Source organism: Brachycentrus maculatus, unplaced genomic scaffold, assembly GCF_059751285.1.
Source record: "Brachycentrus maculatus isolate JH-2025_06_01 unplaced genomic scaffold, ASM5975128v1 h1tg000076l, whole genome shotgun sequence".
In the NCBI taxonomy this organism is placed as follows: Eukaryota; Metazoa; Arthropoda; class Insecta; order Trichoptera; family Brachycentridae; genus Brachycentrus; species Brachycentrus maculatus.
In genome coordinates, this window is record NW_028280830.1 from 123,710 (window position 1) to 195,798 (window position 72,089).

General features: G+C 30.4%; 2 protein-coding genes across 8 annotated transcripts in view; one reads left to right on the forward strand and one right to left on the reverse strand.

Moving 5' to 3' along the window:
* Window positions 1-15,387: 15,387 nt before the first annotated feature.
* Window positions 15,388-51,311, reverse strand: LOC148311105 (potassium channel subfamily K member 18-like). Of its 7 annotated transcripts, none has more exons than XM_088257235.1 (6): window positions 51,117-51,274; window positions 49,889-50,838; window positions 37,870-37,967; window positions 37,116-37,272; window positions 18,116-18,318; window positions 15,388-16,916 (listed from the first exon to the last, which is right to left on the reverse strand). In XM_088257235.1, the coding sequence occupies exons 2-6, from the start codon at window positions 50,352-50,354 to the stop codon at window positions 16,257-16,259; spliced, it is 1,584 nt and encodes a 527-aa protein (XP_088113361.1). In that variant the 5' UTR covers window positions 50,355-50,838; window positions 51,117-51,274; the 3' UTR covers window positions 15,388-16,256. The 7 variants fall into 7 exon arrangements, with proteins under 7 accessions (XP_088113361.1, XP_088113362.1, XP_088113360.1 ...); XM_088257236.1 differs by having other exon boundaries at window positions 49,889-50,825; window positions 51,020-51,272; XM_088257234.1 differs by having other exon boundaries at window positions 49,889-50,825; window positions 51,117-51,269.
* A 16,126-nt stretch (window positions 51,312-67,437) lies between these two features.
* Window positions 67,438-72,089, forward strand: part of LOC148311106 (BTB/POZ domain-containing protein KCTD9-like) — a 5,395-nt gene continuing 743 nt past the window's right edge. The window contains exons 1-5 of the mRNA XM_088257231.1: window positions 67,438-68,026; window positions 69,235-69,434; window positions 70,629-70,764; window positions 71,270-71,344; window positions 71,523-71,641. Coding sequence (XP_088113357.1) covers window positions 67,516-68,026; window positions 69,235-69,434; window positions 70,629-70,764; window positions 71,270-71,344; window positions 71,523-71,641 — 1,041 coding nt within the window. The 5' untranslated portion in view covers window positions 67,438-67,515. The remainder of the gene's footprint in view (window positions 68,027-69,234; window positions 69,435-70,628; window positions 70,765-71,269; window positions 71,345-71,522; window positions 71,642-72,089) is intronic.

Here is a 72,089-nt window from a genome sequence, read left to right on the forward strand (position 1 = left end):
AAGAGGAAGACCTTAACCACATATTCTTTGTTTGCCCAATAAATGACTAAATGCTAACATTTTTTTAAACTTTGGCCCCGCTTATTCCCCTCCCTACAGATATTCATCTCATCCTGGCGAGCAGGAACCAAATTATCTAGAAACTTTTAGTTATTTTTAATAAATTGAACGGAATCAATTTTAAGTTTAATAATAAGTATTTCATATTTTACAATTAAGCTATATTATTTAATTAACTTGACATTGGAAAAAGCAATATATTTTGTATACAACGCTGTTATATATTAAAAAAAAAAGAAGGTTATTGAAATATTTGAAGTTCTGTTGAAATTTTAGTAAGAGTGTAGGTACTGTTCTTAGTTCGAATCAATCATTGTATGTGAATAAAACATGTACATAAATCATATAAATATATGTACATAAAACTTGCATTATTGAATTTGTCTTTTGCAGCGTGAAAGGCCAGGGAAAGAAACCAAAAAACGTTTCCAATTTCGCTGGCGGAATTGGAAGTAACTGTTTCCGCCATCGAGGAAGTAGGGCGGAAACAGGAAACGGAACCCTGGCAGTGATTGATGAGTGCTAAATCAATCGAATTGAATGCAGTTGTAAAATTAAAAACTGTGCAAGGAAAATATTGTTACATGAACAACTCTATTTGATTAATAAAATATTACATATTATTTTTGATTATTTTTTAACATCTCATCAAAGATGAAGAAGAATATGGAAGTCTGGGCATTTACGGGGCTGACGACCGTCATAGGATGGTTTAAGTGATCACTATACACACGTGTAACATTTACCAATTCTACCCATTATTGACAATCACACTACTCAAATTCTTGGAAGTTCTATACATATGAACCAATTTTGAAACCTTGTTCTCGCATCACTAGAACTTCACTAGAGACATCTATTGGTGAGATGTAAAGAAGCTTTTTACTAAGCAGAAACTCTTATATTAGTATGTGAGGTCTGAATCCTGGATTATAATCACACACATGAGAAACGCCAGAAACTATCATTGTCATTTTTATCATTTTAGCTTATTATTTGACCAGATAATTTATTTACAAGATTTTGAGTGTGTCCAAATACTTGTTCACAAATCTGGATTATCTCCAATTAAAGGAGTATTTTTCATATTATTTTTTGACATCTCATAGCATGCACTAAATCTAGATCAATAAAGGTACTTTTGGTATTTTTTCGGACATAAAAAGTGAATTATCGAAAATCATCTCAGAATTAAAGGTGGGAAATTTCTATAACTTGGAGCTTTATTTTTTTCTCCAAGTTATTTTTGTCGACCTTTTTATTTTCATCCACAAATTATCGGTAAATTTATGAATCAGTTCATCAGAAGATTGATCAATCAGTGATTCAGTACAATAGTAAAATCAGCTTTGGTGAACAGATTCACTCAGAAAATTGTACACAAACAAACCATCTAGTAAACAAAAACTGAATTGCGTCATATGAAGGAACCATTTTTATTATCTAAAGATTTCATTGATATCTGAAAAAAAATGTATGATAACGGGAACGAAGTCTGATTCTTGAATATTTTACTTAGTATAAACCTTTTTTACATTAAATTAAAATAAAGTCGTGTGTCGTTAACAATAAGTTAGTCCTATAATATAATTCGTTAATTAATAAAGCGACATTCGCACAATATTTTTTCAATGCCACATTAACATTTTCTTATACTCGTTTACTATATTCCAGCTTAAAGATTATCTAAATGTATTTATTGATTTGGCGTTTAATTTGTAGAATTCCATTTGGATTTATGTATTAAATTTTAAATCAAACACAGATTATTGACTCTACTATGTTTTATTTTATTGTTCCTAGTTAAGGCATTTTCAAACGATTATCTAAATGCAAAACGTAATGTTTTTCATGAATTGTTGTCCACAAATTAAAGATAAAAAAATTATATTTCTTGGAGACAGCAGGTTTCAAATTCTAAATTTAATGCACATTTCAGGCTTCGTGGCGTAATTTTAAAGACTCTTGACTGGGAAACTGGTATCAATTCTCTACAATTGCAAACTGTTTGAAAAAAATATTTGTTTTCAATTGTTCTGGATATTTGTGATGAAATTTTCACATCCACCTTTCCTTTCCTTACTATCCTACCTACAGACAAGCTTCTTAAATGAAGTCTTTGAGGGTTATTCTTTTTAAACAAACAAATTTAAATTAACTTAAAAAGATGCGAGATTTGTAAAATAACAGTCTTCAATTACAAACCCAGTTAGTTGAGAAATGCAAGAACTATTTACAAAATAAATCAAAATTCATTTTTAAATCGAGCCTGCGATATGTGCAATGTGAATTAAATAGACATCAATAATGTTTTTTTATACGTTTAAGAGAAATATTGTTTATGTCTATTTGACTAGTTGATATAGAAAATTTCTAACATTTGGTAAAAACATGTAGTGTAAGTTTAGTATATGTTTATACTTTTTTGCATTTAACAGTTTATTTTTATTTTTATTTTTAGATAACTTAAGTGAAAAACTCTAATTGGAATGTTTTTTTTTATTTCGTTATATTATGTTATTTTTGTTAAATATAATGTTGCTTTTCCAAAAATAAATATAAAAGATTAAATATTTTAAAAATATATCTTCTCATATACACTTTATATATTTTTCATTTACTAAATCTTATGCTATACACAAACTCAATTATAATCTACAGTAAACACATAAATGTTATTAAAAAATCATACTCCAAATTTAAAAAATAAAAAAATATAAATATTCTGCTTGAATGATGAAGGTTTTTAACTGATTATTTCATTCTTGTTTAAATTTAATCAAAAATCTTGTTTAATTTAATCAGAAAATATGACTTCGGTTGTGACCGAAGCAGGTAAGGATTCTGGATTATCCTTAATAATGAAGAAAAACGGTTCCAGGTAGCAGGCCAGGTCTCCAAACTTTCTTGAGATATACACGCATCAATTTACAATTTAAGATTCGTTATAATCACGATAATATTTGATCAGTATTATAATTGAATAAATAATTAGCAATCGACAAACATTATGAAGCGATATATTCCATTCAAACAGACAATATTTACATTCGTATTCGACATAGTGAAATTCAGAATTATCAAATTTAACATTGAAATAACCCGTATCATGCAAAATGGGGTGTAAAAAGATTGAATTTCAGAAAATATACAAACACATTTCGGAAAATAAAGGTGTTTTTCTGTATACCAAAAAGTCAAAAATATCAATGAAGTGCTGAGGAAAAAAAACGTTTTTAAAAATCCCTCATAAAGTCAGTGAGAAATTTTGAAGCATAATAAAACAAAAATTGTGTAGTTTTTTTTACTACTTTTATTGTTTTCTTGAATGTTTTTTGCAGATACTTTGTGCCACATTTAATAATCTTTATAAAATTAAACAACTTTGTTTTAACAACTTTTATCAACTGGTTTCGACAAGAATCTTGTCATCATCAGGGTTTATTAAATTCTAAAACATTAAAAACATTTCAAAACTCATAATTAATTACATTCCCTTACCAAAAACTTCCACACACTCCGTAAAAATCGTAAATGTTATTTTTAAATCCTAAATGTTATGATATTTTCAAACGAATGTTTGAAAACGCCATAACTAGGCAAAACAATTGTCATAATATTTATGTGTTTTTTAACAATAAAATACAACATAGTAGACTAAAAAAGTCTGTGTTTGATTTAACAATTAATGCATAAATTAAAATGGAGATCTACAAATTAAACGCCAAATCGAAAAAATTATTTAAACCAAGTTATATTACCACTTTTTTGTCATAATTTGTTTACGCATAGATGAATGACAATGATTTCTTCCTGTTGATTTTTGCAAACTCCTTACTATCTTACCTGCAGTTATGCCCCTAAAAGCTTGTCAGCTGTTTTTGCCAGCAGAGACAGCAAAAGCTTTGCTATTTAAAAAAGTCTGTTTTCTTCTCTATTTTATTTAATCTATTTATTTTTATTTTTATTTTTTACTAACATAAATTGTATACATTTATTCAAATCACAATTTAAAACATATTTAAAAATATATATTTTGCAAAGACCCACCAACCACTGTGCGTGTTTTGTTTTTTTTATACATTTTTATTTGTTTTTAACCATTTTATCCTAACATTTTGAGTGTGTCCAAATACTTGTTCACAAAATCTGGATTATCTCCAATCACAGGAGTTATTTTCATATTATTTTTTGACATCTCATCTCATCAAAGATGAAGAAGAATATGGAAGTCTGGGCATTTACGGGGCTGACGACCGTCACTTAAACCAGCCCATGACAGTCGTCAGCCCCGTAAATTCCCAGACTTCCATATTCTTCTTCATCTTTGATGAGATGTCAAAAAATAATATTTTTTCCTAATATACACACAATTGGTTTTTGGTTGTCTCTCAAAGGGTTTTTACCATATAATGTCGATATGTGCCTACAAAATATTGGATATGCGTCATAGATACAGCGATGCTAAATTGCTACTACTCAAATAATAAATTATACAGATTACTGTTTGGGAACAATGGTTGTTAGGAATTAGCTGGAATTTCGGGAATGGCATGAATTTGTCTAAACTAAGGTTCGGATATAATTACAATCATTATTGTAGTAAGCGATGTTGGAATCTTAAACTAGATTCCAGCCCTATACATCAAGCCACTGATATGTGTTATACAGGGTGTTGAACAAACAAAACTTATGCGATAACAAAGAACCAAAAGTAACTATCTAACTAACTAACTAATTAACTAACTTATCACATCACTACGGGTAGGCAGAGTGAATAAAACGCCATACCACCCAGTCGTTTTAAAAAATATTTGCCTCTATAAACACGCGTCTCCTCATACATACCCGCCAATTATTCAACTCTTACAAGTATTTGACATACCTGATTGTGTCAAGTTTTCCTCGGTCATCCTCTGCTTCTTTTTCTAACTAAATTTGCCTCAAAAATTTGCTTAACGGTGCTTTCCTCACTCTTACGTTCCACATGTCCAAACCATCTTAAAACGCTTTTCTTAATTTTATCGATAATGCACAAAATTACTTTTTTTATACACCAAAATTTGTATTTATTTATATATATAGATAATGTGTATCTCAGCCTTACATTCTTTCCTTATTTCACCATTCTAGCATCATACTGCCAAAAGTTATTGTTATATATATTTTTTTCATACATATAATTGGGTTTGTGTGCATGATAAGCATTGTCCCATGCCAAAGGCAAATTTTAAGGTACAGATTGATAAAAGTATATGAGAAGAAAATTGTTTATGACATGCAATCAAATTCGACATAGTCGATTGTTTAAATTCATTTCAGATCTACCCGATTCCATTATTTACTAATGAATAGTTTTTTTTCTTCTTATTATCCATAATATCAGTATTTAATGATGTTATGGATGATAAAATAAGACTGCCATTTTTCAAAAAAGGGTTTGAAAATGTATGATGAGATGCCTGAATGTACGAAGAATGAAAAGAGTCTGAAAGAATTTTTAAAAAATGTTTGGTTTACTGTTAGAATATGTAAATATATAAAGGATGTAAGTTACAATGATTAAAGAAAACACTACGTTTTTTACCACTTGAGTTTTATTATAGACTACATGTTTCAGAAGTTAAACTTCCATCATTCAGGTCTGTATAATAACTTCTGAAACATGTAGTCTATAATAAAAAAGTGGTAAAAAACTAAATTTTTTCTTTAATCATTGTAACATGTCTTACCACAAAGTTAATGCCGAAACAATAAATAAAATGGATGTAAGTTAAATGTAAATTATAGTTTGTATTAAATATATTATAAGCTAACTAAATAAATCAAAAAAAATAATAATAATGGAAACAGGTTGCGTATAATAATTAAAGCTTTTTTGACCAAAAAAGGTATGTGTTTTGTTTTGTTTGATGTGTTTATGTGATTTGAATATTGCAGTATATGGATAATGTCATAGTCGTCGCTATACAATGATAAAAGAGTCGTTTTTGAAAACTGGTACCTGTAGCGGACACTGAATTTATATGATTGAATTTATATGATGCAGTACTCTATGCACCATCGGGTGGGAAAAAGGGTTTAAAATTTATTTACTATAGCTTTTTCATGATACATACAATTGAGCCATACATTTTAAGAAACACATTTAAAAAAAACATATTGTTTTCATTAAACTTTTTGAAAATCCTTGCGCACATTTTGTATAAAATGTAGCTTCCTGCATACTGATAACTAATTCAAACTGATATGACGTATTCATACAGCATTGAACTAAATATTGGAACTGAATTCCATGGGGAGTGTACCCCCTCGCTCATCCTACCAAGGCCGTTAACCTTTCACCCCGTATGAAGCCTTCCTGAATAGGAGCCCTCCAGCATATTGCACTGTGTTCAGAATATTTCAAAGCCTCTCAACATTACAACATCCATGTTTACAAAAAAGGATTAAAAAGTACATATCACTCACTCCTTTCAACAAGGCCATATATCAAAAAACTTGATTTTTCTGGAGATCGTTTTTAAAGTTTAAGAATATATTAAAATGTATTAAAATAAATATCAAACCACTTTTGAAATCTCACTTTTAATCTTAAATCTCTATTTGAAAAATATTTAGTATGTTTGAAAAAATATATTAAACAATACCTTTTTTTCAAAATGCAAAAACAATACTTTCTGCCCTTTAGCGGGTAAATATTGAGTTAAAAATATGCCGCTTTTGCTGGTAAATAGTACATTTTCTGGGCATTCTGAAAACATGCATAACTGAAAATTGTCGTTTTTTGATATATGACGATATTGAAAGGAAAGAGCGATATATGAAGGACAAACGCACGTGTATTTGATACATTCAGCTTCTCCGCAATGGTAGGTAGAGAGAATAGAACACCTGACCAATGTATCTATGCAAACAATCATAGCCTCTTACGTGTTCATGCATTTGCTCATACATATCAGCCGAAAATTTTGCCCCCTTACTTGTCGATTAAAACATAATAATTTAAACTAAAATAGTCGATCCGGAGAAAAACGATGATACCTGATGTTAATCAAATTCATGTATGATAAAAGCATCATTTCTCACTTTTTTTCTTTTGGCGCTGGATAGAAATCAAATATGGCCTATTACAGAACCTTATAACAAATCAGACAAAGTTCCTTTGAAGAAATGTTGATTCTACTTTTTTAAATTTCTTAGTTCCTTGAATTTTTTCATGAAGTGGTGATGGTGATTCGTGTTTCGTTTAGCTGAAAAGTGTTCTTTTGTGATTCGTAACATTTTTTAATGCATACTTAATGAAGGTTTTAGCGAATACTTGACTGTCATGAGTTGAAATTCATTAAATATTTCCTTGGTATAGATCTGCATCGTAACCATAGCATTTTTTTAAATATTTAATATGGTTACAATAAAATATTGTAATTCAATTAATTTGCTATACATATAACGTGGTAATATTTTTCTTTATAAATTGGGTGTAAATAATATGTAAAGTGGGTGTATAATAATAAAATAAACAATGTGTTGCTTTGTAATTAAAGTTTTTTCTTAATTTATCTTTATAATATTTTTCTATCTATCTTTCTGATTCTGACAGTTCAGAATATTATATTTTTTTCTATCTGATGTCTTTTGTTTTATTCAGTGCGACGCATGCGACATCTGGTGGTAGAACTGTTTTATGTAGGTACTATTTGTAAGTACTTAATAAAATGTATAGGTAGGTACCTAGGTATTTTATTACAAACATTTCTACTTCTAACAATCTTTATAAAAGCTACACTTTTTTCTCCAATAAAGAGATTAAGCTCTCGTGCTTGAAAAGGAATTTATGGCCATCGTTTTAAAAAAATCATCTGATGTAAAAATATATACATTTACGATGTTTAGAAGCTTTTATTTCTGGGTCTATACCCTGTTGCTGTCTCGCACATACCTGAAACACATTTCGAAATATTTCAAAGTGTTATGCAGCAAGTTTCAGCCATAAAATACCTTCGGTTACTCTAGGCTGAGTCTTGGGGCAGTTAAAAATATAGGTCATGTTGTGAATAAACCGTTATTCTAGGGGCGTTTGGATTTAAACGTAAACACAAGGGTTGAAATAGCCTTTGATACCTTTGTTTGAATGAAGCTTACAAGATTAGTGCCAAGATAATATAAAAGGTTTCGTTCTTAGTTAATTAAAAAATAAATATTTTCGAGAACATATTTTTTTTAATAAAATTTTGAGTGTGTTCATATACTTGTTCGAAAATCTTGATTATCTCAAAGTATAGGAGTTATTCCATATTATTCTTTATTTCACCAAAAGATGTCTCTTGTGAAAATTCTTTGTGATTTTAAGTTTTCCGGAAGTTTAATAAAGTTTTTTAACCTACGTACGTATAATGGTTTAACGCTGCTGTTGTTTTACATGTGTGAAATATTAAATTATTGGAAAATCTATATATATTATATAATAATAAATATTAAAACGTGTTCAGCTAATGAACAGTTAAATACGCAAACGTTTATTGGTTCTATGTGGTACGTATTAACACAGTACACGAAGAACAGTTTGACATTTTTTTTCTGATGTTATCGTGGCTTAAAAAGTTTTATTTATAAACATTATTCTTCCAGTGCCTTATCAGTTCTCTCCGATGTTGACGATCACTCTGCTGAAAGCTTTTCTGTTCTCTGCTAATCTCTTCTATTTCTCAGCTAAGACTTCTAACTCCACAACGTTAATCAATTTTTCGTTTCATAGGTTATAAAGTTATAAGTAATAAGTTTTGTCCGCCTCCGTGGCGTAATGGTCAGCGTGTTTAGCTACCATGCTGGAGATCCCGGCTGCGATTCCCAGGGGGGGTAAAAATAAATATTAGTGATGTAACACTGTAATATTTATTCAATATTACCTTGGACTGCTTCCTGAAGCGCAAGAGTGATCACCTTGCCTTCATGTAATTAATGATCAAGATAACACTGCGTCAATTTGATGCAGTGCCCTATGCACCAGTAGGTGCGGATAAGGGTTATAAGTAAGTAAGTTTTAGAAAGCCGTGTTTATCACCTCTCAATACGCGTCCAAAGAAGGAGAATAAAAATTCGATGAATTTATTTAATATCCTACGGATTCTTTTCATACCGAAAAAAATACAATTTCAAATTAAATCTTATTTTGACTCACATTTTTCAAATTTCCGCTAACGCAATATATACCTTGTTCGAAAGTTTATAGTTCAGCCGCAGAATAATAATAAAGCACATACAAAAAAAATCGGTTATAAAGGGTGAAGGTGAGAGCTTAAGTTTTGGCAAATTCAGACTTCTGAAATATGTAAAATGATGCCACTTATAAGTAGTGTATACACTGTAGTAATCTTACGAAACGTATTGGTCTCCAGGGTAAATTAAAGCAAAGGGATTTAATATTAATATTAATATTAATCTAGATGATTCAACACTCAGATTACTCATATACTTGTTTGGTAATATATCCAAAATTAAACAAGGTTTATTAGGTTGAATTCTACATTTATTTATGTATATGGTAATATGTGAAGCGTTTCGTCTTCTTAGGACATTATCAAACACTCTGTGATAATGTCCTAAGAATGTTTTTGATAATGTCCTAAGATGTGTTTGATAATTTCCTAAGAAGACGAAACGCGTCACGTATTAACATATACATGAATAAATGTAGAATTCAACCAAATGAACCTTGTTTAATTTTGGATATATTATTCAACAATTCAATATGTAATTCTTCCAACTGTCTGCAGTTACAATAAATATTCACTTACTACCCCAACCTTGGCATTTTAAGTGCCAAAAATGATAATTTAGTTAAAATGTAAAATGTTAAATGTTTTTTGTTGACATCTCAATATGGATAAATATATTAAAATATGAAAAAATGGAGGTCGATGTATTTACAGTGTTTATAATGTCATAGGATAGTTAAATGAATATTTTATACGAATACAATATTCATCATTCTACCCAAGATTGACAACAACACTACTGAAACGAGAACGAGAAGAACCTATCTCACAAAAGTGAGATAAGTTCTTCTTATTTGGCTGAAATCTGTATCAATCCAAGCTGTTGAACCTATAAAAACGTCGACCCTTTTTGAATGCCTTATTATATAATATAAAAGAATCGATATGTCTTCATGACTAATCTATTTTATACATTTTTACATAGATGCAGATAAATATAATACAAGTCTGGGTGTACCCAAGGCAAATACCCAGAGTTTAATCGTCTTATCCGCTGGGTATACACCGAGGACATTATCCATTCTGCTGTGTCTCTAATGGTCTCATTTGTTGAATTTTAGATCCCCTACTAAATGGTCCATTATTGACGGCTTAGTACGGAGGTATGACGCAATTAAGATTGATATACAGTGGAAGACCGAAAAAAACTTGGCACGATCAGGTATGTCAAATACTTGGTTAGAAGTCGAAATGCACGTGGGTATTCATGAGAAGATGCATGAATGTGGAAGAGACGAATAATGTTTGCAAACGCTGAGTGGTGTTGCGTTCTATTATCTCTGCCTGCTCTTACGGGGAAGTAGCGTGATGGTTAGTTAGTAAAGATTGATATATCTTCAGTCGATATATAAACCAAAAAATAAATATCTTTTTGGATCGATTTTCTTTGAAATATATGTTATACAAGGTAAATTCTGCCTCTGAAGGAAATAGCTGAAAACAGGAATTCAGGATTTCAAAAGCAACCTTCTGATAATACTGAGTATTGTGGAGGTATATTTTTCAATTTTCTTCTCTACGAAGTCGTTTAAAACGTCTCCTCCAGATTTCAAACGGTCCAAATAACAATGATGTCGAAAGAAATCACCCCTATGTAAAAAAATGTAGTTCCAAGGGGTTTAATTTTAAGGCCTGTGCTGATTTTCAGTTAATGCGATCGAGAACGTGTTTGTATTTAGCATATAATAATGAAAGGGTTATCTTTTATTTAAAAAAAATGCGTTGCTTAAAAAAATATCCTTAATAAACATAATATCAGAGAACAATGATTATAATAATTTTTAAAAAGAAAAAAAATCCAATGAAACGATTATTTTTAATATTCAAAGTCCTAAAAGTAGTTTTTTTCTTAACTGCAATTCTCTAACTATTTAAGGGTGAAAATTACTTAAATCTAAATAAAAATTCATCTTTGAGATATAAACGTGACTTTACAGTACCAAAAAATTCCAACAGAACTTTAAATATTTGGGAACTTAGTACCTCAACAAACCTCCTACAGACATAAAAAAATTGAAGACATTAAAATGCTAAAAAAATAAATTAAATGAATTTAATATATGTTATGCTAAGGAAACAAATGTATTACCAACAAACATAAATAACAAGTGTAAGTCCTTCTCCAAGCACAAGAGCTCAGTCTCTTTATTGTAGAGAACTGCGTTTTTAGTTTTAAGGTTGTAAGTAGACATGCTTACAAAATTTATTTAAATTATTAAAAAAAAACATACTAAATAAATCAAAATATTTAAAAACATAAAGGTCTGGGAAATTGGTTAAATAATAAACGAATTCTTATAAAATGATGTCTCTGCAAAAATGTTGTATATTGTGTGTGTAAAAGTGAGTTGAATTATTAATGTCTCAGTTATAAAAAGTATATGGAAACTATTTTTATATGACATAAAACTTTTATTGTACATAATTATGTAATATTTTTTTTTTAAAGTATGTTATATAACGTCTGGCGCCGTGGCGTAGTTGAGTAGACGCTCGTCTGCGAAACTGGCGTCGCGGGTTCGATTCCTGCTAATCGCAAAATAATTTCAAGAAACGTTTATTTTCAATTGGTCTGGGTGTTTGTGATGTGTTTTTCACAAATAGTCGATTATTCAAACAATTTAGTATTGTATAGGAAAATTCATTGAAACGACAGGATTTCTTTTTTTTCATTATTAACAATAATCGATCACTCAGCATTCTCGGTTATAGTGGTATGACCCAAGTAAAATTTAAATAAAAAATGTGGTTTTAAATTCATTTACAAATAGGCCTGTATTGAATTTGAGCTAAAGAGCTTAAATTAACGTTTAATTATTTATTTATTTTTTGTCAAGTAGTAATGGTACTATGAATTATTTGCTTTAAAAATTATCATATTTCCATTTAACAAATCTTCGGTTTGAAAGAACGATTTACTTTTTAAATCTACTTAAATGTCTAAAATGAAAGTTGATAAGATTCAATATTTCTATACTTGATGTACTTATCAAAGCTTCAATTATTTAATATTTACCCTATTCAAGTTTTTAATAAACTGTTCATTTATTTACGAATTACCATTGTGCCGTCAGTTTTCGAAATTTTAAGCAAAGGTATCGCATGCTTTCAAAATTTTTAGAGAGCAAAGCAATATCTTACAACTATATTAAACTATCTTCGGATCGAAAAAAACATCGTTTTGAATAATGACAAAAGAAACAACCGACAAAACAAAGTGAGTGACTTAAACGAACGATAAAATATTTTATACATTTATCTAATGGTAATTTTTAAAATTGTGTCATTTTCCCACTACTAGTGACATCTTACGGAATTTCCACAAAGATAATTTTCATTTTCTTACCTATTCAAAACTTCATGGTCTTTGGTTGATTCCTGAGATTTTTAATGATACAAAAATAATCTTGTAAAGTGTAACCAGATATCAAGATAACCTCATTTGTATGAATTTAAATAAAGTGATAATTTTGTTTAAATAATTATGGTCATCGTACAACTTTAATTATTGAAAAACTATTTACCCTCTTATTTCAACGACTTTGTAAGGTTCAAACGTTGATATTATCAGTAATCTATTTATGGTCAGTTGGAAGATATTGCTTCTTAGCAATAAGCCACTAAGATTATTTTAAATCAATAAAGAAAGTGATCTGAAAATATAAGTTAAGTCAAAATCATTTCATTATTTCATCATATTAATTTTAATTTTTTTTTCTTAAATTCAAAATGGATAGATTGAACCACACAAAGACTGCCAAATTAATGACTGAAAACATTAATTTTTCATGGATAAAAGTTGATATTAAATTAGACATACACGTAGCTTGAATTAAAAGAAATAAAAACGATTAGTTTCATTCGATGTTTATTTTTATTTCAATTTTATATTGTCTCATCTTTCTGTAGTACAATACTTACGCAATAAAATAAAGAAAAAATCATATTATTAAAAGCAGGTTTCATGTATGTTTTGTTTAAATATTCATTGTCAAATTATTACAATATTTTTGTGTCTTGTTGTCGCAACGTCTTTTACCAACTAATATTTAAAAATATTAGAATCAGATTTACATATTCTATGTCCATGTAGCCCTTTATGTGACTAGATTTTGAGTGTCTTGTAAAAAAAAAACAAAATAACTTATCCTATTTAAAAAAAAAAATGATCAACATTTACGTAAAAATATATAAAGGTACACTAAAATAGGGTAAAAGTCAGTTACTGGCCCTTTCGATGTTACAAGTCACTTTTTCATCGCGAGAATGTTTGGAATTTTACTAAATAAGTTTTTTTAAATGAAAAATGTATTAATTTAAGTTTTACGTGGTAAATCTACTATTGAATAATGGTTAGCAAATTTTATTTGATACATTTTACCACAATGTGACTGCTGAATTAATTAATGATATTTTTTTTGTTTATCTTCAGTTTGCAAAAGTACTTAAAAAATCGTGCATGATTTCCAATGAGATGTTTAACGTTGTCGTTTAAGTGAGAAGTTTTAATTTTGAAGGTCATTATCAAAATATGGTAAAATTCGATTTTTTTTAACGTTTAAGGTAGCTTTCATGTATTTTAAGCTTTAATGTAATAGATACTATTTTAATACGTTTCATTCAGGTTGCCAGTAACTACTATTTTTGAACAAACATTCATGTATTTTTTTAAGCTTATTTCTGGTTTTAAATTGACAAAAATATATTGCTATTAAAAAAAAGATACTTAATCAAATTTCAAATACCTGTTTACTTTACTTGGATTATAATATTACTAATCAAATATAAGCTTTTTGTCATTTATTTTGTAAATGGAGATCCAATCATTAAATGAAAAACATTGATTAATTTCAATTAATTTAAACCTATTGTATTTCGTAAAAATACACACTCATTTTCTTAGATATCAAAACAACTTTAATAATATACAATAAAAATCTTAAAATACGTTTTATTTGTAGAAAAAAATATGTACATTATAATATTTTTTTAATTTTTGGCACCATTAATTTTAAGTTGTAAAAGCTTAACTAAACTTAACAAGGCAAGAGTCAAGGCATAACTGTATCATTAACTACTTACACATAATATTAAAAAATACAAGCTTAGAAGATGTACAAGATCGGAAAAAGCTCTCTCCAAAAATATTTTCAGATTACATTTTATGATTTAAATCGTGAGTAGAGGAAAGTCAAATGATATTTTTACACTCGAAAAAAAGTGAGCGTTAATTAAAATAGAGAAAAGTTGTCTTTTTTATCTTGAATCTTCTGCTCCTTGCTCACCGCTCTACCCTCGACATTGACATCGTGACCGCGGTCTAAAGCATTAGAGCTTTAAAAGATGCCAACTTATCATTTTATATAAATTTTAAATTATTGCATAGGTGTGTTTATGTATAAAGATTTTTTTTCTATGTTGCGTTAAAAAAGCTATTAAACTTATATCGTTTTATATTTAAACTTTTTCATTCCTCAATTGATTTTTAATCATAGCAATAGTTTCAGTAAAAATATCTTATTGTGTTTTATTCCAACATAATATTGATATGCAAGGGTATTTCCTTATCATTTTATATAAATTTTAAACTGTTGCATAGGGGTGTTAATACATAAAGATTTTTTTTCTATGTTGCGTTAAAAAAGCTATTAAACTTATATAGTTTAATATTTAAACTTTTTCATCCCTCAATCGATTTTTAATCATAGCAATAGTTTCAGTAAAAATATCTTTGTGTGTTTTATTCCAACATAATATTGATATGCAAGGGTATTTCATGTTTTTATGAAAATGCTATGGCCTTTTCAAAATTATTACATGTAATCTACTTTTTTATATTTATCCTTAAAAAATTAAATATTTAATAAAAATATTTAATGAAAAGCCGCTTAAAAATATTTTTGGTAGCTTATAATACACACAATATTATATATTTTTTCGTTTTAAAGAAATAATTTATGTGAGACAATTTACATTTCGAAAATGAATATAGTAATAAGATACCAGTTTATATTTTAGGAATATTATCGTACTACACATCATGATTTCATTTTATTTTATGACACTTTGGATATATAAAAATACACGTTTAGGAAAATCAATATTTATTCATTTTCAAGGAGTATATGTTTATTTTTGTTAAAACATTAAACCTTATAATAATTCGCCCATACGACAATCAAACAAAAATAAATGAAGTCAATCAATTTAGGTAAAAATAAAATTATAATAACATATTGATTTCTTATATACCATATACATAACTGTCATATGAGCATGAATTATGTACATCAAATAGTATTATAGGAACAACAGCATCTTTAGTGAAGGCAATGCCAGGTTGATATAAACTGTAATTTTTATGAAGACAATGGTACTCAAATCTTATCAATTCGTTTATGCTGTAGGTTTAAAAAAAAACAATTTGACTGTGATCTGACCTTTAATATATATTTTTAGTTTCGGTTTAAATAGAAAAGTCTTCTTTTTCTGATACTCGTCAGCACCAAATGGTGATTAGAGCACCGCATAGAAATAATGCCGTGATTGCTTGAAGGCAAGGTGATTAGTCTTGCGTTTCAGATGCCAAACAAGTAAGGTAACAAATAAATATTTATATGCAAAAGGGTCGTTAATTTGTTATTTTTCTCTGGCAATCAAATCCGAACATAGAAAAAAGTTTTGTGATATTTCTGATCAGCATTTATATTCCACCTTTCGAACGAACTAGTTATTCAATAGTGTTTTTTTTCTATTTTTTTTAAATATATTTCTTTAATCAAAACTTGGGATTTTGAAGTCTTTTTACGGCATTTTTCAATTATTTAGTTGAATATCGTCCTTCTTTACTAACAATAATTGGATGTACTCGTATAATGTTAGAGTTAAAGTATTTTTTAAATACAGTATCAGTACGTTTCAAACATTTACCGGAGACTCATTTTTGTTCAAACCATGAACAGGCGGAATTTCTATGGGCGGAGGAGTTATCGGTGCCAGACTACCATCTTCCTCAGATACCTTCAATCCAATAGTCGCCCCAATCTTAGCACTGGCCTGCCTGAAGGAATCGGACAGCTTTACCTGGACCACGTTGATGCACATAGATGTCAAAGCCATGCCAAAAACTAGGTAGACTATACTACCCATCATGTATATGGGGTGATTGGGAACAAAATCGCCGAAGCCAATGGTGGACATCGAAATGAAGACGAAGTAAAAGGATTCAAAGAAGCTCCATTCTTCCCAGACGACGTAGATCGAAGCTCCCATAAAGATATAGATTATCCAACAAGTGATCGCTACTGAGATTGGAAGGTTGAATTCATCGTCAATTTCAAAAGCTGATGGAGCAGGAGTTTGGATTTCTTGGTCTTCAGCAGTTGGATCATCGTTTCCTTCTGTCTTATTGGTTCCATCTTTCGATGGCACTGCCAAAAGGTTTGAATTTGGTTTTGGTGGAAGCTGTGGCGAATCTGGGTTGTTGGATGGTCCGATTTCTTCATCCATTTGGTACTGTGATGGCCTTCGAAACGTGGAAGCAGCTGTGTAGACCATGTTTAATCCCTTCATCACTTCCTGCAAAAGTAAAAGGTTTCAATTGAGAAAAAAGGTATTCCTGTTAATTTTTATTCTTAATAATAAAAAAATTGTGATCTTTCTCCATGTTTACATACTTTCCAATACAGTACTCGCCAAGCCGGTCATACAAATTAGCGCTCATCTTTGTGTTTGTTTTTATCCTACCTGTAGCTCTTATGTATTTTAATCATTTAAAATGTCATTTAAAAATGTATATATTTAATACCACGCAGAGTAAATATTTGGTTTGTCCTTTAAATTTATGTACAATAATTAATGTTTTATCTGGTTTTATTTTTTTAATATTGGGAACAGCCTTACAGGTTAGATAGCACCCCACGTTATGGACGACGTGATTATTTTTAATTCAGTTATCCAAAAATACCAGTTATCGTAAGGTAACGGCTACCCAAATTAACAGTCACATCTCATGTTCTTCAAACCCTTTTCCGCACCCCAATAGTGCAAAAGGCACTGCGACATGTAAACGCAGTGTTATTTTGTTAACACATGATGAAAAGGTGATCAGCCTTCCGCTTCAGGTACCAGTCCAGGTTAATATTGAAAAAATATATGAGTGAAAAAAATCACATTTATTTATTTGATCCCCCCCTGGGATTAGAACCCGGGACCTCCAGAACGGTAGCCGAGCGTGCTGACTATTACACTATGCAGGCGGAAAACGTCATCTCATTCCTCCATAACATTAGGATTGTGTCTAAATACTTAACTTGCGCAAACAAAATACATTTCATATCGCTCACTCCTTTCAACAACGTCAGATCAAAAATCGTCAATTTTCAATTATGCATGTTTTTGGAATGCCCAGAAAATGGACTATATCCCAACAAAAGCGGCATATTTTTAACTTAATATTATCCCGCCATAGAACAGAAAGTGTTTTTTTTGCATTTTGAATAAAAGGTATTGTTTTATTATTTTTTTAAATATACTAAATATTTTTCAAATGGAGGAAAAACCTTCAGGATTTACTTTAAAAAATCTGTTGCACAGTAAAAAGTTCAATAAGTGGCTTAGTATTTATTTTTAATACATTTTGTTATTTTATTTAACTTTAATAACGATCTCCTGAAAAATCAAGTTTTTTTAATATGACGTTGTTGAAAGGAGTGAGTGATATATTAACTAAAGTAATTTTTTTTTTTTAAATTGTCATAACAAGTGTTGAATGTTACCTGAACTTGAACGGTTCGCCTGACTTTTCTGCAACTTCCCGTGTAGTACAGCCTTCGTACAAAAGCCCACAAGAACTTTATGCATCTTGTGAAGAGCTTACCGAAGTCTGCCAAGAGGATGAGGAATAATGGTATGCCGATTATGGCGTACACTATGGTTATTGCTCTCCCAGTCGTCGTAGAAGGTGCTATGTGCCCATAACCTAGAGGAAAAAAATAAGGATATCGAAGTTAAATAAATAACGAAAGTATTAAAAAAAACTACTCGTTTCATACAAAAAATAATTGATATTATGTTAACATAGGTGAACGAATAGAATAACTACTCTTTTCTTCGTCAAAAAAAATAAGAAGAAAAATATGAAATTCTGAGTTTTTACAGGGCTTATAACCTGTCATAGGCTGGTTAAGTGAATATTTTACACGCATGTAACATTCACTATATTATCCATAATTTATAACCGCAATATTTAAAAAAAAGTATTATTTTTGTACGATTTATGTGAAAGTACATTGGAGCTATCTATGGTTAATGAAAGAAAGCGTTTTTTTAACTGTCAAGATTGTCCAAAATGTTGTGAATAAAATAACTGATCAAAGTATAAGCTGCATAAAAATTAGCAAATCATGTTTTCAGGCTTTTTCCAGTTTGTAAAATCATTCGGGTATGGATCTTGCATACAAATAAAGGGTCTCTGCCAAATAAAAGCTTTCTAATCGAAGATGGCTGTTGTGAACTCAGTCACGGAACATCATGAGGTGGATCAATATATCTACGACTTTCAAAGATTTGAGCAGTGTGGTTGTCAATTATGGGTATAAATAAATGTGAATGTTACACGTGTGTTAAGTGATCACATTACCAGCCTATAAACTTTGTTAATGCCCAAACCTCCATATTTTACCTCATATACGGCGAGCTGTCAAGAAAGCCTAATATATATAAAATTTGACGGCAAAAACATGATCTGGAAAAAAATAATAACTAAGAAAATTAACTTATACCATAAGAATAGAGTTACCAAAAAAAATATATATTTAAAAATATCTCATTAAATTCAAGAGAAAGTATACTAAAAATAACAGTTATTTTTGACTTATATTATTTTGTCGAGTTATTTTTATTCAAAGTTACTTTTTTTTCATACACCATCTATACATTTTTTTCTGCCTTTTTCAGTATTTCAATGTTCCATTCAAACCTTGTTATCATGTGGTACATACTATTTTTTTTACATCATCATTGTTTGCATACGTGAGACAAAATCATAAATTTTTTCACAGTAGTTAAAAAGTTAGATTGCGTTTTAAAAATGGACAACCCTTTGCAACCTCGAAAAAAGTTACCCTCGAATTATATCAGTGTGTAAATTATTTATTTATTGAATATTTTGATATTTAATTAACAAACTAATCATCTTTCATGCCGCTTCCGCGTGGGAGTAGGCAGAGATAGAACGCCTCACCAATCTCTCTTTACAAACAATATTCGCATATTCCACATGAAAACATCCCCTCATACATACCCGCCGATCATTCTGACTCTTGACCTGACCCCATTCAAGTATTTGAAATACTTGATCATGTCAAGTTTTCCTTGGTCTTCCTCTGCTTCTTTTACGAACAACATTCGTTTGATAATTTTTTTATTCGCTTACTCGATTCATATGCCCAAACCATCTCAGCACACCTTTTATTTTTATTTTATCGATGATGCTTATCTCAGCCTTGCATTTTTTACCTTATTTCACCATTCAATCACCCATCATACATCTTTCTGCTGCACGTTTGTCTGAGAGAATGCATTTTGACTTTTTTGGGTCTATTTTATTTTGTATGAGGAGATGCATGAACGTGGAAGAAGCGAAGAATGTAATTGGAAAAAGGAGCAGAGGAAGACCGAGAAAAACTTGGCACGATCAAGTATGCCAAATACTTGAAAGTGGTCAGGTTAGGAGTCGAAACAATCGGCGGGTATATATGAGGAGATGCATGAACGTGTAAGACGTGAAGAATGTTTGCAAGGACAGAGTTTTGTGGCGTTTTTTTCTTTCTGCTTACCCCTGCGGAGAAGTGGAGTGATGTTTAGTTAGTTAGTTAGTCAGAGTCTATTTTCATTTTGAGATTTATTCAGTTTAAGTTGAATTACTGGAGTATGGTCGAATATACATGAATAGTAAGAAGAGTATCAGTTTCAAAATTCAAATTCTTTAATTACGTTTTTTACGTTATTTTTTATCATACTCATTCAAATATTATAATATAGTGTTAAATAAATATTATTGCATATAAAAACATCGTTTTTCATTTATTTTTCCCCCCTATAATTACCTGCTATAAAAAAAAAACCAAAAATGGTATTACGGGATCATAAAATTTTTTTTTTTGGACAGCATTAAATTTTGAATCTGATGTTTTAACACACATGGTTATAACTTCTTTAAATAAGTAACATAGATTCTGAGTCAGAGTTTGTAGGTTTGATTTCTACCCTGCCACAACTTGATTATTGTTTTCAAACTCCACCCTCTTAGGTTTTGCATGGAAAGAATGCCGAAGTAAAATATTTTTGCAAGTGATACAAATATTCTATTTATTTTGAAAGTGCATTATCAAGATTTTAAAGTCATCACAACATACAGTATCAAACAGATTAATTGAAACAAAACTTTGTTCCGTATTTTCAACACCCTTTAAAAAATGTTTTGGGGGCGTTCCTCGTATTATGGACCAGGGCTGCTTCTTTCAGTGACTGAAATGATGAATAGCGAGGAGTATCACTCAATACCACTGACAAGATACTGCCAGAGATACAAAAACGAAGGTTTAATGGTAATGGAATATTTCAGCAGGATTTAACCCCCTGCCACAAATCCAAAAAAATGATGAAATTTTTCACACAAAACAATGAACTGTATTGGACGGGTCGTGAATTTTGCCAGACATAAACCTAATTGAAAATCTATCGGGAATCTGTGAGAATCGGCTCTCCAAAATTGATCGCACTACGGTGGAAAAGTTCATTTTGTCCATAATTGAGGTATAGTTTCGAGACGAAAAAATGGCATCCACCTTATATAATAGATGCCAAGAAGGGTAAATCTTTGATTTAGCCCAAATGAGATCTCATTAAATATTAATTTGTGATATAACTAATATACAAGATATTTTTAAAAACTTATTACGAAAATACAACAATAAAAGTTTTTTTTCAATAAATCTGCTCGATACTGTATATAACGAAATCAAGTGAAAGAAAAATGTGTAATCCTGGATAGTTAAAGGGTTGCAAAGTTTCGTCGGCTGGTGTAAGTGATGATTTTATACTTTGCCTGACATTCATTATTGTACCCATTCACGACAACTCAAATTTCGGAAAAGTGTATACATATAAAATAAAACCCTTATCCGCACCCCAATGGTGCATAGGGCACTGCGTCATATAAACGCAGTGTTATCTTGATGGTTTACACATGAAGGAAAGGTGGTCAGCCCTCCGCTTCAGGTACCAGTCCAGGGTAATATTGAATAAATATGACAGTGAAAAAATCACTTATATTTATTTTACCCCCCTTGGGAATCGAACCCGGGACCTCCAGAACGGTAGCCGAGCGTGTTGACCATTACACTACGGAGGCGGACAACAGTTTATATATATATATATATATATATATATATATATATATATATATATATATATATATATATATATATATATATATATATATGCTTCAATTAAAATTAATACCGCATTTTTGAGAAAAAAATTGTCTTCGCCATCTTTGGTTAAAATTCGTGAGTTGACAGAAATAATCATGAAACTAAAATGACAGGTCTATAGCCAATGATAAATCGTAAGCCTTCAAATACCTAAGCTTCCATATTCTCATATTAAAAGACCTTTCACTTATATTTAGGATATCAATCAAACTATTCATATGAATAACTTTTTGGAAATACTTGATATAAATGGATAAAATAATATTTAAAACAGGTTTTATCAGTCTGTTTTATATTAATTTGATCTGCCTTTTTATATGTATTTTGGATATAGAAAAATACTTTTATAAGAACCAAATAATGTATATAATACTGCATTGGATGATCGCAGTGTTCTCTTTATCGTAAATCAAATTCAGGTCGTTACAAGTAATACGCTTAAATTACCAGTGTAATTCTCAAAAATATATAACTTAATTAAAAAAACATTAAGATTTGAATAACAACAAAAAAACATGACTATGAATTCAATCTGAAATATTATTATTGTTAGCTAAGCATGTGATTACCACAACGCTATGGAGACAGAATAAAACATATTACAAAGCTTTATTAAAAATAAAAAAACGTCAAAAAGTATGAGAAAATATTTCAAAACGTTTTAAAAAGAAAATCTATTAATTTTTCAAATGGCGTTGAAGGAGGCATAAATCAAAATAATAGTTATTTTTTGACATCTCATCAAAGATAAAGAAGAATATGGAAGTCTGGGCATTTACGGGGCTTACGACCGTCATAGGCTGGTTTAAGTGATCACTTTACACACGTGTAACATTCACCAATTCTACCCATTATTGACAACCACACTACTAAAATTATTTTCTGGCGTTTCTCATGTGTGTGATTATAATCCAGGATTCGGATCTCACATACTAATATAAGAGATTCTGATTAATAAAAAGCTTCTTTACATCTCACCAATAGATGTCTCTAGTGAAGTTCTAGTGATTCATGAACAATATTTCTAAATTGGTTCATATATATAGAACTTCCAAGAATTTTAGTAGTGTGGTTGTCAATAATGGGTAGAATTGATGAATGTTACACGTGTGTAAAGTGATCACTTAAACCAGCCTATGACGGTCGTAAGCCCCGTAAATGCCCAGACTTCCATATTCTTCTTTATCTTTGATGAGATGTTAAAAAATAATATGAAAATAACTCCTGTAATTGGAGATAATCCAGATTTTGTGAACAAGTATTTGGACACACTCAAAATGTTGTAAAATAATAGTTTGTAAAAAAAACTAATGAAATTTCAAATTAAAATTCCTTTGCGGTTATTTTACCGCTTATTGATCAATAAATTAATACGTTTCAAAAAATCATAATTTAAGATGTAAAAGAAATCAAATTATATTTTTAATCTCGATCATGTTTAATTTTTAAACAGAGAAAAATAAGCTGGAGTCAGTCTTGAAGAATTTTATAGCCAAGATCAAAATAAATTTAACATGAATCATGTTTAAAAAAATATGTTTACGTCTTTATTTTAGATGCTGAATATTACAAAAATTGGTTTGTTTTTACAATGTTTATTTGAATATCAAATAATAACATGTAGGTATTCCTGGTTTAATCAACAAAATATATCTGCTTTTTTCTGTTCAATACGTTGTTCAGAAATAATACACGAACCATAAAAATAATCACATTGTCTCGACATATGTATATTTTGTCTTGCCTTCTGGGCATCTGCGATAAAAATACTGCGATATTCATCCAAGAAAATATATAAAATGAAAACATAATACGTTGAATAATTGATATTTTCTGTTTTTAACTGTTTGAAACATTTTTTTTTTTTTTTTTATAAACAAAATGATCAGTTCTTTTCAATTGATATTTTAAACATATTTTATACGTTTTAAATCTGTTAGTTCAGTAAATATATTTTTCAAATTGGAAAATTAATTTCACGACCCAAAAATATAAATGGACCGCAATTTAGCGATTTCAGCAATATAACGAATTTTCTAATGTCCCTTTGAAACAAACCAACCCAACCACAACATTCAATAAAAATACATCTCGATATAACGAAAGTAAGTAAACTAAACAAGATTATTTCAATATTTTTGTGCGGATGAAATTTTCGTTTAACCTACTTATATAACAAATAACTGATTAATTAAGTTTTTTTCACTTTTGAGATTCGTTATATCGAGGTTCTGTTGCATTATAAATAAGTATTTTTATTCATATTAGACATTGTAAGAAAACAAAGCAAATTTCAGACAAGCAATTTTAATTTGCTTCATTTGGAAATCAAATATCTAAACACTGTGTATGTTTTTGTTTTTTGTGGAAAAAATATTTAAAAAAACTTTTTCATATTTTTTAAGACTAGGTTTTTTTCAGGATTTTTTCCCATAGTATTGAATATTAGCAAAAAATATTATTTCCAGGTCTTCGTACAATGTCGCCATACGTGTTTCTCTCAATAACAATAAAAGACATTAAGCAATAAATAAAACACACACCATGAAAAAAATCTTTATTTCATTCTTACCAATGGTTGTGACTACGGTCAAACAGTATACTACCGAGTTCATGAAGGACCAGGATTTCTGGCCGCTATAGGAATGGACCCCCGCCTCATGAGCTGTATGAAGTTGAGTCTCAAAATCCCATAGCTTCTTCCTGGCGCTCGACTTCCAATCCTCCTCCCTCAGATTGTGGCTAGTCTGCCAAAGGGAGTCGATGAAATCGCGTTTAACCCTCTTAACACCGCACTTGTAAAAGTTCTCAAAAGCTCCTTCCGTATATCTAAAAATTACTCCACCGAACCCACACAAAATTATCAATATCATCAGATCGCTGAAGCATCTATTTCCAAGAAGTTTCATCTTGTCATAGTCTGTTTTTCGTTCTATTTTAATCTCCTTCCAAACTTTTCTAGAATTTTTTAACATGAACTTAAAGAGTGTCATCTTTTTTTCTGTTTCAAACGTATATAATGCTTCTTTTTCCTCTATCTTTGGTTCACTTACTGGTTCATTTTGTTTTCTTTCTTTTTCTTTTTCGTTATGCAGAAGAGATAATTTTTTCGTCAGCTCTTCGCTTTTTTTACTCAAATCGAAATCTGATTCGTCTTCACTGTACGATGAAGAATAACACGAACTTGTCACTTCAGACTGGCTGGCATCAACATAGCCAGAACTTCTTCTGCTTCGTTCCATTTCTACACTTTTTCTTTGAGCTTGTTTGAAGCTCTCTAATGTTTCTTCTGCACTTAAAATTTTGATCGTCTTAGGACACGATACCCTTTTTGGCGATGAAGGATATTTTTTAGGTGTCATTAAATTACGACCGCTATCAACATTTTTACTATCTGCGTTTGATATTTTCTGATCATCATCCGTCACAGATATACTTCTCCTTCTAGCTTTCTGTAACAACTCTATTATCTCTGTCGATGTTTTGGTTAGTTCGATTCCGTCTGTTTCCAAAGGTTTCTGTGGTCTATTTACTGATTGTGATCGTGCAGCTGGCGATCTTTCTCTTACACTACGTTTTATCGCGGCGATCGTTCTTCTTCTTTCTTTCGGTTTCGGTATTTTTTGTGGTTGTGTTTCTACTTTAGGTTTGCTCTGATCTTCACTCATTTCACTTTCACTCGTTCGTCCCTAAAATATTTATACCTACATTAGTAAGAGTTATATCGACTCTTATCACACGCGACCAAATAAACTTCATCATGGTCGCGTGACGTATAATCGACGATTACTGAATTACACATTTTGAAGACAACGAATTTACCTGACTTCTTGTTCCAGATTTACTTCTTTTTGGTCTTATCGGAGGTCCTTCGGCCGGCGGTGGATAATTTTGAGATGATTCCGGACTTTTGGACGATGCGGCATTGACGTTAGTAGAAGTTTTAAGATTGGATTTGATGGGTTGGGTTGTTAAAGGGTCTTGTTTATTGGCTACGGGGGGTTGCATTCGTTCCTGGTTAGTGACATTTTTCAAATTCTGGGAGGGTGTTCTTGATTTATCGATCTGAGGGGCGGATTCTGGGTCTTTTCTGGGACTTGGCGGGGTCGAAAGCTGGAAAGCGTTTTTTTGTTGAACTGGGGAAGTTGGGCTGGGTGGAACTGAAAGTCTTTCCTTTTTAGGCGCATCCGCATCTGCCAAAATCAGCGAATTTCTTCTAATATTAGGATCAAACTCGTCTTTGAAGGTAATGGGATAACTGGGGATAGTAGTTAATAGTTTATTTCCGGGGTCGATGAAACTTCCTTTCCTTTGTAGTCCTTCGATTTCTTCTTTTGTAGGTAAGGCAAACGGGGAAATACTTCTTCGTCTCCGTTCCTTCGCTTCTTCGACTTGTGCTTCTCTTAAAGCATCTATATCTATATCGTCGTTATCTCTTTCGGCGACTTTCTGTTGTATTTTCCTTTTCATTTCCGCATAGATTCTGTCCGCCTCTATTTCTCCTGGACTTTTCGGGGATCTAGAATCTTCTTCATCTGTAGTTGTGGTATCTTCATGGGGAATACTAGATCTGGTCGGTTCTGGGGTTTTTTCTCTTGTGCGGACACCTTGTGCTTTTTTGGTAATCATTCTGCGTTTCCTGGCCATCGAAGCGGACTGTATCTGATCGGGAGTTATGATCTTCTCTGCGGCTGCTTGAGCTTCCACTGCCGTCTTCTTTATTGAAGGAACTCGGACGGCAACAGCTGTTTGCGTCTCAGATTCTAACTTCATGCTGTTAACTTTTTTTACAGGAGTAGCTGCCTTCTTTTGTGAAGCGGCACGTTCCATTTTGAATATAAGTATGCTTTACTTGTCTACAAAAAATAAATATTTCATTGGAATGGGTAAAAGATGGTTTACAATACCCTCAATATATTTTTTAAAGTGTAAGTAAGTGTAATAATTTAAATTTTCAGAGATTCAGAATTTTATTTTCCCACTCTTGTTAAAATAAAATATTTGCAGGAAATTTTAATGGTGACACATTGCGCCCATTTATTCAATGACATCCATTTGTTTTTATTTACATTATCTATTTCTGAAATAATGTAATAAATCGAGGATTGTAAAAGCTTCAATAATAATTAATTTAGAAATAGCACTTAACTTCATTTTAAGTCCTGATTACCTTCAGTAATTTATAAATAAATAAATTACTAAAGAAAACTTTCTTTAAAAGAGAAGTTTAAGAATCGTTGAAAGTTCTAGTAATATTTATAAATAGTACAATCAAAATAATTTAACGCGTCATTTATTAATCACTTGATTTAATTGATATAACTTATTTTAAGAATATTATAACATGACATCCAAAAAGTTAAGATAAAAATCACTCACCTCTCTCGCGGTGTTTAGTTTAATCACTGATATTTTTTTCACTCCGATCAAAGTTGAAATTTAAATTTAGACACAAGGAAAACTATTTTCACTCTCATAGTTTCTATCGGAAACTATTATTCTCGCGTGGTTAGATATCATCACAGAGTACACAACACTACCAGATCGGGCATAAAAGCATCCCAACTATTCCCCGTAAGGTCGATTGTTTCTTTGTTTGATTCTGGGATTGGAAGAGGGATTCTTCCCGGCCCCTTGAAGCTCGCGTCACGACTTGACTCGGAGACGCTAGCGCCTCTAGCGGCCATCCGGACAACCACGCATCGCAAATCAGTCGTGCTCAAAATACACCCACCAAAAAGATATAATAATAACGGGAATCTCAAAAACTGTGGATAATTTTTTGACAAAATGGCGGATGCGATCGAGTGTGGCGGGAATTTGGGCGTATTTCGGTACAGGGAAAATAACACGCTCCAAGTGCTTTTTGGCAACTTTTCAGCAGCTCACTTTGCCGTCTGCCTGACGCGCTTCGTGCGGACTCGGATTTCAGCGTGTCATTTTAAACGCCGATTTCAGATTACAAAGGAAATATTTAGAAGCGGATCAATTATTATTATGATATGAAATATGCATGAAAATATTTTACGTAATTGTGAAAAGCCAAGATTTTTCAAACTTTGATGTTATACCTAAAGCAACTGATTTCTTTCTTATAAAACTATCGAAAATATTCTTCAGGCACCATATATACGTATATTAACAGCTATCTCACTGCATTGTCAGATCTGATACCGAAGTATCTAGGATTTCTTATAGACCTTTTGTTGCAAAGCAAATTTTTTGTTTTTGTTGTATGAATTAAGTAAAACTTTTACAAAATGTGATACAAAACTGTATCCCAAAACAATATTGTATCAAATACCGCATAAGGTAATTCTGACATTAGCAATAACTGAATAAAATGTTTTATGTTCTTTGCTGCTTGTAACAACTATCCCATTCTTCAAATTTTAGTCCAATTTCTTGTAATTCTCAGCCAGGACATCTGTTTTACTCTGACTCCTCCACTTCCTTCATTTTGCCCTTTCATGATAAATTGGAGGAAGGCATATTTTACGTCTCAGCACGTAGGAGGTATTGCGTTTTTTTGCATTCATTTACGGTTCATGGGCTATCATACAGAATCTTTATCCTTTGTACTATGTTTTCTCGCTACATAAATTACGCAATAAAGGTACATTATTTAACTTCCCAAATATTTAAAAACGGAAACCTTAACTGACAATAAATTCTAAATTATATTTTCCATAGTTAAAATTTCCTGTTCATATACCATTTATATTGATTTTTCTCTTGATCACTAACCAATTTAATGATTTCGATTTTCTATAGGAATGAAAAAAAGGTTTTAAATTGAAGCATATGACACTTTTTCTTAAAATCTATTGTGACAAGCGTTTTGATGCATGTGGCATCATTATCAAACACCAAAAAACGTAATACGGTATTCAATAATGATGCTCCATGCATAAAATAATGCTTATTAAAATATTTTAAGAAAAATAGTGTTTAGATTTAAAAATTTAAAGAAATTACCACAAAATGCAAATAAAAAGAAAGGCCTTCTATCTTCTCTTCATTTTTTAACATTCCAAGGTTGCAATTCTTAAATTCAGACTATGTTCCATATACGGTGTTTGATAATCTTGCTCAATGCATTAAAACACATGTCATAATAGATTTTTAAAAGAGTTATATTTATATCATTTTTTGACATCTCATCAAAGATGAAGAAGAATTTGGAAGTCTGGGCATTTACGGGGCTTACGACCGTCATAGGCTGGTTTAAGTGATCACTTAAACCAGCCTATGACGGTCGTAAGCCCCGTAAATGCCCAGACTTCCATATTCTACTTCATTTTCGATGAGATGTCAAAAAATGATATGAAAATAACTCCTATAATTGGAGATAATCTAGATTTTGTGAACAAGTATTTGGACACACTCAAAATGTTGTAAAAGAGTTATATTTACCTTATAAAATTTGAAATGAAGTACCTACTAAGTGACTGCCTAATCAATCAATGAAATCATTTTATTTCTGTTTCATTTTAATAAAATTACCAACTCCCAAAAGTTTTGCCATTAAACTATTATGTTTGAAGTAATAAATGACTATTTTGAGAATTTTAATCATCAAAATTAGTTATGTTTCTATTTATTCTGTAGACTAATGATAATATGCACACAGCTTTGAATTATATAATACAAGAATTTAATAAGTCACCTATTTACATAGTCCAATTCATTTTTCTCCAGATTACTAAAATATTCACTGACTTTCAGTCGGTATTCGAAATAGAATTAGGTGATTCAGGTAAAAGTTTTTATTTTCGTATTTTACTTTATTTCAAAATAATCCATTAAAAAAAGTTTCAAAACAACGTGATGAAAATATACTTGGACTAGATTCAAAAATAGTCCAATGATCTGTGGTCTAACGCTGCAGTTAGACTTGTTGGTAGTTGGCAAACAGAAACTATTCAGAAAATGTGAAGATATAAAATTAATATATATTTAATACCTCGTGATTTCTTCCGCGTATAAATTTTAATAAGCGACTGATTTATTAGCTTATCAAGAACATTCTAAGATAGTATTGTACAAGGGGTTTCAATATGATAATCTTCACGGCTTTTTTCCATGTAACGCGGTGGAACGGCGTTCCGTCACTTTTTTCTCTGATGTATATATATTTTTTAAATTTTCAAAAAATTAACTAGACGAAACAATGTTTGTGCTAACGTAATTACAATCTGTATTTGTGTAATTCGTCAAAATGATAAAATATGTTAATGTTATGAATATTTGAATGATACTTGAATAATTTTTTTTTTTGAAAAAAGCTTGACATGAAGTAAGTTTAAGGACCTTTTTTATTGAAAAAAAACCTTGATAATCTCTATGAAGAAAACTTTTTTGGTTTTTTATGATTTTTTTATTGTAAGATCAAAATTTTACATAAGTATGTATTACGTATATATATATATATATATATATATATATATATATATATATATATATATATATATATATATATATATATATATATATATATATATATATATATATATATATATATATATATATATATATATATATATATATATATATATATATATATATCATGTTTTTTTTAGAAAATGCGAAGAAAAAAGATTTTTTTACTTTAAAAAAATAGCAATAACATGGGTTTAACAAACCTCATTTTGCCAAGTTTTCCTCAGTCTTCCTCTGCCTCTTTTCTCAAAATTTTACATTTGCCTCATAAATTTGTTTTACCGTTCTTTCATCACTCTGACGTAACACATGTCCAAACCATCTCAACACACCTTTCTTAATTTTATCGATAATGCACTATTTGTATTTATTTATATGTGTACGTATATTTATACACAAATTTAAATACAATTTCAGTTCTGTCGCACAAGTAAACGTATTTAGACAAAAAAAATACATTATAAAAAAATAATTTTTTAAACAAAATTTTAAACAGTTCATTAATTGAGGTGTAGAATTCTGAATAGCATGTTTTTTTCAATATTTTCATTCGCTATTTTAACAGTAAACAACCCTGCGTATTTTTTTTGTTGCGTAAATATGTTTAAAAAATTACATACAAAACATCATTGTATATCACATACCTCAATTTTTAATTTAAAAATTGAATGCCTAATAAAAGGAATTTAATTTACATTTATAATTTTTTGAAAGTTAAATAATTTTAAAAAAAAAACCTTTTTTGTAAACCCTTCTTCGGAAAAGCACTTAAAGCGTTTCTAAATGAACAGTGAAAAGCTTTTGGATATTTCTCTATAGATGGCCAAGGAGATTCTTATTTTCAGCAAAGATTCAAACCATTGATAAAAGTTTGCATCTTTTCCTTATAGAGTGCGCTGATGCCGAATTTTCATTTTAGAAAAATTTAACCAAGAATTATTTTTGTCTTCTTCATATTGCTGCATTATTGAGATATGTACTTATTTTTATTGGTTTGTTGTATTTAATAAAAAGTTTTTTATCACTAAAAGATATTTCTTGTTTCATTTGGTTAATAATATACATATATAATATATAGGTATATATGGGAACTTCTGCAAATTGAATTAATTAATGTACACTATGTTTTACAAATTATTTTAATATTTTTATGATAAAACAGTATAATTTAAGAAATAATTAAAGAGATTTAAGATTTTTTCAAATTATTTATCATTCACAATATTTCGAGTGTGTTCAAATTCATGTTTACAAATTTTCAATTTCTCCACATTTTTTTTAACTAACGTTTTCTACCATTAACAAAGCTTAACAGTTGAACATTTAATTTAAGCACAAATACAACTTCTGAATTTGAGAAGTAAGGTTGTTAATTATGGGTAGAATGGTGAATTAAAAACAGTTTTGAATGTTATCATTTCAACCAACCAATGACATGTTGTAACCTCTGTATTTGTCCAGACTTCCATTCTTTATTTCATATTTGTTGTTATATCAATAAAAAGAATCTATGTTTTACTTTATGTTTTGAGAAAATATTTTTGATCTTATTATATAGATGAATATTTCAATTTTATTATATTTTTTAGGTCAAAGGGACTTGTTATAAAAAAAAAACACAGGCACCATTTTTTTTCGAAAAAATCGCTGTCGTAGGATGTCGTCGATAGGGACCTCACAATTTTGACTCAAAAATCCGTGACAGTACCCACGGGACCACAAGAAAAAAAATCAGTGACCTTGAACGATAGATTTTAAACATTTTGAGAAGTTGAACGTGTTACAAATCCAGTAATCGGTGGAACATAAACAAACAGTGACATTAAGTGCGATGTTCTGGTTTAAGATTTGATTTCGTTCTTTGATAGCGAATCTGAAATGTTTATTAGTACGTAGGAGCATGTCTGTTTTAAAGAAGAGTGAAAACAGCGATAGATGTCATAAATACAGAGAAAACACCAACACGAAATCAGGCAGGTGGGCCCTATGCTTCAACTCATCCGCCTAATTGACATATTACATATTATTTTTTTGACATCTCATCAAAGATGAAGAAGAATATGGAATTCTGGGCATTTACGGGGCTGATGACCGTCATAGGTTGGTTTAAGTGATCACATTACACACGTGTAACATTCACCAATTCTACCCATCATTAACAATCACACTACTTAAATTCTTGGAAGTTCTATAAATATGAACCAATTTCGAAACGTTGTTCTTGAATCACTTGAACTTTACTAGAGACATATATTGGTGAGATGAAAAGAAGCTATTTATTAAGCAGAAACTCTTTTATTAGTATGTGAGGTCCGAATCCTGGATTGTAATCATATATATGAGAAACGCCAGAAAAATCAAAATAAAATATAACATTTAAAACATATTCAAACATGTATAAACACAACGATTGATTTTTAAAGAGTTGATACCTCATGTACCTCTTTTTTTTAAGTGGTCATTCAGTTGACAAAAATTGATGAGGCAATCGGACAAATATAAAAAGGCAAGGAAATTTTTCTAAAGCAACTATTATAAAAATTTAAATAATTTTTTTTTGTCTTTTTTACGGATAATTTGTGATGGGCAAGCATTTGTTTTATGTACACGTAAATATTTACTTTCTTACAAGCGGTCGCCCCCGCATTTCTATGGCTCAGTCTTGTTAAATTAAATAAAATAAAATTGTTATTTCTAGTATGTTTAATTTCATTTTGCTTATAAAGCGACAATATTGCATTCAAAATACATTGAAAATGCTTAATGACAGCAGTGTCAAGAAGAATGCTCTCCGCCATAAGCAATATTAAGTTTGGCTGATAAAAAAAAACATGTTTAGCTACAGCAACACTTACAAAAGACCACTCTTGAATTTGTGTTTTCGTGTGGTGATGAGAACATTTATAGTTCTCAAAACTAGACATGCTACCTTTTATAAACTGAAAAATGGTATCAAACAAGTGGTTTATTTTTATACTCAATGCATGGTTGCGTATTTACATATAAGTACAGTAATCAAAGCTATTTTATGTGATAAAATAAACATGTTTACATCAAAGACTTTTTTATAGCTGGAGTGTTTATTTTTTTAAGTGGATCAAAAGGCCGCATGAGTTTTAATATAAAGGTCTTAAATATCACGAATTGAACTTGTTTTGTCTATGGAAAAGCAATAACTGTACACACTTTTATGTGTTTACGGTCAATTTTTATTTCTGCATGGAAATTATTTTTTATACGACCCATACCACACGATGCGTATTGGATAGGACTGTTTAAAAAAAAAACTATTATTTAAATTTAAAACACAAAACATCACATCTGAATTTAGGCAGTTTTTTATTCACAATCATTAAATGTCCATATTCACTAAGATATATTAGTTTGTTCAAAATATTAAATCTCTGTTTGTTGTTCACCGATTGTTTTAAAATTTTAACCCTTTGCTGCATAGTGCTTGCACGGACCTCACATACTGATAAAAGAATTTCTGCTCAAAAAATAGTTTCTTTTCATCTCACCAATAGATGTCTCTAGTGAAGTTCTAGTGATTCAAGAACCATGTTTCGAAAATTGGTTCTAGTATATAGAACTTCCGAGAATTTGATTAGTGTGGTTGTCAAGTGTAAAGTGATCACTGAAACCAGCCTATGACGGTCGTCAGCCTCGTAAATGCCCAGATTTTCATATTATTCTTCATCTTTGATGAGATGTCAAAAATAATATGAAATAAAATGACTTATAATAAAGTTTATTTATGAAAGCACTTGTGGTTCTCAAAACTAATAATGTAACATATACATTAATAACATTAATAAACATAAAAACGTGGTCTTATAAAAGTTTTTTTTTCTTTAATATACATATATTTAGAACATAATAACTCGCAAAACAAAATAACGTTGTTTTTCCTTCTCACCCAAGTACTATAATTTTTTTCGTGACTAAATTGTTTCACTTTATATAAAACTATCTACATAAAATAATGTTCATTTTTCTGCGTTGGCGTCTAAGGTATATTTTCGTAAAAAGACATCAGGACTAATAGAAATATCAAGAAAGAAAGTGAATTTTCTTGATCCGGTGTGAAAATCATTTGTATCACCACCATTTATTTTCTACCACAAAAAATATCAATATATAAAATGTCACGAAAATAGACGATAGCGTAGAAATTTTTGTTAGATGACACATTGAAAAAGCGTGGGAAACCCAACAAATGGTATTTTTTACTATGCCTCCACTTTTTATAACGTGATTTTATAACAAGTATTCTGGAGTCATGTTTTTTTTAATAATCTGAATTTTTTCACATTTATAGCATTTATTTTAGGTATTATTTTTTAAAGTTTTTTTTATTAATATTAATTTGTTTGTTTAAGCTCCTCCAATGGGCAAACAAATGAATTTTAATTACAATTTTTTGAGTGTGTCCAAATACTTGTTCACAAAATCTGGATTATCTCCAATCACAGGAGTTATTTTCATATTATTTTTTGCCCAGACTTCCATATTCTTCTTCATCTTTGATGAGATCTCAAAAAATAATATGAAATTTAAATTTTTAATTTAATTAAATTGATGTATTTGAAATATGACAACATTTTTGCCGCAGTAATTTAATGTCCATGCCTATTTTTTCTTACCCTTATCCGCACCCAATGGTGCATAGTAATAAAAAACATTTTTATTTTATTTATTTTTTATAAAAGCAGTTAAGAAATATCTTTTTCTTTTTCAATTCCATATTTTAATTACAACTTTTTCACAAAATCTATAGTGACTTGAATTAAAATGCATTCTGCACCATAAATATGTATTCATATGAATAAAACTTAATGGATTTCCGTACATTTCTGAAGTTTGGGCAATATTTGTAGCTTTAGATAGAGTACACTTTAAATACATGTTTGCATTATTTTATAAACAAAGGAACGTATTTTTTCACACAACTACTACTACTACTACTACCATCACGCCGTTTCCCTGCAGGGATAGGCAGAGAGGATGGAACGCCACACTCTTCTGTCCTGACATACACTCCTCGCCTCCTTCACATCCATACATCTAGTCATACATGCCCTCCGATTACGCAGACTTTTGACACCGCCAGATTTTAGGTTCTGATTGATCTGATCGTGCCAAGTCTTTTTACGGTCGTCCACGTTCTGTTTTCCCTCTCACATTCGCCACATATATTTTCTTAGTCATTCTCTCGCTATCCATTCGCTCAACATGTCCATACCACCGCAAAGACAAAACACACAAAAGTGGGCGGAATCAAGTTTGTACACCTAAAATATGCAATTTTAATGAGCTCTCATGTTCTACAAAACAATTATTAGCAATCTGTGACACTAATGTGATGCACACATCCACACGTTATTTCGTTTGTAGTTTCTAGAACAGTTATGTCACTGTTAGGTTACATCACCGTATTTCCACGCGTGCGTATAATTGAGTAAAATAAAAGCTTTTTGACTCATTCCTAAGTAGCGAACCAGAGCCAATCACTCAGCATGATCTCAGTCAGTGGCTACAGAAATACCGTCATTTCAATTCACACATTTACTTGAGAGCTTTACATACGTAACATAGAAAAACGTGCAGTTATGAAGGGAGCTTTGGTGTTTTTAGATTCAAAATTTTAATAAAAATATTGCTTAGTACATTTTTCAAAAAAACATGTTTTACGTTCAACCCTTATTTCATGAATTTCGGTCTATAAATATTTAAAAATATTTGATAACGTACTTACATCAATATGTCAAGATTGGGATAAAACTTTACTTGTCTTTTAAGAAAACATGGTTTTTGGTCTCAGCCAGTGATGTCTATCATTCAAACAATTTTTATTCATGACATAAATTACGCCTTCATATATCATAATTTATAATTTGTTATGAATTATTAATATATTTCGTGCATTTTTTCTCTTGAAATATCGTTATTTTGAAAACATAAAAAATTATCGAATCGTTTGCAGCTAACATTGAAATTGAAAACTGTAAACTTTTTTAGGGCAAAAACAATAGATTTTCAACAAAAATATGTTTCTTTGGTTCAGTAAAAAATTAGTTCAATTTGTTTATTTGTGAATATTTTTATTAATAAATATATTTAAAATAATTTTAAATTAAACACTTGTAATAAACAACTTAATGAGTTTTATTTTTATACACGACTAGTTTTGAAAACTTACAAATGTTTTTCATCTACAGGTGAAAATTAAAAGAAATTATAGTTTTCATTTTCAACTGTAGATGAAAAACATTTGTAAGTTTTTTCCTTTTCTCTTTATCCCATCCTTGTCATTTGTACTCATGATTTTATTTTTTGTATTCTGTATGTATCATATATTGTAACTGTTGTTCTTCCTTCCAATAAAATAAAAAAATAAATAAAAAAAACTGGTCGTGTATAATAATGAAACTCATTAAGTGGTTTATTACAAGTGTTTGATTTAAAAAAAATAAACAACATGCCATTCCACAAAATGAACGCCGAATCAATAAATTCAACAAAAAACTTAGATTTTACTTTTTAAATACCAGTTTTTCTTTAAATCTATTGTGATGCGTTTTTCGATGCAATCAGCATAAAAGTGTAATACTGTAATACGTAATATACTTCGACGTCAGTATATTGACGAGGTGTGCTTTTGGCATAGTATACTGGAGTCGATATATCGATTCTCAGCTCTGTGAAAGTTTTTTTAAAAATTATTTACTGGCAGTCACCCAGTGAAAGGATGTTTCTCTCTGAAGGTTAAGGCAGTTGAATTCAAGACTTTGGGATGTCATACAATTTTTCAGGTAAAATAAATGATGATGCTTACCGATAGTTGTATAGATGGTGCCGCAGTAGAACATGGCATTCCAAAAGGACCACACCTTTTTCGCCTTGTCCGTAGATCCTTGTTTGACCCATTCAGTAACCTGCTTCTTATATCCTTCCAGCCTCTTGAGCGCTTCACCACTCCACATTTCAGGGTCCTAATAACATTCAAGCGCAAATCTGATATTTGATTTAATGTTAGCAAGTGTAAGTCTACTTAAACTGATGGCATATGGGATCGAATGCAGAGCGGATACCCCAATAACAAAAAATACGGTTGGAGTGTCATAAATGAAGGCTCTAGGGCATGGGTGGCCAACATTTTCTGAAGCCGGGCCAGATTTTAGAAATAAGTTATCCTACCGGACCGTAAAACTAAAATTATTTTATTATTAACAGCAAACAAGAGTTATTTTCATATTATTTTTTGACATCTCATCAAAGATGAAGAAGAATAATGTTACACGTGTGTAAAGTGATAACTTAAACCAACCTATGACGATCGTCAGCCCCGTAAATGCCTATATTCTTCTTCATCTTTGATGAGTTGTCAAAAAATAATATTTCAATTTCGTACAATTTCTGTAAGCCTGAGCGACTCACCATACATTCCTCTCTTTACTATAGTTTTCCAATTTTTTTTTCACTAAAATTTTATTGCAACTGGTTATAAACTTATAAAGGAACGAATGCACTGCCTTTTTACATATATTTTTTTAAATAAAAAAGACTGGATGTATATAATAAAATCTTACCTCCGTTAGTGCTGGATTTTTGGTCATTACTCTTAATTCTTCAACCAGCTCTAATTCTCTTAATTTGATGTCTTTTGAAGTAATTTTTTCATTGACACCTAAAAAAATACAACAATTAAGAATTCAAGCAGGAAATTTGTTTTCAATACCTTCAAGACGTAGACATCTAAAATATATTAAGATATATGACAAAATAAACACGATAGAATAGATGTCTCTGGTGAAGTTCTAGTGATTCAAGAACAGTGTGTCAAAATTGGTTCATATAAATAGAACTTCCAAGAATTGGAGTCGTGACGTTGTCAATAATGGGTGGAATTGGTGAATGTTACACGTGTGTAAAGTGATCACTTTAACCAGCCTATGACGGTCGTCAGCCCCGTAAATGCCCAGACCTCTAATGAGATGTCAAAAAATAATATGAAAATAAACATGATATTAAAATAACTGACAGGCAAACAAGAATACGTGGAAGAAAATAATTCTTTAAAAAATCTTCTGTACATAAAATATAACTGTTCGTTAGCTCGAAATCTTAAGCCTCTTAGGTTATTTGCCGACAGGTTTGATTGAAGCTTGGAGCAACGTAGCATTCAAATACGTGATCTTTTTTAGATATCCCTGTGAAAATTTCAAACATGCTTTATTTAAACAGTTTTTTTTTACCAAAATGGCAGCGTCATCTGTTGAACGTAACAGTAACACACAGTCAATTATTAACTTTTTTATGGTGGACAGGAAGTTCTTGACAGCTGCTGTCACTAAAACAATTTTAATGCTTTCATTAGCATCGTTGTTGTTGTCTAAATTTTCGTTGTGTAACAAAAACTTTATTCTTTCTTTTCTATTTGACCAAACTGAGCCATAGTAACGCATGGTGGGGTGCAGCTATTAAATGCACTAAATAAGAAGGATATGGCCTACCTTCCTCTCTAATATCAATGGAAGGAGACCACGAAATCTTAACTATTAATTTCTTTCATTAATTGATTCGGCTGTAACTTTGTGGTAGAACCTACTAATTTCAAATTTAAGTTTTACTCGATAAATACCACTTTTTTTAAGAAAATCTATTGATTGAATTGTTGTTTATGCTCCCACTTTTAAAACAATAAAAAATAAATAGATAAATAAAAATAAGGAACATTCCTATCTCCTCTTCTTCATTCTTCAACGTCCCAATGACACAACTCAAAAACTTAGACTCATATTCACCTACGGTGTTTAAAAATTATACAAAATGCATCGAAAAACGTATCACAATAGATATAAAAAAAAATTTGTCCGCCTCCGTAGTGTAATGGTCAGCACTCTCAGCTACCGTTCTAGAGATCCCGGCTTCGATCCCCAGGGGGGGTCAAATAAATATAAGTGATTTTTTACTGTAATATTTATTCAATATTACCCTGGACTGGTACCTGAAGCGGAGGGCTGATCACCTTTCCTTCATGTGTAAACGATCAATATAACACTGCGGTTATATGACACAGTGCCCTATGCACCATTGGGGTGCGGATAAGAGTTTTATTATTATTATTTAGTGGTATTAACCAAGTAGAATAAAAATTAAAATACTCATTTCTTATTTTACAATCCTATAAAATCGTCGAGATATTTTAACGAGATGCCATCTAACAAATCGGTCTATTAAGTGTGGATTGTGGCATCATAAAAATAAATATTTCACATTTCTATTGAATTCCGAACACACGGTATTCTTTATTTTATCATAATAATGTTATTTCAAAGCAGGCAGACAGTTTGACACATGAAATGAAAAGTATTTGAGGAATAAATTAAGTAACCTCTATTTTATATTTTTGATTATCAAACTATTGACTGACTGAAATCATAATAAAAAATGAAAACGTTAAAATACGAATAAAATGCTATTTCAAATATTTTTTTATTAAATTTAATGGAGTATTAAAAATAAAACACTTGTATTAGACAACTTATTGATTTGTATTTCCCACTAGTTTCGAAAACTACAGATTTATGTATTTCGTAATATATAAAATTTAGGAGTTGAAATAATTGACAAGTATGTATGAGAAAATAAATATATGTCGAAACGTGGAATAGGCAATGAATTTTCGAAAGCTGTCCCACCGCATTCCCAGATCTATACAAAAGCAACTAGGCCTCCTGAGAGACCTTCTCTTGCAAATATTTTTTTAAAACTAATTTGCGAAAATTTTTGAAAATGTGGAAATAAATGTATCCCAATTTTACTGTGTACATATCGCTCACTCCTTTCAAGAACGTCATAAATCAAAAACCTTGATTTTTCAGGAGAACGTTTTTAAAGTTTAAAAATATTATACAATGTATTAAAAATAAATATAAAGCCACTTTTTGAACTTTTTACTGTGCAACAGATCTTTTTAGATAAAAACTGAAGGTTTTTTTCTTAATTTGAAAAATATTAAGTTTATTCAAAAAAATAATTAAACAATACCTTTTCTTTGAAATGCATAAACAACACTTTCTGCCCTGTAACAGGTGAATATTAAGTTAAAAATATTCCGCTTTTGCTGGGATATAGTACATTTTATGGGCATTCCGAAAACATGCACAACTGAAAATTGACGATTTTTGATTTATGACGTTCTTGAAAGGAGTGAGCGATGTGTTTAAAAGTTTAATATCCTTATTAAATTTGGTGGTGGATTTAAAAACTTGTATCTATTAAGATTGGCAGTGACACGAGGCAAAAAATAATTGCAAAGAATGGTGTGGATTAATATTATTTCTGCCCACCGATACGAAAAATGAAAAGAAAAAATGCACCCACGTCTGTTGTCCACAATGTAAATGGCTATCGTAAGAAATGTGTAATACATGATTGAGATTTTTTATCATCCCTTTTAAAAAGATTTTGTTTTTTGTTGAACCTCGAAATCATTATAATAATCAATTTTACTTTCTATTTGAGTTCAGATGCGCCAAACCAATTTGGAAACACTCCACTGACGTTTTGGCAGTTCTTACGGCAAGCATGTTGCCAAATTTTAGCCTTATTGTAGATACATTTGAGAAATTTTATAAAAAAATATTTTTTTACATTCCACTTGGCATTTGATTTGAGTATTGTATGTTAAAATATATTTAAAATAATTTTACATAACAACATTTTGAGTGTGTCCAAATACTTGTTCACAAAATCTGGATTATCTCCAATTACAGGAGTTATTTTCATATAATTTTTTGACATCTCATCAAAGATGAAGAAGAATTTGGAAGTCTGGGCATTACATACTAATAAAAGAGTTTCTGATCAACAAAAAGCTTCTTTTCATCTCACCAATAGATGTCTCTAGTGAAGTTCAAGTGATTCAAGAATAATGTTTCAAAATTGGTTCATATATATAGAACTTCCAAGAATTTGAGTAGTGTGGTTGTCAGTAATGGGTAGAATTGGTGAATGTTACACGTGTGTAAAGTGATCACTCAAACCAGCCTATGACGGTCGTCAGCCCCGTAAATGCCCAGACTTCCAGATTCTTTTTCATCTTTGATGAGATGCCAAAAAATAATATGAATTTTACATAAATTTGTGTGTTTGTAAATTTGTTTTGAACTTTAAACTATATCAAGTTTAATATTTAATAAAAATCAAGTAGTGAATTTAAACATATAAAATAAGCTTGGGTTTGATTAAGTTAAAGCACAAAACTAGATAAAATGCCTTTTTAAATTACAAACAAAAATTTTAGGTTTGTTGACTTTTGTTTGCTTAGTATTTTATTTCTAATCGATCAAGAATTTCAATATGAACCTTCTACTTGAATAACCTATTAATATAAGTAACTAGTATTGCTTTAAATAAAAAATGTTAAAAGTTTAAAGATTTTTAATAAACGTAAGCAGAATTCCACATTTTAAAAAAAATATAAAAAGTAAAAATATCACATCAATGAATCAAAATTAAGAAATTCATTTCTAGATTTTTTAAATTTCAATTGAATTTTTTATACAATAATACAAAAACGAATAGATTCCTATTAAAAACAAAAATATTTTAAAATAACAGATAAAACATCTTGATAATGTATCTCATGGGCGCATTACGTATGTATTATATACAACAAAAATTTACGCCTATTAGATTTCTATATATGCAACTAAAATCATATTAAAAGTTTAAATAGGAATGTATTTATTAATAATAAGAAAAACGTAAAAAAATCATTAAAATTTAAAGTTTATTTTTAAACAGTTGGCTACTAAAATTATGTCAACTAAGTTAATACATTAATAAAAACGAAAAGGCCAATATACAGGTATTTTGCTTTATAAGAACAGTAGAGTAGAATAGAAGATATGTAAGTACATATAATACAATAAGTAGAATTATAGAAAATAAAAAGTTCACTTAACATATAAATAATAAAAACACTTTAAATGTAATGTAAAAACATTTGTTTAACACAATTTTTAATTATTTTAATGTAAGCATGAATAATTTACGACTAGGTCTTATACAGGTGTTTGGTTTTATCACACAGCTGATTGCAAATCAATTAATAACACATATGATATCATCAATATTAGAATATACAAGAAGCAAAAAATGTTTGCAAAGACAGAGTGGTATGGCGTTCTATTCTCTCTGTCTAATCCTCCAGTAAAGCATCATGATTATTAGATAGTTAGTTTGAAAATAAATAATAATTTAAATGTGTATGATACAAAAAAAATCGGCAAAAAAGTTTATATTAGGGTTTAATTATTTGCTTCGCGTCCTATGTAGTATAAAAATAAATAAATTACTCGCACAGCTCTTAAAATTTGTTTTGTTCGAACTAAATTACCTACTTGTTTTTGTCCGCAACCGAGGCGAAACAAAGAAAACAAATATAACCAAGAATGTAACTTCCTTTGTATCACGTCCAAATAAAATAAAGTGAGTGAAACCAAATGCTTAAAAGCTTTGACAATTTGCGGAGGAACATGTGCTGTGTCGTTACTATCGTTTCGCTTCGTATTAAAGTGATCAAAATATCTTATTTCATTGGATTTAAGTTTTGTACTGACGTTTCTTGGTGGAACTGCATTTTATAGAATAAAATAACAACTTTGTACATCTAGTTAAGGTTGAAAACAAGGAAAAAGGATTAGAAATCCTCGAAATAAATAGATTAAAAAATTGCCCAGTAAAGAAATATTAAACGACAAAGTCACACACATCCATTCACTTTTACTGTACCCATTAAAACACAAACAATAAATACTTAAATTTCATGTCAATGAGAAGTAACTGCCGATTTTTTTTTATGTTTCAGAGAATACAGGACTTCCCTATACTAATGAGCAATAGAAGAGGTCCTCAACCAACGTTTCTAGATTTAATTATATATATGATAATACGAAAATTAATTCTACCATAAAATTATATCAAATCATTTCTATAACCTTTACCATAACTTACATGTAATTATTATTCTTATTCAATACTCTTTCAATTTAAATGCATTTTGTCAAAAATAATTTTAAAAATCATTGTTTTTTAACCCCTGTTTTATAGTGTATATAACATAGAATTTTATCTTGCCTCACACCAGTCTGATTATGTTGGTTACGACAAAACCCGGCTGCTGGTCAAATAAAATTAATGGAGAAAAAACACTACAGTTGTTATTTTATTATATATCTTATTTCATATTAAGGCCTATAAAATATGCTTTGAGATATTCGAAGAGTTTTTTCCAATAATAGTATGGGTTTTTTTTCATTAATATTATCCTCTATGATTCCGAATACTGAACGATATATTGTATAACATTTATATACTCTACCCAACTAAAAACTACTGAAACGCTAATGCTCATGTAGTCAACTGTAGTGTCCCTAAGAGAAAAATAAAGAGTTCACGCATACGTATAAGCCTGGGTGTAACTGACATAGAAAGGAAGGCAGAGGAAAAGAAATTGAGATGGTATGGGCACATGAGACGTAGAGAACCTGAACATATTGTAAACCAGGTGATTTCCATGGATTTCAAAGATATCTAGAAGAAGACCAAAAAATTAATGGATGCTACAGAAAGATAACATGATTCGAAGGCATGGCCTTGGTGACGTTGTCCATGATAGAAGGACCTGAGGATGAGGAAAGCTGATCCCAACAGTCTACAAAGACGATAAGTTAGGATGGACTCAGGAAAAAAAATATGGATAATTAAATCGAAAATCGATTATTTTCCATACATAAAGAAAAACCATATGAAGATAATATTGATGGGTAGAAAAAAATAAATTAAACATAAAGTAATAAATTAAACCCTGAAGAGGGCAACAGGTTGTTGCCGAAACTAGTTGGTTTATAAAAAATTGAGTGGATCAAAACACGAAGTATTTTTATTTCTCGAAATAATATGGATTTTTTTTAAAAAGACAACAAAAAATAACCTCTTAATTCATTTTCCCGACAGATGCAAGAAAATATTGAACCCGATTTTTTTCGTTCATACAAATGTGAAGCGGAAATTTATTAATACGTATTTTTTGTTTGTTTTAGTCGATTAAAATATAACAAAAACACTTAAACGCTGAGAGGCGCTCAATTAATATATATATTTATGTAATCCTTAATTTAGATGAGATCAAAGACACCATTCACATTTGCAAAGCGTGTTTGGATAATTATAATTGAGTACTTTACGCTTTACATTACGTTATATTATAGCTTCCATCTCACGTACCAAAATAACATTAAACTTTCATTTAAAAATTAACAACGCCTATTATATGTCATGTGTTGAAAGCTAAAAAGGTATGAGTGACAAATCACCTATTTTCAGGAGACATTTCATTCTTGCTCATATTCATGAATAACGTTTAACGGTTAATTTTAAAAAAAGCGGCATTATTTGAAACGCATCTTCGACCTCTCATGCCTAAAATCTTCTTCTTCTCGCCTTTATTATTACGTCGTATAGCAGCAGCGCTATCTTGACCGTTAAGTGTCGGGTTGTGGTCCCGTGGTTAGTGACGCGGACTCTCAAGTCGAAGTTTCTCGGTTCGAACCCACTCTACTACAATTTGATACCTATTTCTAATAATGAGCCGCTTAGGCTTACAGAAATAGTATGAAATTGATATATTTGTGTAATAATAACACAAATATTAATAAATATAAAAATAATAATAACAATAAAATATGGAGGAAAGATGATCAACATCACGCTTCAGGCACATCTATAGAATCAATAATTAAATAAAAATAGATTTTGTCCGAATACGTTACAAATCTGGATTATCTCCAATTAGGAATTATTTTTTTGACTTTCGTAAGCCCTGTTAATGCACAGACTTCCACATTCTTCTTCATCTATTTTGAGATATCAAAAAATTGATTTAAAAATAACTCTTAATTAGATATAATCAGATTTGTGAACAAGTATTTGGACTCACTTAAAATGTTGTAAAAAGATATTTATTAAAAAAAAATAAAAAATTTCCAGTTTATTTTTTAGTATTTTTGATGATTACTTAAGGGGCTACATTATTTAAAAATTATTTTTTGTTTGTATCTTGTGTTGACCTTAACATCCCTATCTCAATCATTCTGTTTAACAAGAAAGACTAATGTAGATCCATCACGAGAGAGAAAAATAATGCGGTAACTCGTTAGACAAGTTTTGAAATGGTCGGATGCAAATGTCTAGTCGACGTTGTCTGTGATTCTGATTTTAGACAGAACCATCCATTTTTACGTAAGCCGACGTCTGAATCATTTGTCTTGAGTATAAGAAAATAAAAAAAAGAAAAAAAACGTCTATCTAAAATATTATTTACTTATTTAAACTTCATGTACAGAGTAGAAATAAGTATAATTTATATTTGAAGCACTAACTTTGTTATTTTCTATTTTATAATCATAATGTTACTCTGTTTTAAAATCATTATAAATATTTAATTATAATGTCTACCGGTTTCGAAGCTAACCGCTTCTTGATAAAAAAGCGGTTAGCTTCGAAACCGGTAGACATTATAATTAAGTTATAAAAAAATATTTATAGTGATTTTAAAACAAAGTTACATTTTAATTATAGAAATGAGTACATTGGTGGGTTTATTGGTAAAAACCAATGAACCAAAAACAGACTAGTGATATTGGTCAAAACGTTTGATACCTTATATAGTTGTTTGCAATCAGAGGGTAGATAGTATTTAAACATTAAAACAATTACAAATCGATGATAATAAGGAAGGCAAAAGATATAGGGAGTTTAGGGTAGGACGTAGAGAAAAAAACTAAGGGATAAGGTTTTATGGACATTGATTGATAGAAATGTCTCAGGCTTTTCTTAAAAGTTATTAAAGAGGGTGCATTTTACATGAGGTTTCTTAAAAAAACATTATCTGATTCACAACCTTTTGGATGGGTCACAAAATTACCTTATTTGAACCCATATCCACACCCAGTGTTATTTTGATCGTTACATGAAGGTAAGGTGATCACTCCAGCGCTTCCAGAGTAATATTAAATAAATATAAGAGCGTAAAATTACAAAAAAAACTCAAGAAGAAGAATAGACCCATACAAGCAGACAGATCGTTCCTTTTTCCTTTAATGCATTTTTTAAAGGTTTTTTCTCATAAATATTTTAATTAATTTATTAAAAACTCATCGTTTTATAAGGATTTCGTAAAAACGCTATAAGGTGCATTTAATCATAAAAGAAAATTTATTTTCGCTAAGCTTTGTCCAGCGGAGCATTCCAAAGTCATTACTTATGACTCGGTCATCTAGCAGAAGATATAATGGGAGTGTCTGATGCCAGAAGATGATAAGTGTCTCGATGGAATCTAGAAATCAGGATCTTCCAAAGCTAAAAGCGAACTAATAAAAACAAACAAATGGCTTATTATACAACCTGCTAAAAATATATCTCTTTTTTCAAAATTATTAACTTTATAAATAAAAATGCATAGATTATTTTTTGACATCTCATCAAAGATGAAGAAGAATAAGTCTGGGCATTTACGGGGCTGACGACCATCATAGGTATATTCTTCATATTCCATATTCTTCTTCATCTTTGATGAGATGTCATAAAAATAATATGAAAATAACTCCTGTAATTGGAGATAATCCAGATTTTGTGAACAAGTATTTGGACACACTCAAAATGTTGTAAAAATCCATATGTTGGTTTGTTTCAAATCTCAAATTTCCTCTTGTTATTAACGGGTAGCTCTGATATTTAGACTCATCTTGCGTTTTATATAAACGTGACAGGTAAAAACGTGTATTTTGACTTATTTTGGCCCCCCATGGCAGTGCCATCTGATGAACGTAATAGAACACGAAAAACATAACATTTATCATCGTAGACAAAGTGCTTCTTGATAGCTGCTGTCGCTTAGTATTATTAGTGTTTTTGCTTACAATTTCTTTAAATATTTTCATTGTTTCACAAGCACTGTTAAAGTATATATTATTTAAAATATATGGTTAGTATTTTATTTATTATTTTGAGAAATAAAAATACTTTGTGTTTTGATCCACTCACATTTTTATTAACCAACTAGTTTCGGCAACAACCTGTTGTCCTCTTCAGGGTTTAATTTATGACTCTATTTATCTTTAATTTATGACTATATTTTATTTCCTTTCCATTTGACCAGACTGAGCCACACTAATGTACAGTTGAAAACAGCTACATGATAAATATTTCTTAATAGATACATATACATGAGCTTCAGGAATATATTTATTAAATGCACATTATTATTCCTGTGTTTAATTTGAGAAAGTTATAAAACTCAAAATTCTCAATGGAGGGTAGCACAATTAGTTAAAATTCCACATCTATCAAAGAACAACTAACATACAAAAGGAATACAGCAACAGGGATTAAATTTCTCAAAATAATTAATGCAATATATATGTTACAAAACTGTACAGAGTGATCTTAATTAACTCAGTCAAATGCCAGGTCATAAGACCTGGAATGCTTAGATTTTCATCTACTTTCGTATAAAACGTAAGATGTTTTGTCTCAAGTTGGTACACCTATATTATAATGTATAATTTATATTCGCTGTACTCGCTTTGAACATCGCGCAAAAGCTGGATACATTCCTGGCCAGCTTAATTTATCATACCATGTAACCGCTACATAGTAGACAATAGAATTAATTTATAATAGCTTTTGTTTTAATGTAATACTAGCCACTGATGAAAGTGCCTAACCTTTTTTCATTAATTGATTCGGCAGTCACTTTGTGGTAAAATTTATCCATTTTTAATTAATGTTTTACTTAGTAAATACCACTATTTCTTAAAATCTTCTGTGACATATGTTTCGATGCATTCCGCATGAATGCGTGCGGAAAATGATGCGGAATGCATCGAAACACGTGTCACAGTAGATTTTAAGAAATAGTGGTTTTTACTTAGTAAAACATTTATATGAAAAAAATACCTAACCTTACCTAACTTTACAAAAAAAACCTTTAGTTTAAAAGACTTATCTGCAGATAGGATAATGAGTATATGGAAAGTGGATGTAAAAAATACATCACAAATACCCTTCAAACCCTTATCTGCACCCGATGGTGCATAGGGCGTTGTTACATGTAAATGCAGTGTTATCTTGATCATTAACATGTGAAGGAAAGGTGATCAAACCTCCGCTTCAGTTTTCAGTCCAGGGTAATATTAAATGAATATTAGAATAAAAAATCAGTTTTATGAAAAATCAATATTTATGTAATCTCCCCCCCCCCCTGGGAATATTCACAAATATACAGAAAAAATGAATATATATATTTCTTATATTGATCTTCCAATTTATAAGAATTGATCAAGAACCGATGGCACATGGCTAAATGATATTGTAACAAGAAAATATATTGTTTTCTTGTAAAAATATTTCTTAACACTCACACGTACATAACTATCTATAAGTAAGTATAAGGTACATAATGAACTTTTACCTGTATGATTTTTCACAATAATGGTTGTTGGCTCAAACAATATTGTTTTGTAAAGATCTATAGAGTATTAAAATTATCTCATGAGCAATTATATCCACAAGGTGTGTATGAAAAAAACCAAGCTAGACGGTTTAAGATAAATCATAAACTAGTGATGTTTGGATTACAGCAACAAACAGCCGATTGCAAGATGAGGCTGCAGGGTATGAAGACACAAAAGATATTGGCGGATACAATACTATTATGTGAATATATTGAGTATTTTAATTATCTAATGTGCAGTTATATCCTCGAGGTGTATATTAGGACCCAAACTAGATGGTTTTAGATAAATCATAAACTAGTGATGTTTGGATTACAGCAACAAACAGCCGATTGCAAGATGAGGCTGCAGGGTATGAAGACACAAAAGATATTGGCGGATACAATACTATTATGTGAATATATTGAGTATTTTAATTATCTAATGTGCAGTTATATCCTCGAGGTGTATATTAGGACCCAAACTAGATGGTTTTAGATAAATCATAAACTAGCGATGTTGGATTACGACAACAAGAAACAGCCAATTGCAAGATAAGGCAGCAAGGTATGAAGACACAAAATATATTGGCAGATACAATACTGTCATATTAAGATCTGTAGAGTATTATTAATATATAATGTGATGTTTTATACAAGAGAAACAAAGATAGGCGGTTTAAGATGAAGCTTAATCTGGTGTTGTTGGATTACGACAGGAGGAAACAGAGAATTGTAATGTGAGGCAGAAAAGTATGAAGATACAATATATATTAACGCAAACAATACTGGTATGTGAAGATCAATAGAATATTATAATTACCTAATGTGAAGTTATATCCATTAGGTGTATCTTAAAAAATAGAGACGGTTTTAGTTAATTTAGTTAAATTATGAACTGGTGTTGTTGGATTGCGAAAGCAGGAAATAGACAATGGATAGATGAGGCAGCAAGGTATGAAGATATAAAAGAGGGTCATCAAAATGAGGATGAATATGATGATGACACGAGTATGTTAAGTTGGTTGAATTCTATTTAATCTTACCTTCAACTGCTACAAAAATTGCAGCTCCTGCCGCCGTGTATGCCATGATCACGATAAATAGGAAGATATGCGTGAACCATTTCCTGGACCACTTGCTAACCCTATTGTAAATCCAGAACGCAGATTTTTCACCGACACTCAACCCGCTCTTGGCGGTATTCATAGTGAAGTCTTTAAACCCTTCGAACTGCTTGAACATGTAATCCGAAGCCCTGCTTTGGTACATGTTCATGAAAGGGTTATAATACTGGCTGTTGGCGGCTGCAGGGGTCATGGGCTGCATATTGTTGAAGTTGCCATAGTTTAGAGGGTAACCTTGAGGATTGAGAGAGCTGTTGTTTGTTCCGGCTGTAGAAGGAGGTCTCGGAGCGCCATAGAAGGCATTAGCAGACTGTGGAGGCGGGATTTGAAGCGTGATCTTAGGTTTTGGCGGGACTTTTGGCGGTACACTTGGCGCGGAATCCATCTTGAATTATAACGGTTCTATTTTCAAATTATTTTTTACTCTTTTGTCTCTGGAATGTGTTGCAAAAAATGGTCTATGTTTCAATGTTGACTTCTGTGGAATTCGTTCTTTGCATTAGCTGTAGCACTAAGATCAGCAAATTGTTGATGGCCGTAGTTTCCCCTACTATTAGAATTTGTCTGCTGGTATTTTTAACAGCGAAAAATGTCTTTTTCATGTACAAATCACACATATTTTTAATGTCACTTCAATGTTTACAATACATTATTTTTAGTTTTGGCACTTGGACACGATTTTATTTACGTTTATTTTATTGATTCGGATTCAATGTGAAAAGATCGAATTTACATATCCAACACACTGTTTATAGTTCATTCATTCAAATTATAAACACCAGGAATTTAAAACAGATTCCAGAAAAATTATTAATATCACTCGATTTAAAATTCGTAAACAGAAATGTATTACTTACTTTAAAAAAAAACTAAAATTTATCAAAACACTATCCTTGTCATTCATCGTTCACTTTGTATAATACCACTTTTATAAACACTTATAAAAGTGGTATTACACAAAGTTAACGATGAATGATAAGGAGAGTGTTATATTACCATACCACAATGTTGACAATGCTTAAAAAAATTGTTTATCAATTATTTTTTTACTTTTTTATGTATTTAATTAACTTTCGGAGCAAGTAATGATTTTTTTCAAATAAACTGCCGATTTAAGTATAAATTTTATAACAAAATATCGATTTACTGTTAATTCACTCTTATAGAGACGTGCGTCTTCCTTTTCACTGAATCGATATTTCGAAAAATTTTCCCGCGATTTTGCCGAAACCGCGTTCGATTTTCGAACACTGTCCGTGTCTATGAGGTTGCGTGCGGTTAGGGAAGAAGACTGGACTCCATCGCGGGGTTTTAAAAAAAGAACGAACCGTCTCCCGCCAATAGTAGCGTCTGTCGCATTCGCGTTTGAAAATAGAACGGCGCTAGAGATGTGTCAACGCACCAAGAATTTTCTAATCTTTGTCACAAATTCGCATTATTATTGTTGACTGACTTTTTTATATTTAGAAAAGTACGCTTCATGTGGGAATTCTATAGTTATCTAGAATTTCTCTAATGACGGGCTTACAAAATGACAATTCCGCTTACAATGGATTATTTGAGAAATCATAACTTCTATTTGAAATATACACTTTATTTATTTTGTAAGAAAATCGTTATCACTCATCAATTTTAGAATCTCGGGAGCACAGACCAGAAACAAAACTTAATTTAAAATCCTTAAAATACACACTAAGTCCTTCCAACATTCATTTTGATATCGAGCTTGCGATATGTGCAATGTAATGCTTAATGAAATAGACATCAATAATGTTTCTTTTTATGCGTTTAAGAGAAATATTGTTGATGTCTCTTTGACTATTTGATAAATTTCTATTATTTGATAAAAACATTTAATGTAAGTTTATTATTATTTATAGTTATACTTTTATGTATTTGACAGTTTGATTTTTTCTTTTTTTTAGACTGCTATTATTAAGTGAAAAACCTGTAAATGGAATTTTATTTATAATTTATATTTAAAGCTTTGTGATTTTCCATTTTATAATTTAAATGTAACATATATATAAATAAATATTTATAATGATTTAGAATTAATTTTTTTTACTGTATTACTTTTATAATTTTTGTATATATTCGCGCCACTGTTATTTCTGTGGTCATTGTTCGTATAGGTTTGAGAAACCATAATGTCGTTTGCACTTCATTAAGGAGAAAAAATAAGAGTTTTATTCGTATTTTACCACGCAGCTTAAACGTGACGATTTAAAGCGCTCTCCAGTATTTTTTTTTTCCTTGTAAAATTCACAAATTCGGTTTTTCAAACATGTTTCTACCTCACCTCCGTTTTTCATTATTTTCCAGGCGCACTTATTTGATTATTAAAAAAAAAATAAACCCTTGTCATAAATTACTTAATGAGTTTTATTTTTATAAACACGACTATATTTCGAAAACTTACAGATTTTTTTATCTACAGGTGAAAATTAAAACTGAATTAATTTAATTATTACATTTCACTTGTAGATGAAAACATCTATAAGTTTTCGAAATAAGTCCTGTATAATAAAAATCGTCCGCCTCCGTAGTGTAATGGTCAGCACGCTCGGCTACCGTTCTGGAGGTCCCGGGTTCGATTCCCAAGGGGGGTAAAATAAAATATAAGTGATTTTTTCACTGTAATATTTATTCAATATTACCATGGACTGGTACCTGAAGCGGAGGGCTGATCACCTTTCCTTCATGTGTAAACGATCAAAATAACACTGCGTTTATATGACACAGTGCCCTATGCACCATTGGGGTGCGTATAAGGGTTTTATTATTATATTATTTATAATAAAAATAAAACTCATTAAGTGGTGTATTACAAGTGCCTAATTTAAAAAAAATAATCAACATGGCATTCCACAAAGTTAATAATAAAATAAATATTGTACTTATTTGTATTACTACTATCATAACGTCATTTCGCTGCAGGGGTAGGCGGAAAAAAAAAACAGAAAAAAAACATTACTCTCCATAAAGATTTTTCATTTGAATGTTTATTTAATATCACCCTGAAATGAACCAGAAGTAGGGATAGGACTTATCACCTTCCTTGCATTATAAACGATCATAATAACACTTCATCGATGCTATGTTTCGCACTGTTGCGTTATTGGATGCAGTTAAAGGTTAAGTTGGGTTTGGAAAATAAGTTTTTTTACAACATTTTGAGTATGTCCAAATACTTGTTCACAAATCTGGATCAAGAATTTGAGTAGTGTGGTTGTCAATAATGGAAAGAATTCGTGAATGTTACACGTGTGTAAAGTGATCACTTAAACCAGCCTATGACGGTCGTCAGTCCCGTAAATGCCCAGACTTTCATGTTCGTCTTCATCTTTGGTGAGATGTCAAAAAATAACATGAAGAGTTAGCTTTTTTTAGTACTTGTGTATTTTTAACACAATTCTCGATTCATTATCTAATTTTATTGTGTACTGGCATTATGAATGGAATCTTACAGTGGCAGAAAAAACCATATTAAATTTTTCAGAAAAAATATTTAAACCAAATATAACGGGAGTTATATTAGATTCAAATATTTTTTTGAGAATAAACATAATTTTTTGAGTAATTGATTGGGAGAAATGATTTATTTGGTTTTCCAGAAATTTGCAACGTCTGCATGTTGAATTCAGAGAAATGAACAATCCCATGATATCGTGCTTTATGTATATTCTTGTATGCACTATTTATAAATTTCAGAATAAAATCAGCGTCCTAATATAACGCCGAGTTTCAGTGATGCGAGATGACAGAGATCTTTCAGGAAAGCTCAAAAAGCTTATTCGAGCTTTGGCTTAGTCACTGCGTTATTTCTGACGCGTCTTTTCTTCGGCTAAAACATTTATTAGTGCACTGCTACATTATAATGATTTTAAACATTACAGTTCATTTGGGAAGTGAAAGTGAAATGATTTTAATGACAACAATAATCAAAACATGAAATCTTTTTTCAATTAAATAAAAGTAATTAACTACCACAAGACTTCCTCATAGGGGTAGGCAGAAAGAATAGAACGCCACACCAATCTATCTTTGCAAACAATATTCCATATTTATGCATCTCCTCAAACATACCCACCAATTATTTCGACTCTTGACCTGACCTGTGTCTTGTTCGACTCCCATATTTATTGTAAATTCTTGGGACTATCAAACCTTCGTTGTGTGTAAATCGTGTATCATGGTTGTGTACTAAAGGATTTTGATATTTTTGTCTAGTTTGTTGTTCAACGATAATACATTAATACATTTTTATTGTTTTTAATGATTTTAACCTAATATACAGACAAAAAAGAGAGAAAATTAAGAATATAAACATTTTACAATTTTCATAAAATTAACTCTTGATCATTTATCCATTCCTTTATTTGGCCTTTGTTCCTTATTTCATTTTGACCTCTAACATCCATCGGCAACAAATAAAAAAAATTTGGAACGATATATTGCAGTGTCCGACTCCCATATTTATTGTTAATTCTTGGGATTATCAAACCTTCATTTATAGTCATTTTAAGCAATGACAAGTTGATCGTTCACTATATGAAGGCATGGTAATCAATCCTGCGCTTCAGGTACCAGTCCAGGGTAATATCAAATAAATATTATAGTGAAAAAATCACAAAAAATTTTACCTCCTTGAGAATCAGACCCGGAATCTCCAGCACAGTAGCCAAAAGCGTTAACCCATTGTAATTCAAAATTAGAAGATTGTTATTAAAGCGATTTCGTTCATTTCATGTATTTCAAATACTCAGAAATATAAATTATTAAATACTCAGAAATTAAAATAGAAATTAGTCTGTAGTTAGGTTTGTATGAGGAAATACGTGATTGTGAAAGAAGCAAAGATTATTATTTTTTGACATCTCATCAAAGATGAAGAAGAATATGGAAGTCTGGGCATTTACCGGGCTTACGACCGTCATAGGCTGGTTGGAGTGATCACTTTACACACGTGTAACATTCACCAATTCTACCCATTATTGACAACCACACTACTCAAATTCTTGGAAGTTCTATATATATGAACCAATTTAGAAACCTTGTTCATGAATCACTAAAACTTCACTAGAGACATCTATTGGTGAGATGTAAAGAAGCTTTTTATTAAGCAGAAACTCTTATATTAGTATGTGAGATCCGAATCCCGGATTATAATCACACACATGAGAAACGCCAGAAAATACCATTTTCATTTTTATTATTAAGCTTATAATTTGACCAGATAATTTATTTACAACATTTTGAGTGTGTCCAAATACTTGTTCACAAAATCTGGATTATCTCCAATTACAGGAGTTATTTTCATATTATTTTTTGACATCTCATCAAAGATGAAGAAGAATATGGAAGTCTGGGCATTTACCGGGCTTACGACCGTCATAGGCTGGTTTGAGTGATCACTTTACACACGTGTAACATTCACCAATTCTACCCATTATTGACAACCACACTACTCAAATTCTTGGAAGTTCTATATATATGAACCAATTTAGAAACCTTGTTCATGAATCACTAAAACTTCATCTTCTTCTTCATCTTTGATGAGATGTCAAAAAATAATATGAAAATAACTCCTGTAATTGGAGATAATCCAGATTTTGTGAACAAGTATTTGGACACACTCAAAATGTTGTAAATAAATTATCTGGTCAAATTATAAGCTTAATAATAAAAATGAAAACGGTATTTTCTGGCGTTTCTCATGTGTGTGATTATAATCCGGGATTCGGATCTCACATACTAATATAAGAGTTTCTGCTTAATAAAAAGCTTCTTTACATCTCACCAATAGATGTCTCTAGTGAAGTTTTAGTGATTCATGAACAAGGTTTCTAAATTGGTTCATATATATAGAACTTCCAAGAATTTGAGTAGTGTGGTTGTCAATAATGGGTAGAATTGGTGAATGTTACACGTGTGTAAAGTGATCACTCAAACCAGCCTATGACGGTCGTAAGCCCGGTAAATGCCCAGACTTCCATATTCTTCTTCATCTTTGATGAGATGTCAAAAAATAATATGAAAATAACTCCTGTAATTGGAGATAATCCAGATTTTGTGAACAAGTATTTGGACACACTCAAAATGTTGTAAATAAATTATCTGGTCAAATTATAAGCTTAATAATAAAAATGAAAATGGTATTTTCTGGCGTTTCTCATGTGTGTGATTATAATCCGGGATTCGGATCTCACATACTAATATAAGAGTTTCTGCTTAATAAAAAGCTTCTTTACATCTCACCAATAGATGTCTCTAGTGAAGTTTTAGTGATTCATGAACAAGGTTTCTAAATTGGTTCATATGTATAGAACTTCCAAGAATTTGAGTAGTGTGGTTGTCAATAATGGGTAGAATTGGTGAATGTTACACGTGTGTAAAGTGATCACTCAAACCAGCCTATGACGGTCGTAAGCCCGGTAAATGCCCAGACTTCCATATTCTTCTTCATCTTTGATGAGATGTCAAAAAATAATATGAAAATAACTCCTGTAATTGGAGATAATCCAGATTTTGTGAACAAGTATTTGGACACACTCAAAATGTTGTGAAGCAAAGATTGTTTGCAAAGTCAAATTGGGGTAGCGTTCTATTTTCTCTGCCTTCCCCTGCAGGGAAGCTGCGCTATTGTTAGTCAGCTATTTTTTTAACGGTTTTAAACGTTTTTGTGATATTTAAAAAGATCTTATATGCAAATTGATAAAAACATTTGAAAATGGATTGAAATCAATGAATGAATCAGTTGCTTTGAGGTATATAATTTAATGACCTATAAAAATAACTATTTCACAGAGTTTTTTATTTAAAATGTTTTAATCGATACGAGTGTCTGATATTATATTTGTTAATTTATTTTATTTTGATTTAAACAAGGTAGCTTGATCATTAATAAAATATCAATTAGAATCGATAATATTTGAAAGTTATGAGCTGTTAAATCATTGATGTTCTTTACCACACAGTAAAAAATCATATGGTACGTGTGTAAATATTTAAATTAATTTTCTTGAAATAAGGGATTTAAAAACAGTATTAGTCAATTAAATTTAAATCCAAACAAACAGATATGTGGATTTATTTTATATGTTTATTTTACGAAAGTCATTTCGCGTCAACTACAGATATTTAAATTTGATTTAGTATCTTATACAGTTTTGCGTCAATGCTTCTAACAAAAGAGCCAAAAAATATGATTTCCTATTAAGTTCATCAATAAAATTTATAAATATTCTTCTAACCTTTATCCGAACCCAATGGTGCATAGGGCACTGCATCGTATAGAAACAGTGTTATCTTGATCATTAAATACACAAAGGAAAGGTGATCAGCCTTCCGCCTCAGGTACCAGTTCAGGGTCATATTAAATAAATATTAAGCTAAAAAATCACTAATATTTATTTTGACCCTCTTGCGAATCGAACCCGAGACCTCCAGCATGGTAACTCAGCACGCTTACCAGCACGCTAACTAATTTTTATAAATATACTATTATTAAAATATTTTTTAATCGTTATTGATATTAAATTTGTCCGCCTCCGTGGTGTAATAGTTAGCGTGTTTAGCTATCGTTTTGGAGGTCCCGGGTTCGATTCCCAGATGGGGGGTGTTTAAAATTGATATTTGTGATTTTACGCGCTAATATATCTAGAAAAATTACGCTGGACTGGTCTCTGGAGTGCAGGAGTGATCACCTTGCATTCATGTATGTAACAATCAAGATAACCACCATTTGGTGCGGATAAGGGTTAGAAGAATTAACTGTACCAGGCTACAAGTTGCTGTGGATCAGTCTGGTTAAATGAAAAATAAAGAAAACACACATTTCTAGTCTGTTTAATTTCACAATGTTCACAAGCAGTTAAAATACAAAAAAATCTATGATACAACAATTCAACCAAGAATGATAAATGAAAAAAAATAGTCAAGAAACAAGCTGTCTGCCATTTGCAACTAACTAGGTTAAGTATTGAGTGTGTTTCTATTACGTTAATCAGATGGCGCTGCTATTAATTGCGATCAAAACAAGTGTTTCGTAATATATATTTTCACCCATAACATGTGTGCATAATAAACGTCGTTGCAAAAATTCTGTAATTTAAAAATAACCGGTTAAATATGTCAGGAGATTTTAGATTTTGAACCAACTAACATTTACTGTTTTATTTACAATATATAGATGAATGTTGTAGAGGAAACCTGGTTGAAAGAATAAATATATTTCATGATAGATGACTAAATGATTTTAGAAGTGGGAGTATGGAACTTGGGGAAGATTTGAGATTTTTTTTAAATAACACTTAAATTTTAATTTATATATGTAGATACCTTCTATTTTTAAAGATGTAGGATTTTTTTGATGAATATTATAAAACTTTACTTAAAAATTCGACAGATCAAGGACATTTTCTTCGAGCCAATATTATTTTTTCAGATAACCATCATGAAAATCTATGTGCGCGAAAATTATCTGATAAATGGTTATACAATTAATGAAACTTGTATGTTAATGTGTCCACAGAGACAAGGTATAATTATCATGAAAGCTCCCGGTGAAAGATAAAACATCGCCCAGATAATTTATGACTGACATATGATAAATAAGTAGTTCGTATAATTATTTACTTCAACGTGAAATACTTGGGTAGATACTGGACAACTTGCCGAGATTATATTTTGATTAATTAAAGAAATAAATGATAGTAATATAACATAAACAAGCTTCATATGACCGTCTTTATAAGTGACCGGATGCTGTGCTCACAAATCTGAATATCTCTTTAATTATATGGCTAAATTATTTTTACATTTTGACATATCGCTCACTCCTTTCAACAACGTCATATATCAAAAATCGTAAATTTTCAGTTGTGCATGTTTTCAGATGCCCAGAAAATGTACTATATCCCAGCAAAAGTAGCATGTTTTTACTTAATATTTACCCGCTACAGGACAGAAAGTGCTGTTTTTGCATTTTGAAGAAAACGTATTGTTTAATTATTATTTTTTTAAATATACTAAATATTTTTCAAATGGAAAAAAAACATTAGGGTTTTAGCTAAAAAGATCTGTTGCACATTAAAAAGTTCAATAAGTGGCTTCATATTTATTTAACTACATTTTATTATATTTCAAAACTTTAAAAACGATCTCCTGAAAAATCAAGTTTTTTGATAAATGACGTTGTTGAAAGGAATGAGCGATATGTAAAAACAAAGACAATGAAATCTTTGTAAATCCGAGTATTTACAGGGATTATGACCCTGTTAATACCTAAACCTGACTCACATAGATGCTGCCGAGATCTCATGCATAAAATGGCGTATTAATTATACGATGAATGTAACTTTCATATTCCTCTCCATCTACGTTGAGATATCAATAAAAATACTGCATCATTACGATGTAGTGCCCTATGCACCATTTAGTCCGGACAAGGGTTAGAAGATTATATGGGTACCGTTATTGTAATATTTATTCACAAAACTGAATGAATTAGTAATTATAAAGTTTTAGAAACGCATTTTGTCTATTTATATAGAAATATGGTTTTATCAAACAAATGTTCTGTTTTGACTTATTCTCAGAAACTTTATATTATATTTTTCTTATGAGCTTTGAATGAAGCTTTTATATTTCATGACATTGACGGCTTCCCCGGAGGCAAAAAATAAACTTTTACGAATTTACGTAATGCACTAATGACTTTTTATGTTGATGTGCGTTAAACATTATAATATACGAAGGCCAGTAGTCTGAACTACAAAATACGATTATGTAAATATAAGCAAGTCGTTTTGTATTTACCTTTTTTTATTTTCATAAATATTCAAAGATTTGATTTTCCTAATGAAGGACCTACGGCGATCCTTACAATTTTCCAGGAGGGTAAGTGACATCAAATTTATAATATATCAACATCAACAAAAATAATTCTGATAAAAAGTTTTGATCGATTCAGTATTATGAATTTTAATTTAAAAAAAAAAAAACTAACTCTCCGTAGAGGTAGAGTGAATAGAACGCCACACCAATCTGTCCTGGCACACAATCTTCGCCTCTTCCACATTCATGGCACGCCGATTATTCTAACTCCTGCAGAGCGGAGAAAAGTTTTGGTAAAAAACCCAAGACTTATCTGAGAATTCGTGAATTAGCCGAAGGGGTTTATGATCGAGTTGATAGAACGAAACTTACATAAAGGAATGCCTTGTACAAGGATAGCTCTGCATGCATTAGGGTAAATTTAAATATAATACATATTATTCAATACTTAAATGATCAATTCTCCATTAAAAATAAATCCACGTTACGATCAACTCCAGTACGATATAATATTCTTCTTCTTCTTCCTAACCTTTATTCCCACCCAATGGTGCATAGGGCACTGCATCGTATTGACCCAGTGTTATCTTGATCGTTACTTACATGAAGGCAAGGTGACCACTCCTGCGCTTAGGGTCCAGTCCAAGGTAATATTATATGAATATTAAATTGTAAAATCATTTATTTTTATTTTTACCCTCCCCCTGAGATTTGAGCCCAGGACCTCCAGAACGGTAGCTTAACACCGTAACCATTACACTACGAAAGTGGACTAAGATATATAGTAAGACAGAAGATAAAATCGTGGAAATGTATCGAGTTTTTTTAATTATAATTTACCAGCAGAAAGACTATTATTCCAGAATAAGCCATCAATAATTTCAATCAAGCACAGTTCTTCCACAATTTATTATTATTTATTTTTAAAAAAAGTTACTTTTTATATTATTTATAATATTTGTATTGTATTTTGAAAATTATAAAACAGTTTTTTTTTTGTGAAAAGATACCAAATTAACAGAATAAATGATGAAATGTCATAACTCATCGTGATCAAATTAATAATTTTTTAAACATTTTATTATTACTCTATATCCAGTCAGACACTAGATTTTTCACCATACGGATGATATATCAATATTAAAGGTATCTCAACTTGACATGTAACATCTATCTTTTTAAACGAAAGGAGATGGAAGGTTACATTTCAAATTGAGACATCTGTAATATTCAAAAAAAATATACATATATAATCAGTAAAAACAATTAAAAATGGTCGATAAAAACACATACAAACGATTTTAGATAAAACACTTTTTTATTATATAGTTAAAACACCATACCGGAACTCACTTTGTGATCAACAAATAGGTATAGACCTAAAAGACCCGACCATTCTACTCAAAAACTGACATTTAATATACTAGTACGATTTTTTTAAACAGCTACGATTTTTTTTAAACAGCAACGAATGTCTAAACACCTCTTGGTGCGTTTTTGACACTGGTATTTTAAAACCGGTTTTCAAATCAAGATGTCGTTGAATGTATTATAAAAATACATCGGTTTATAGAAAATCTCAAATGTTGATACTACCATAAAACCTACTCATTGAATATTTTAGTACGGACCATGTTTGAACATCTATGTATGTATGTGTACCTGTGTATGTATATACAGAACGAGAACCAGACACAGTATTAAAACATGGACTTAGAAATGAACCTCATATAAGATTCTTATTGCTTTTTCTGGTTTAATATCCCGGTTTGTGTCTTAGCTCGAAACTCCTCTTTGCCGGCGTTTCAGCCACCGTTATAAGGGCTATATAGAGTTTTACAACGGCGATTTTTAAGTTCATCCCAAATAATATATTAGGTCTATTCTCATTTTCTGTATTCTACCCTCATCCGATTAAACTCATCAATATTCTTTATATACATAAGTACCAGCGAATAACACACCTCGCTCACTCCTTTGAACAACGTCATATATCAAAAAACTTGATTTTTCATAAGATCATTTTTAATGTGTTAAAATATAATAAAATGTATATAAAATAAATATCAATCCACTTATTGAACTTTTTACTGTGCTACAGATCTCTTTAGGCAAAACCTGAATGTTTTTTCTCCAATTGAAAAATATTTAGTTTATTTCAAAAAAATAATTAAACAATACCTTTTCTTCAAAATGCAAAAACAGCACTTTCTGCCCTGTAGCGGGTGAGTATAAAGTTAAAAATATGTCGCTTTTGCTGGGATTGTCAACTGAAAATCGTCGATTTTTGATATATGACGTTTTTGAAAGGAGTGAGCGACATGTATTAAAAACCGTTAGCGAAAGGAGTCATCATGCGTTACGTTTAACGAGCTTTTTAATGACAATTTATTACAGCACCTAACTTTGCAGTATTTTATAAATTGTGTCCAATGTATTTTCTATTCTATAAGTAAGATAAATAAAGATAAACAGCAATTTTTTTGGTTATAAAATCATAAATCGTTTTAACTTTTCATATTATTTTGATAATAGTGTGACTGTGCATTTAAATTATCTGACCTATATTCATTTAAAAATGATGATTTATTATCTTAATATGTCGAACATTTCAATCCCATCAAATAAAATGATAAAAACTAGCTGACTATGGAACGAAAGGTCGAAATACGTTTGAAAAAAATGTTTTACAAATAAAAATAAAACAGTCTTGAATGTCTCCTGATAACAGAAAAATACTAGTATGAAATTATATATTTTTTTTTAATTGTTATGCGTATCCAATATCTACTTGTTATCGTCAATGTTTTTATTGTATTTCAGTAGATTTAATTAAATCAAATTGAAATTAAAAAAAAAAAATCCTACCGTTACTTTACCTATCCTAACCTAACCTAACTTAACTAGACCTCCTCTAACAAAACCTATTGAAATTATGACAAGCCTTACAAATCAACATCCACACAAAAATCATTAATAAAAAATCTCAGTTTGAATTTTTCTGAATCTGTTTTTCCGAATGTTTTATTAATATTCAATCGTTATTTCTTATCTTTGTTTTAATTTACTGAAATATATATTTTTAATAATATAATTAAAGCTAGTTAGAATACTTGTAAAGTTCGAAAATACGTCTTATAAAAGCGTTTTTTAGGTTTTGTTTTTTACATAAAAAAAATGTGTATTTTTTCAAATACATACGAAAAGATAAAATACTTGAAAAGACAAAATAATTATCTTATTATTATTATTTGAGTTACTGTTTAAATTGTTTACCTGCACATGGATTATACGAGTATTCACAAAAATTATATTGAAACTGCACTTTTTTCATAAAATATTTTATAGAAAAGGCACTATTTTATAATTACATTGTTTTTATTTTATTTAAACGTTCTTCTTGCTTATTTAAGTATAAAAATAATGAAGAAAAGCAACACATTCTCATAATACACGTGCCATTTATATTTTTCATATATCCACTGATATTTTATACGCTTTACACTTTTACTGACGGATTCTATAAACTCTCGACTTGTTGAGTGATGACAATGCTTTCGTGTCAATTAATCATGTGTTTTTTCGTTCCGCCCGGCGACTTCTGTTTCCCATACACATTACATATGTAAGCATGACATTGGCGACTTTCTGTCGCTCTGAAAATCTGCAATGTTTCCCGATGTTTACCGAATTCACCCGAAGGAGAAATTTTTACTATCGGAGAGCAACCGAGATTTGTGAAAGGCTAACTTTTTTCACTGAAACATTCTCGAATATTTTATTAAACTATCCCAAGAAATAGACTTGAAATGAAATGATAATATTATCTTTTAGTACAACGTATGCAAGTCCAGAGAGCTTTTTCGGGACCCAATAGTGCATTGGATCAAATTGATGTATTGTTAATTGAAATATAAAAATGAAACAATTGTAAACGACGACTTTTTTATTTTTATTATTTTTTGAGTTATTCAATGTAAACACGACTAGTTCCGAAACTACATACATGTATTCTTATCAACAGGTGATAGAGACAGTTTGTATTTAAACCTGTTAATGAGGACATCTGTAGTTCTCGAAACTTGACTTTTTTACATAAAAAAAAATCATCGTGTTTTCCCACTTAGTTAAAACCAAATAAATTAATAGTAAAAATAGTTAATTCGATCGTTTATTACATGCCGGCACGGTGAGTAGTCCTGCGCTTCAGGTACCAGTTGTGGGAAATATTGAATATATATTATAGTGAAAAATTACTCACAATTATTTTGACCTTCCATGAAAATCGAACCTAGGACCTCCAGCTTGGTAACTAAACGCCCTTACTACTACAGAGGCGGAGTACCTAACAGTAACCCGTATTTTTTATACTCAGTCAATAGGAATATAGACTCCTTGCCACATCGGTACATTCAAAGATACATATTTATTTCATAGATACATTTACTAAATGTATTACGGCTTTTAAGGCATGGCCTGTGTTGAGCCGAAAAACCAACATGTCAATATATTTTTTTATTATTTTATTATTATATACATTACATACCTACAAGAGATACAATAATAATTTACAGTATAAAGGTTTTACAATAAAATATTTAAACCTGGACTTTAATTAAATCACTTAAATCACTTTGATAAATATCTATAACCACTCCCTATGTGAAGCAAATGTAGACCACAAACGCTCCAGGTTCTTCTTTCGGCTGCCAGCTCCCTTGCATCTTCCCAAGTTAAATAAACACATACCTGCATATACTTGCACAAATGTACATATATGTATACATACATTTATACATTTATATACCTACATAATTATTTATTTTTTTATTCAGACCCACCAAGTCACATTATGTGTCTTTTCGATAAAGTTCTTTTTAAATCCTTTTTTTTAAATATTTTTATAAATTTAATACAATACACACATCAAAAAGAAAAAAAAAAGAAAAAAGAAATCTATTTTACAATTTTTACAATATTAACCCTTGGTCATTTACCCATTTCTTTATTTCGCCTTTGGTCCATATCTTTATTTGACCTTATACCTCCGCCGGAAACAGATTGAAAACATTATTGAAGAACACATGACTGGTCACCTCCTCTGAATCTGATATCATTTTTCATATCGAAATTATATATTTTTTTAAAGTTTGTATTTATAATGGATTTTTATAATCAGGTCACTTATAATCACTTCTGTTCTGAAAAAATCCTCGCGTGAACATATCTTTTAATTCAAACACTGGACTAATCTCTTAAATACAACATTTTGAGTGTGTCCAAATACTTGTTCACAAAATCTGGATTATCTACAATTACAGGAGTTATTTTCATATTATTTTTGACTTCTCATCAAAGATGAAGAAGAATATGAAATATCCATATTCTTCTTCATCTTTGATGAGATGTCAAAAATAATATGAAAATAACTCCTGTAATTGGAGATAATCCAGATTTTGTGAACAAGTATTTGGACACACTCAAAATGTTGTAAATTATTTTTCATATCGAAATTATATATATTTTTAAAGTTTGTATTTATAATGGATTTTTATAATCAGGTCACTTATAATCACTTCTGTTCTGAAAAAATCCTCGCGTGAAACAAATATCTTTTAATTCAAACACTGGACTTATCTCTTAAATTATTTTTTTTTAAAACCCTTATCCGCACCCCAATGATGCATAGGGCACTGCTTCACATAAACGCAGTGTTATCTCGATTGATTACACATGAAGGAAAGGTGATCAGCCCTCCACTTCAGGTACCAGTCCAGTGTAGTATTGAATAAATATTAGAGTGAAAAAATCACTTATATTTATTGAACCCCCCTGGGAATCGAACCCGGGACCTCCAGAACGGTAGGCGAGCATGCTGACCATTACACTACGGAGGCGGACAAATAAATTCTCTTAAATATACATTAGACAAATCCCTATGTTTAAAACAAGATACATTCACATTTATTATGTTCTTGGAATGCAGTCCTCAGGGGTTTATTTCAAGATTTGTGTACCATTCTAAACAAATTAATGTTAAATATGTCTGTCCGTTTAATGCACGCTGATATTTATGAATTCGTAGCTACTATTTACTGAAACGAATATTTTAGAGTAAAACTCAGAAATTTTGGGCGTAGGTGTAAAAATGATTAATTGAAATGTACGCCAATCTGGGGGAAAATTGCAACGGAAAGATTAGGCATTTACCTCATATTGTAGACAATTTTAACATTCTGCTATATTATTTCTAAAAATTTTAGCATTTTGAAGTCCGTCGTCGATTTGCTTTGTCAGTAATTTCATGTTACGTAAATAAATATGTCCACCTTCATATAAGTTACCATGCTGGAGGTTCCGGGTTCTATTCCCAGGGGGATAAAAATACCATTAAGTGTTGTATCACCATTATGTTTTTTTATATTACCCTGGACTGGTATCAGAATCCTTCAACTGATCGCCTTGCCATTATATAATTAACGATCAACATAACATTGCGTCAATTTGATGCAGTGTCCTATGCGTCATTGGGTGCGGATGAGGGTAAGAATAAGAAAAATAAATAGTTATTTGTAAAAAAAATACACTGTATTGTTGACGTGTATCTTTCCATTGGAATTAAATACCCGATCTCTGTAAAGTACACAATCATACTTAAAATTTTATTATCAATCGTTTGTGTACAAAAAATTTAAAAAAAAAACTTAATTTTTATATGTATATCTGTTATGTCAACGGAGATAAAAGCATTTTTTTAAAAAGGGAATGTGGAAGTCTGGGCCTTAACAAATCTGACAATTAAGCTTTGTCTGTTTTAATTCTGCCCATTATTAAATATTTATTTTATCTTAATTTGGGATTTCAAAAACAATTCATTTAGTCATTGGGGCGATGCTCACGTGCACACGTTCTTGCATTGATTTTAACTTAAACGCACGTTCATTTCTAATTTCGTTGTATGTGTGTAAAGTTTGATAAAATATATGGTTTTGTGCACCTAAAGGTGGAGACTGACCGTAGTCATTTCGTCGTAACGTAACACGTTACGATGCGAGCATTCAGGCAATCAAAACAGTGAGCCGAGCGCTCTATCCATAGTTTCGGATGCTCGCTGATGCTCGCCGCGAGCGATGTTACGGTCCGGTCGGTCACCACCCTAGAGAGTAAGAGACCTATTCAAATAATAATAAATAAAAAAAAAACACTCACTTTAGCTGATAAAGATTTGAAATTTTACAAAAAAGAGCTATTTTATTAGATTCCAAAATTGTAATACGTGAATATTACTAGGTTTTATGGTTAAATTTAAAATAGATAAAATACACATGAGTACACATAAGCCGTCCTACGTATGGGCTCTGTGATAAAAAATGACACAATTTAAAAAAGTGAATTCGAAATAACATATTTGGAGAGCTGCATTTTACTATTGTCCAGCTATATTTTCCTAAATTGCATTCTTCGTACTGTTAAAAATATTTGTTTTTTCAGACTTTGGTAAAAATAAAACGTGATAAAAAAAAATACAAAAAATAGTACACACAACTCAGTACCTACCTTCATAAATTAGACACACTAAAAATATATGTTTATGGTTTTTATATTTACGTGTTTCGTCTATGATTTATAAACGTCAAATTGACGTTTTCGTTTTGTTATGACGTCTTTGTCATTAGGAATATAGGGCACAACTTCAGTTTAATAATATGAAAAGAGTAACAATTTATCGTAATGGTTCACAGTCCAATGGAAAAGTTGTCGCTCTGTGTGATTCCTTCGACGATTTTTTAATATCTACTGGAGAAAAATTGAAAATTACAGCTAAAAGAATATATTTATCATCGGGCGGAGAGATAGACGACATAGAACTGATTCGAGACAATGATGTGTTATATATTTCTGCCGGTGAAAATTTTCTTGGGGGTACTTCTGATTGCTCAAATGGCTGGATTACGTTGAATGTAGGAGGAAAACATTTTACAACTTCAAAATCGAATATTACAGAAAAAGAGCCGTTTTCCATGTTAGCGAGGATGTTCGCCGAAGAAAATGACAAGTTCTTTATGACTCCCAGTGCAAAAGATTCAACTGGAGCTTTTTTGATTGACAGAAGTCCTATGTATTTTGAACCAATCTTGAACTACCTTCGAAATGGTCAAATTATTATTGACAGTGGAGTAAACCCTCAAGGAATACTCGAAGAGGCAAAATTTTATGGTATGTTATATGTTCTCTTTTGTATATTTTTTCTCAACTCATAGCTTTCGGCAAGATATGCATTGTTCACAATAAAAATAAATCTATAACTGCAGACAGAGGTCTCTTGATGCATTTGCTGTGCGGCTCATTTTCGTGTCACTGCAGATTTGTAAGTACATTTTAATACTATGAAAGTTTCATTTTCTTCTAATAATGTGATGATTTTTTTTAAAAAAGAGAAATATTTGTGTTTTTATTATTTACACAAATATTTAAAATTCATACTATTTCTGTGAGCCTAAGCGACTCATTATTAGAAATAGGTATCAAATTGTGGTAGAGTGGATTCGAACCGAGAAACTTTAACTTAAGAGGCCGCGACACTAACCACGGGACGACAACCCGACACAATATTTTATACTTTCTGATGATTTTTCAATCTCAGACATCAAAAGAATGTCTCCAAATCAATAGAATATAAAACTGAAGCATTATCAATAGCAACTATTTTCTTCCATTTTAATTTACTTTTTATTTAGTTACTAAAGATTTTTCTACATACTTTTAAATGTCTATTTAGATGGTTCTTACTAGTCTAAATTTTCTGTTTTTTCAATTTCTTGTAGTTTTATTTTGATTACTGTGAGTAATCTAGGGTTTTTATCTGTATATTTCTTTATGCTGGCTTATTCTTAAAAATAAATCACCTGATAGGTAACGTTTTGACATAAATTATATCCATTTCCCACAAAAAAAAGCACTAGGCGACTAGGTAGCTTAATATAAACTAAGATAGTAACTGATTGGGATTCTGCATAATCTTCAAATTAGTAGGCAAAAAGTTCCATGCAGCAGAGTCTGCCACTACAAAGGCTCAAACTCAAACTTGGCGCAGGGTTGGCGTTATAATTGAGAGTTTTCCTCCGCTTGACTCAGAAGTTGGCCTAAGTGTGGATTATCTAAATTTAATACTCTCTAACATACACAAGTCCAAAATATATTTTGGGGCCATTTAGTATAAGGATTCAAACATTATCTAGCACAATTTAAATTGAATTCGTTCTAGACACTTTGGTGTTGCAAGATGTAAGAGAATTTTGACACCTGTGTAATACTTTTATGAATATTTTAGAAACTGATCCAACAAATATTATTACAAGGAATTAATACACATTAAGTAATGATTTTTAATAAATAAATAATAGACATGATTACTCTTTTTTCAGGAATTGAATCAATGGTGCCGCAGTTAGAAAGACATATACAGAATGAGGTAGCAAAGACTACAGACAATGCCCCTCTCACCCGTCAAGAAGTTATAAAAGGTCTTGTATTGACGACCACAAATGATGACCTCCGATTTCAAGGTGTCAATTTAGCTGGTGCTGACTTAAACAGGCTAGATTTAAGGAACATTAATTTCAAGGTAATTATAATACATCAATTTGATGTAAAACCGGTAAAAGATGAGTGTCTAAAGTTGTGTGTCTGTAGAATACTGGGAAATGCCCATTATCAAAAGAGGCGGGCAAAGGACATTGTCCTTTTTTTGTAAGCTGTACTCAATTTAAATAAAAATTAGTCTAAAGGAAGAATGTACAACAATGTTGAATTTCAACTTATAATTCAAATTCTGTTAATCAAAAAAAATTATTGATTCAGCAGTTATTTTGTGGTAACGTCTATCCATTTTTAATTTGAATTTCATTTGGTAAATACCACTATTTTCTAAAATGTATTGTGGTACGTGTTTTGAAGCATTCCGCATCATAGTGCTTGAAATTGATGCGGAAGTCATTAAAACACGTATGATAATGGATTTTAAGAAAAGTCAACTTTAGATAAAAAAAATGAACAACAAAATAACAATAAGAGGACATGATAATTGGGACTTCCTCGATCTACTTTATCGACTTGACAATAAATTTTCGTTTATTGTAAAAATTTTATCGTTGTATCGACTTTACAATAAATTTTCAGGTTAATATAATGCCCATTTTAAACGAAAATTAACATGTACAATACCACTTAATGAGTTTTATTTCATTAATTGATTCGGCAGTCACTTTGTGGTAAAATCTATCCATTTTTAATTAGTATTTTACTTAGTAAATACCACTATTTCTTAAATCTACTGTGACACGTGTTTTGATGCATTCCACATCATTTTCAAACATCGTATGAAACAAACAATGTATAAAACACCGTATGAAACAAACACCGTATGAAACAAACACCGTATGAAACAAACACCGTATGAAATAAACACCGTATGAAACAAACACCGTATGAAACTAACACCGTATGAAACAAACAACATACACAGTGTTTGAGAATGATGTGGAATGCATCGAAACACGTGTCACAGTAGATTTTTAGAAATCGTGGTATTTACTAAGTAAAACATTAATTAAAAATGGAGTTTTATTAAACAGAAAAGTATTATACACGACTTGTTTCGAAAACTACAAATGTTTTCATCTACAGGTAAAAAGTGAGACATGTCATAATGAACATGTTATTCCACAAAGGTAATGCCGAATCAATAAATAATATAATATAATGCTGCTTGATGTCTGATCCAAAGTGAATGTCGTAAATAGTATCAATTTTTTTTCAGTATGCTTGCTTATCCAGATGTAATTTGGTTGGAGCAAATCTCTCCCATTGTTGCTTAGAAAGAGCGGATCTATCGTTTGCCAATTTGGAGGGTGCACAGCTTCTAAGTGTGAAAGCTTTATGTGCTAACATGGAAGGTACATAACTAATTCTATAAATTTATTTAAATGAAAATGTAAATTTGAGTTTGTTCAAAATTTATAACACAACTTTGTTAAATATTTTAACACAACTTTGCTTTCGAATACATATGCATATTAAAAAAAATCTATCCATACAGGTGAAAATTGTAACAGGTGACAGGTATTTTTACTAATTAACCATCATGTCCCTTTTTGAAGAAGTATACCGAGAGAATAGAACCCCACACCACTCTGTCTTTGCAAAAATTCTTCACCTTTTCCACATTTTTTCCCATCCCCACCGATTATTCTGACTTCTGACTTATCCACTTCCAAGTATTTCAAATTTATAATTTCATTTAAGTTCATCATATTTTCCTTTTGTTATCCTCTCCTCTTTATTTTTTCACGTATTCGCCATGTTTTTTTCTTCTTCTAATATATTTGTAAACCCCTCCAGGAATTCATGTAAAATTAAAAAATAAATACATGAAAACTGCAATTCTTTTTATTTTTCTAGGAGCCATTTTAAGAAGCTGTAATTTAGAAGACCCTTTGGGTATTAAAGCTGTTTTGGAAGGTGTTAATTTAAAAGGTATTATTGTGTACAATTTTTGGTGAGTAGGTATAAAATATCAATTTTACACAAGTGCACTGGTGATGTCATGAAAAACACAATCTGATTGGTTTATCTCTTGCGGTTCCCATATAATATTAATAAATAAGAATAAAATTTAAAATTAAAGGATTCAATAAATAAAAATTATTTACAGGAGCTGATATGGAGGGCAGTAATATGGCCGGTGTGAATTTGCGTGTGGCCACACTGAAAAATGCAAATTTACAAAACTGTGATCTACGAGCCGCAGTATTGGCTGGGGCCGATTTGGAGGTTTGTAACAACAATATTTTCAAATTAGTATTTAAAAATAACAAGTACCTACCCACCAGGAGTGTTCATGAAGAAAGATTTTTGTGTACACCTCATTTACCCATCTCTATTATCCACCATGCAAATTTGGCTCAATATTTTTGGAATTATGTACATCGGAATGAATCATGTTTATATTCAAGGAGGTTACACCACCAACCCCTTACTCTAAATATAATCACATGTGTAATTCAGAAATCCAAGATACAGTCTGTTCACAGTTATTTTACCTCTAGTTTGTTTTTATTTTTTTAAATTATTTATACTGCCAAATAAGTATTTTTTTAAAATTTTAAGTTATTTTACCTCTAGTTTTTTTTGTATTTTTTATTATTATTTATACTGCCAAATAAATAATTTGCGGATAAAAATATCTACTACTGAACTTTATTGTCTGTGACCAGTCCAG

Excerpts from the sequence above, each read along its gene's own strand:
- LOC148311105 (XM_088257233.1), bottom strand. The coding sequence starts at position 26,665 with ATGGAACGTGCCGCTTCACAAAAGAAGGCAGCTACTCCTGTAAAAAAA. Across the intron at positions 25,525-25,657 it reads AATCTGGAACAAGAAGTCAG|GGACGAACGAGTGAAAGTGA; the intron begins GTAAATTCGTTG and ends TAAATATTTTAG. Across the intron at positions 18,319-24,407 it reads GACCGTAGTCACAACCATTG|GTTATGGGCACATAGCACCT; the intron begins GTAAGAATGAAA and ends TTTTTCCTCTAG.